Source organism: Vitis riparia, chromosome 9, assembly GCF_004353265.1.
Source record: "Vitis riparia cultivar Riparia Gloire de Montpellier isolate 1030 chromosome 9, EGFV_Vit.rip_1.0, whole genome shotgun sequence".
In the NCBI taxonomy this organism is placed as follows: domain Eukaryota; kingdom Viridiplantae; phylum Streptophyta; class Magnoliopsida; order Vitales; family Vitaceae; genus Vitis; species Vitis riparia.
Genome location: NC_048439.1, coordinates 6482682 through 6553186, shown reverse-complemented (window position 1 = coordinate 6553186; position 70505 = coordinate 6482682). Strand labels below are relative to the sequence as shown.

At 34.7% G+C, this 70505-nt stretch overlaps 9 protein-coding genes across 11 annotated transcripts in view; 1 reads left to right on the top strand and 8 right to left on the bottom strand.

Moving 5' to 3' along the window:
- The window catches only part of LOC117922199 (pentatricopeptide repeat-containing protein At1g52620), a 19215-nt gene extending 7963 nt beyond the window's left edge, over positions 1-11252 (top strand). The window contains exons 3-4 of one of the 2 annotated variants that reach the window (XM_034840245.1): positions 10101-10148; positions 10307-11252. The gene's annotated coding sequence lies outside the window, so the exon portion shown is untranslated. The remainder of the gene's footprint in view (positions 1-10100; positions 10149-10306) is intronic. The other variant, XM_034840244.1, reaches the window with a different exon arrangement.
- A 2700-nt stretch (positions 11253-13952) lies between these two features.
- Positions 13953-15750, bottom strand: LOC117922612 (EG45-like domain containing protein 2). Its single transcript, XM_034840774.1, has 3 exons — positions 14711-15750; positions 14356-14635; positions 13953-14261 (listed from the first exon to the last, which is right to left on the bottom strand). The coding sequence occupies exons 1-3, from the start codon at positions 14814-14816 to the stop codon at positions 14255-14257; spliced, it is 393 nt and encodes a 130-aa protein (XP_034696665.1). The 5' UTR covers positions 14817-15750; the 3' UTR covers positions 13953-14254.
- A 109-nt stretch (positions 15751-15859) lies between these two features.
- Positions 15860-21067, bottom strand: LOC117922611 (O-fucosyltransferase 13). Of its 2 annotated transcripts, XM_034840772.1 has the most exons (6): positions 20792-21067; positions 20479-20558; positions 19862-19932; positions 19665-19753; positions 17369-17590; positions 15860-16884 (listed from the first exon to the last, which is right to left on the bottom strand). In XM_034840772.1, exons 1-6 carry the CDS (start codon positions 20917-20919, stop codon positions 16152-16154), a joined length of 1323 nt encoding a protein of 440 aa, XP_034696663.1. In that variant the 5' UTR covers positions 20920-21067; the 3' UTR covers positions 15860-16151. The 2 variants fall into 2 exon arrangements, with proteins under 2 accessions (XP_034696663.1, XP_034696664.1); XM_034840773.1 differs by lacking the exon at positions 20792-21067 and having other exon boundaries at positions 19862-19966; positions 20479-20561.
- A 6260-nt stretch (positions 21068-27327) lies between these two features.
- LOC117921694 (pentatricopeptide repeat-containing protein At1g52640, mitochondrial) lies at positions 27328-30429 on the bottom strand. Its single transcript, XM_034839648.1, has 3 exons — positions 28661-30429; positions 28104-28353; positions 27328-27721 (listed from the first exon to the last, which is right to left on the bottom strand). Exon 1 carries the CDS (start codon positions 30363-30365, stop codon positions 28731-28733), a length of 1635 nt encoding a protein of 544 aa, XP_034695539.1. The 5' UTR covers positions 30366-30429; the 3' UTR covers positions 27328-27721; positions 28104-28353; positions 28661-28730.
- Positions 30430-35004: 4575 nt separating this feature from the next.
- LOC117922555 (cytochrome P450 81Q32-like) lies at positions 35005-36949 on the bottom strand. The gene is made up of 2 exons (XM_034840702.1): positions 35821-36949; positions 35005-35702 (listed from the first exon to the last, which is right to left on the bottom strand). Exons 1-2 carry the CDS (start codon positions 36751-36753, stop codon positions 35085-35087), a joined length of 1551 nt encoding a protein of 516 aa, XP_034696593.1. The 5' UTR covers positions 36754-36949; the 3' UTR covers positions 35005-35084.
- Positions 36950-40470: 3521 nt separating this feature from the next.
- LOC117922550 (cytochrome P450 81Q32-like) lies at positions 40471-42216 on the bottom strand. Its single transcript, XM_034840697.1, has 2 exons — positions 41288-42216; positions 40471-41169 (listed from the first exon to the last, which is right to left on the bottom strand). Exons 1-2 carry the CDS (start codon positions 42206-42208, stop codon positions 40552-40554), a joined length of 1539 nt encoding a protein of 512 aa, XP_034696588.1. The 5' UTR covers positions 42209-42216; the 3' UTR covers positions 40471-40551.
- Positions 42217-46869: 4653 nt separating this feature from the next.
- LOC117922370 (cytochrome P450 81Q32-like) lies at positions 46870-48663 on the bottom strand. Its single transcript, XM_034840503.1, has 2 exons — positions 47725-48663; positions 46870-47606 (listed from the first exon to the last, which is right to left on the bottom strand). Exons 1-2 carry the CDS (start codon positions 48640-48642, stop codon positions 46989-46991), a joined length of 1536 nt encoding a protein of 511 aa, XP_034696394.1. The 5' UTR covers positions 48643-48663; the 3' UTR covers positions 46870-46988.
- A 7122-nt stretch (positions 48664-55785) lies between these two features.
- Positions 55786-61460, bottom strand: LOC117922371 (uncharacterized protein At2g34160-like). Its single transcript, XM_034840504.1, has 5 exons — positions 61218-61460; positions 60542-60590; positions 57055-57117; positions 56861-56925; positions 55786-56137 (listed from the first exon to the last, which is right to left on the bottom strand). The coding sequence occupies exons 1-5, from the start codon at positions 61332-61334 to the stop codon at positions 56042-56044; spliced, it is 390 nt and encodes a 129-aa protein (XP_034696395.1). The 5' UTR covers positions 61335-61460; the 3' UTR covers positions 55786-56041.
- A 1433-nt stretch (positions 61461-62893) lies between these two features.
- Positions 62894-63885, bottom strand: LOC117921738 (F-box/LRR-repeat protein At3g48880-like). Its single transcript, XM_034839702.1, has 2 exons — positions 63548-63885; positions 62894-63464 (listed from the first exon to the last, which is right to left on the bottom strand). The coding sequence occupies exons 1-2, from the start codon at positions 63883-63885 to the stop codon at positions 62894-62896; spliced, it is 909 nt and encodes a 302-aa protein (XP_034695593.1).
- Between the last annotated feature and the right edge of the window lie 6620 nt (positions 63886-70505).

The window sequence follows — 70505 nt, the reverse complement described above, 5'->3', positions numbered from 1 at the left end:
AATACAGAGATTGAAATACTCCTTTTTATGCTCACTTTGGTCTGAGGCAAAGTTGTTTATAATAGAATGCCCTCAAACTTTGGTGAATTTTATAGATTGGTTGGGATCATTGTAAGGTTTTTGGGACTTTTGGGTTTGGGTCTTTTATGTGTCCTTGGCCTTTTCTGGTGGTGGGGGTATAGGTTTGTATACTTTGCATAGGTTGTATTCCCTGAGTCGCTCCTTTGGCGTCTCTTTATAAATGAATTTTCTTTACTTATCAAAAAAAAAAAAAAAAAGAAGTAGAGTCTTCCACTTTGTCTAGCACTTTCAATCATCCTCCTCGAGTTCAAATCTTGAAACTCACATCAAGATGAGAAAAAATTAGCTTGACACTTTTAATCTCATGTTAGTTTACTACTAGACAATAAATTATAAGACAAATTTGGAACATAAAGGACATTCTAAAGAGTGAGAGATGAGGAGATAACAATTGACCATTTTTCAACTATAGCTGAAAGTGAGCCATTGGCCATCTTAACTTTTCAATTTCATGCTCACCGATTGTAAGATGAAAATAGCTTTGATGAACCAATTGTATGATCAGTTATGCTTGAATCTATGATCCATGGACAATTAGAATTGGCACTAATAAGGGCTACAGGAAGATAATTACCTGTCTGAGCTAAGGAATAAGAAGGTGGCTGATTTGTTTAGGATGATTGAAGAAGTTTGCACAGTTGATCTATTAGTTCCTTTGTGAAAGCAAGAGTCTTTGAGGAAGTTTGTTGCCCTTGATCGATACTTCCAACTTGAAAAGCACGATCTTCATCCCTATTCTCTTCTTCCAGTTTTGTGGCTTACCGCGTATCTTCTAGCAGGTTTCATGCATATGCCATGGATGTTTGCAGTGGTCACACCATGGTTTTTCCATTCGTTTGGCATCCATTTTCCCTTCCCCATGATTATACCTTTTAGAGACGAGCAGGTGGTTTTCAATCTAGGATCCACCCTCTTAGCTTATCCAAGTCTTTGTTGAGTTTAGCTAATGAGACAAAAACTGTCATTTTCCTCTCTTCATGTGTCTTACATTGTCCTTGGGACAATCTCATTCATCATCATAGCACAAATCTAGGTCTTGCCATAGTGCCATCATTTCGTTGTAGAGTACTTGGTTACCTCATGATCTCCTTGCTTTGATTGCCAAAACTTGGATTTCAACCTGAATATTTGAGACAAGTTTGCCAAATCCAAGTATATATCTTTAGTAGTTGGTAAAAACAAAAAAGGCTTTCCAATTTCAAGCCCCATAGAATTGATGAGCCAGACAATTATCATGGAGTTCTTAGATCTCCATGCCTTCATATTTGGATTGTCAGTTGCCATTCTTTTTACTTCATTGGTTAAATGTCCAAGTTCTCCTTTTTCCATCAATCACCAACTTTGCTGACTAAACCTATTCCATATAATGTTTACCATTCAATTTATGAATAGTTAAATGAAGAAAGTTGGAATTTTCTAGGCTATTAAATGAAATGGCAGGGCTAAACTGAGTGCCCTCCAAAGCTTCCTCTGTTGATGCATTATTATTAGTAGCACCTGTTATGGCAGTCTTCACCATTGACAAATTTTGATCAAGAGGCCAAAGCTCCGATACTATGAAAGTTTTGGTGGGGAGAAAAATAGTTTTCTTCATTAAATTAAAATTGGAATAATACATATAATGGAAAGAGATCTCACACCAGATTCTCAACCTCCCTAGAAAATAGGGAGGACATGGTTTGAAATCAAATTCCATCAACTTGTAGAAGTTGACAGTGTGATTTGAAATGGGTTCCATGCATTGGCAATGCTCTAGCTGCATCGGTGGATGACATGGTTTTTAGTAAGTGGGTGGTGGTGGGTTTTGCTCTTTTGGTTGAAACAAAGCTTATTGTGCAAGAAAAGTGTGCAAGTAAAAGAAAAAATTGCCTTGTGTTATGTGATTTGGTGTGTCGGTGGGTTTGAATAAGGTTGTGTGATCACTTAGCTTGATGTAGAGGTGAGGCCCAAGTTTCATTTAGGCAAGTGAGATAGACTCACGAATCACATTGAAATAACACTTTTGGATCACATGCTTTTGAAGCATTATTCATATTTATAATTGTTTTCTTAATGTTTCATGCTTTTTAAGGCACAAGCGCACCCACTCAATCAAGTTTGATGCCGTGATGACTTATGATTTTTTTGTAGTGGAGTGGATAGGCTCAATTCTATTGAAATAAATAAATTTTAATATTTTTTTTTGATAGGCAAACACACAACATAAATATATTAGAAAAGGGCGCCTTGAGGCTGACCCAAGCATACAGGATGTATACAAGAGGCGCCAATAGGCCCAAAAAGAAAAAGAGATACAATACCCGCCCTCAACTAGTGCCTAGCCAATCAAAAAAATTAATCAAAGGAAGAGAACCCTCATTTACAACCGATTTAGTCCATAGCCAAAGATTACAAACAAAAGAATTCTTCAACCTATGAATTGATATCTCTTCATTATCAAAAGCTATCCTGTTTCTTTCCTTCCAAACCGCCCAAAAAATGCACAAAGGGGCTGCGTTCCACACCTTCCTACGCTTCTTGCCCAACTTGAAGCCACTCCAACCACTAAGAGTATCTCTAACCGAAGAAGGGAGGACCCAAGTAACACCAAACAATGCAAACAATAACTCCCATAACCCTCTTGCCTTAGAGCAATGAATAAGAATATGATCAATTGACTCTTCTTCCATACCGCAAAGAAAGCATCTGTTAGCTAGAGACCGGCCCCTCTTTTTAAGTTGATCCAATGTTAGCACCTTACCCCAATAAGCTTCCCAAGCAAAGAAGCTCACTTTGGTAGGCACACAAATACTCCAAATGTTACTATAAGGAAACTGAACATCTCTTCTTGAAGCTAGCGAACTATAAAGGGACTTAACTGAGAAAATCCCATCTTTAGTCTCTTTCCACAGCATTCTATCTTCCAAAAGAGGATTAAGCCTCCTACCCCGGATTGTCAAAAGTAATCTCTCCACCCCCTCCACCTCCCAGTCATTAAAGGACCTAGAAAAGCTAGGATTCCAAACCCCTTCATCACCCGAATGATCCCATAACTCCACTAGCCAAGCCTCTTTAGATGAAGCAAAGGCATACAAAGAGGGAAACAAATTACTGAGAGAGAAATTCCCACACCAATTATCCTTCCAAAATTTCACCCTTCTACCATTCCCCACAGAAAAGACAACTTTGTTTTGCACTAGAGCTCCTTCCTTCCTTATTTCCTTCCACAAGCCTACTCCAAACCCCTCCCTAACTTCTCTAGTATACCAACCCCCTTCTTCCTCCCCGAACTTCCTACTAATGACTTGCCTCCAAAGAGCCTCCCTTTCATTCGCAAACCGCCAGTTCCACTTGCATAACAGGGCTCTATTGAGAATAGACAAGCGTCTAACTCCCAAGCCACCCTTCCTTATGTCCGAGCATACGGAATCCCAATTTACTAGATGAGGCTTCCTCTCCAAAGCTCCTCCCCCCCACAAAAAATCCCTTTGAATTTTTTCCAATCTTAAACTAACCACTCTTGGCATTCGAAGTAAAGACATCAAGTATATGGGCATACTTGACAAAGTACTCCGAATTAGGGTAATTCTACCGCCTTTGGAGATATAATTCCTTTTCCACAAGGCAAGCCTTCTCCGAAATCTCTCTTCCACCCCATCCCAAACAGCCACGGACTTGTGATTTGCCCCCAAAGGGATCCCCAAGTAAGAATTTGGCAGCCTTCCCACTTTACAGCCAACCTCAAGAGCCAAAGCCTCCAAGTTCTCTACTCTCCCAACCGGCAAAATCTCGCTCTTATCCAAATTAATCCTCAATCCTGATATGGCTTCAAACCACAACAACAACCAGCTAAGATGAGCCATCTGATCTTGGGAAGCTTCACAAAAAACTAAAGTATCATCGGCGAACAGCAAATGGGATACCACAGCCCCGTCTCCACTTCTTCCTTGTATCCTACAGCCCGAAAGAAAACCCCCCCTCACCGCTCTAAGGATGAGCCTACTAAAAGCCTCCATCCCGATAATAAAAAGATAGGGAGAGAGAGGATCCCCCTGACGCAAACCCCTTGAACTATTGAAAAACCCGGCTGGAGTGCCATTGATCAAAACTGAAAATGACGCTGTGGAGATACACCAAGAGATCCAGCCAGTCCACTTCTCCCCAAACCCCATTCTTTGCAATACCAATAGTAGAAAATTCCAATTCAAGTGATCGTACGCCTTCTCTATATCTAGCTTACACAACACCCCACTCTCATTTCTCTTCAACATCGAGTCTATTGCCTCATTGGCAATTAGGGCAGCATCCAAAATTTGTCTTCCTTCAACAAAGGCGTTTTGAGCTGAAGATACCACCTTTCCCACCACCTTCTTGATCCTGTTTGCTAGCACTTTTGCTAGCAGTTTATACAATCCACCTATCAAGCTAATGGGTCTGAAATCTTTAAGGTCCTCCGCATCTGGTTTTTTAGGGATAAGGACAAGGAAAGTTGAATTCAAGCTCCTCACAAATCTGCCATGCTCGTGGAACTCCTTCATAAAGCCCATGACCTCATCTTTCACAAATTCCCAGCTGAACTGCCAAAAACTGAGAGAAAAGCCGTCTGGACCCGGGGCCTTGTCTCCGTTCAGATCTGAGAGAGCAGAGAAGACCTCTGCCTCTGTGAAAACCCTTTCCAGACAAGCTGCATCCTCACCATTAATCCTATTAAAATCCAAACCATCCATTGATGGATGCCAATCACCAGGATCTGTTAACAGGTTCTCGAAAGCTCCAACCACACCCCCCTTTATGTCCTGCTCATCTGTTAACCAGCTACCATTAATCTTAATCTTAGTCATACAACTTCTCCTTCTATGGGAATTGGCCATCTTATGAAAGAAGCCGGTATTTTTGTCACCCTCCCTCAACCACACTTCTCTTGATTTTTGTCTCCAAGAAATCTTCTCCATAAGAGCCCATTTCTCAAAGTCCCCCTTAGCTTCCTTTCTAGCTTCCAGCTCCTCCAATGATAATGTCCGCGTCTTCTCCTGAGAATCCCAGAAATCCACTTTGTCCAAAGCCAATCTCTTATTCACTGCCACCTTCCCAAAAACCTCCTTATTCCAGGACTTTAAGATTGCCTTTAAGGCCTTCAATTTCTCTGCAAGGATGAAGCTAAAAGACCCGCTGAATCTTAAACCTTGCCACCACCCCTTCATCAAATCCTTAAAACCCTCCTCCTTAAGCCACATGTTTTCAAAGCGGAAAGGGACAGGCCCCCTTCTCACCCCTCCCCCATCCAAGAGAATGGGAAAGTGGTCTGACACTGGCCTGGGAAGAGTACTCTGTACAGCCCCATTAAAATGGCCCTCCCAGTCCTCCGACACCAGGAACCGATCAAGTCTTGACATGGTTTGGTTGTTCAACCCTCCACTCCATGTAAACGGACCCCCCTGAAGGGGCAGGTCCCTCAAGTCCAGGTCCTCGATCACCTCCGAGAATCTTCGCATTGAATGAGTCAGTCTCCCTCCTCTTCTACGCTCATTCGGAAATCTGATCATATTGAAATCTCCACCAATACACCAGGGGTCATTCCACAGCCCTCGGATGGCCCCTAACTCTTCCCAAAATAACTCTCTATATCTTTTCATTGAAGGACCATAAACTCCTGAAAAAATCCATCTGAACCCGTCTTCACAGTTCTTGAAACGACAAGAAATGGAAAAAAGGCCCACCTCCATCCCCATTAACTCCAACACTCTATTGTCCCAATAAACTACCACCCCTCCCGCAGCCCCCCTGGCATTCAGGGCTCCCCACTCCAAAAATCTCCCCACACCTAGGCTTCTCACTACCCCTAAAGACATCTCAGTCATTTTAGTCTCCTGCAGACAAACTAAATCCACTTTTTGGGAACTAATTAAGGCTTTAATTAGCTTCCTCTTATTTCTATCATTTATCCCTCGAACATTCCAAGATAGGATCTTAATCTTCATTTAAAACACAAGGATCTGTCCCCCCCTCTTCTGTCCGAGCCTTTCTTTCTGCTCTTTCCATCATAGTTAACCGACCATTCTAACTTTTTAACTTCCCGATCAAACCTGGTCAGTCCTAACGATTCCTTTTTCTTGCCTAGATCCCTTCTGGTCTTCAGTCTAAGCAATAATTTTAGAATTTCCCCTTCCACGCCTTCTGTCGCGAACCCCAATGCCTTACTGAACTTCAACAGGTTACTTTCATCCCAAATACTACTAGGATCCTCCCTATCTTGCATTTCCTCACCAACCTCCGGCTTATCCACAACAGCTGCTTCCCCCTCTGAGTCCATTACCCACGGATTACCATCCGATAACACCGCCCGTAGTGGAGCGTGGTTACTAGCACCTTCGGCGGCGACATCCAAACCAGAAACATCTCCCACCACTAAGGCTCGGTCACACCCAGAAGAAGGAGAAGAAGAGAAGAGGTCCCTTTCCCCCCCAAAGACCGCAGAATAGGGTTCGTACCTGGAAACCTCAGCTATCAGCGCTTCGTCACTTATCGGCGCCCTAACACTCGTCGAAAAAGCCTCAGAAGTCCTCCGGTCCCCTCCAGGAAAGCAGACGACCCCAGCATCCTCTCCTCGCGACGAATCCTCTGCTTCCCCCATCTCCACGACCTCAGAACAAGAACAAGCCCTAACTGATTTAAATCCCTCCAACTCGGGCCCAAAGCCCAAATCGGGTAAGCCCTCATAGCCCGAAAAAGAGCCCTTAATGAAAAAGGGCCTTTCTTCACAGCCCATCAGCCACCCTTTTAACATAACGGGCCTTGGCAACGGCCCGACCTTCTGGGCTCCTTCAAAGGCTGACTTAAAGCTCTCTTCCCCAAGCCCGCATCTAAGCTGGGCCTCCCCAAGAGCAAGCCCATCCTTAATATCTTCAGCCCCAAGAAGGAAACTACCCTTTTTAACTGCTGAATCAGTTGCAGGGCCCCTACTCCCTATGTTGTCTGCTCCATCAACCGCCTCCAAACCACACCCCCTTTCAGCGGAATCAGAGGAGAACCCTGTGGCATCTTTAGAAGACCAACCACAGGGCGGCACGCACTGTACTTCCGCCTGCACCTTGGACTGAGCCTCCTTTTCCAACACTCTTCCTCTGCACGCTCCACGAGAACCACTCCCTGAGTCTTCCTCCTCCACTGTGACACCCTTCCCGTTGACACATCATCCACGAGACCTTTTTTCTCTTCATTCACATCATCCACGAGAAGTTTTTTTAGCTTTTTAATTAGCATATTGTGAATATCACCCCATATCGATCTAGAATACTAAGATTGATGCACCTTGAGACTTCCTGAATCAATTATATCAATTATTGAGATTGTGACTTTGAACCATGCTTTCAAAAGGATAACTCTCTTCTTCTTTGTTATCTTTAATGAGTATATATCTATATCTATATCTATATATATATATATATACATACATACATATATATATCTATATCTATATATATACATACATACATACATACATACATACATACATACATACATATATATATATATATATATATATATATAATCAAACTTGCAACCTCCCCATCCCACCAAACCCTATGCTACTTGAGTTAGGCCTTAAAGGTGAAGCACAACTCCCTTATTTTAAACTTGACAATGCATTCTTCAAATCCTTACCTTAATGCCTTGTTTGAAGGATTTTAGGACTGTGAACTCTTCTTCTTTCTTCTTTATTTTTTTATTTTTAATATGGATTGAACTTGCAACCTCCCATCCCTACCCAATTGGTTGCCACTTGAGCCTTTTCTTCTTCTTCTTCTTTATTTTTATTTTTTGATTTCTTCCTCTTCTTTATTTTTATTTTTTGATTTTGAATATGGATTGAACTCGCAACCTCCCATCCCCACCCAATTGGTTGCAACTTGAGCCTTGGTTACTTCTCTCATTGACATGTATCCATGCAATGTAGCCCATTATGCACCTTTAGAATATCAAGAATAGGTGTTTCCACTTTAGCTTTGGTTACTTCTCATTGACATTTATCCATGCAATGGAGCCCATTATGCACCTTTAGAATATCATGAATAGGTGTTGCATTTCTTTTTATGGTTACACCTAACATTTATGTGACAAAGGAAAGTTCTTCTTCTTCTTCTTCTTCTTTAATTTTTATTTTTTGATTTTTAATATGGATTGAACTTGCAACCTCCCATTCCCACCCAACTGGTTGCCACTTGAGCCTTGGTTACTTCTCTCGTCGACATGTATCCATGCAATGTAGCCCATTATGCACCTTCAGAATATCAAGAATGGGTGTTGCATTTCTTTTTATGGAACACCTTACATTTATGTGACAAAAGAAAGTTGCAAGTGATCTGATGTCATTTTTGACTTAATGCCAGCTCTTTAGAAAGCTCACACACGAAAATATCCTTATGCAACAAGGAGGACAAGAACAACAATAATAAAATTGCATGTTAGCATGCAAACAACCTTTTTATCACTATTCCAAATTGTTCTCCATGTCTTATTTGTTATCCCATACAGCGACAAGCTGATTGATCTGGGATGATGATTTTGAAAATTCTTTGTGGTATTTTGGCAAATCCTGCAATAAATGGTGATACTAGGCTAAACATGGAAAAAGGAAATACCAATTGTCAGCTAACATTTCTTTCAATAAGAAAGATTTATTGTATTTATTCAACATTAATTTTCCAGTTAGGAGAGTGTGAAATAGCTGCAAAAGCATTACTGGAGAATAGAAGTGTGGATGGACATGGTGCCTTTTGGCTATAATCAACCACTTTGATATCAATAGTTCCACTGTTACATGGCTTGTTAGTGCTGCACAGTCATCCCATTATCCCGTAACCCTTTTCACACTGCGACAACTAGATTGCCAGGTGGAAACTGATCTTTCCTGTTTTTGTTACACCGGGTAGCTGGAAGAAATAGCTAAGGATTAAACAAGAAAATTCCTTTTTGTTTTTTGTTTTTTTTATTTATTTAAAGAACTTATGTCAAATGATTTTCCCTTTTTTACTTGACATTCCTGTGACCCTTATGATTTGTGTGTTGCAGTTGGTGCTTGCTTGTTCAACTATAGGGCCTTATGCATGCATGCATGGAGTACTGTACAATTTTGCAGAGCCAATGTCCACAAGGACTAGGCTTTGCTTCTTGCCTAATAAAAGTGGCTAATATTGCCAAGACCAAGAGCCCCATCACCAGCAGACAAAAAAACACTAGCAAATCTTTATGCATGATTGCTCTTCTAATGCCAAATTTATAACTGAGAAACACAATATCGTGTAGTTTTTCCATTTCCCTGTTTTACTTATTGTCAACATTAAGAGTGATATTGAATACAACTGATAGGTAACATCCATAGTTCAACATATATTTTCTCAACCATGGGAATTGTGTGATGACGTTACCATGTTTGCTGCATTTTAGTTGAGCATTCCCTTTTACTATGGCATTCCTGAAGTGATAGCAAAAATTGACTTCTGAAGTAGTAAGTGATTATCATGGGTGCTTTAATATATGAAGTATATGGTTGGCAATCAGAAAGTTACATCAGTGAAATTACTATCTTATTCTGATAATACCACAAAATTCCCCTTATATCCTTCAATAACGCCCATGGAGTAATGCTTCCAAATACATCTTCTGCAGTCCTTCTGTCATTAAAAACCTGAAGTACGATATCACCTTTGTTGATCTGTTTAGCAGTCAAAATTTTTGCAACTTCTTTATTATAGGTTTTTTTTTTTTTGTTTTTTTTCCCAGAGTGTTCTCTCAAAGCAGTTGGGAATAGCTTCTTGTAATTATGAGTTAATACCATTTTATCAGTGTTAGTGCAGGCATATTATCAGTTCGATGTCTTTCAAGTGCTGATAGATCATATTATTGTACTCTTCTAATCAACTATATTTGCATGATATTGGAGAAAAATGACATTGCTTTCCACCTATGTAAGGGAATATTTGTGTTGTATTGTGTTGTTTAGCTTTTTAACATACTTATAACCTTTTTTTTTTAATCAACAGCCACACCAAAAGTCAAAGGCTTCTGGTTGGTCTATTAAGAATAAAAAGGTTAGCAACAATGTCATGTTGTAGTTGAGGCGATTTAGTGAGGTGGCCTCTGATAGGTGACTGTATTATGTTCCTGGACTGTAGTAAGTCAGTGGATCATCTCTTGCTTCATTACTCAGTTGTATTAGGGGTTTGACACACAGTATTTATGCCTGCAGGAATGGACTGGATTCCTCCGAAGACCATTGTAGATACACTGAATATTGCATTTTGGGGGCACGCCAGAGGCAAATTTTATGGCTAAGTCATTTGTCTTACTTTGGTTTGAGCAATCTGGCTTGAGAGGAATGCCAGATTTTGTGAGCATAGGTGGAGGCCTATTGCGGCATTGTGGGATGCTGTCAGCTTTCCATTTTCCTTTTGGATTTCAGTTACGGATGCCTTCTCTGGTGTTCAATTGAGTTTGAAGTTGCTCCAATGATGCCTTTCTTATTCTTCCAAGAACCAGTGTTGTGGAGGTGCAAGCTGATGAGTGAAGACCACGTCCAACTAGTGTTCTCAAGTTTAAACTTTGACAGTTGCTAATCAACAACCTGGGAAGAACAGAAATTATGAGAGCAATCAAAGATCATGAGGGTGCATCAAGGCTTTTTCCATGCATGCTAAGTTAGGTTCAGCTAATTGTGACAGAGATTCAGGCCCTTGTGGAATCCTTGCATTTTTGGTTCAATCTTTGGGATTGTCCAACCTACCACTGGATGAAGATTCTAATACTGTTATTTCCTTGGTTGTTTAAGGAAAAAGCTGTGACTCTTGAAGCATGATATGTGGTTGCAGCAGATCATGGATCTAGCTATATTTTTGGAGCACTACTATTGGAATCCTGCTCAGCTGATCAGGTAGCAGATTGACTAGCCAAGTGTAAAGCCTTAAAATTACATTATTTTTGCAGGGGAATTTTGACCTTCAGCTGTAGCTGCCATTTTTGTGTCTTGTAATTGGTGGTAGTTGCCAGTTGCATTTCCTTATTTTTCTTTGTTTAGCTTCTCTACTGTATGGTCAGATTTTGAATTTTACAGAGAATAGCTCAATCATTTATTGTACATCCTTTTGCCAGTCAATGAAGGATATTGTTTGGTGGGTCAGCCTTGTTATTTGACTACACTGTAGCTCTTTAATTATGGACTTATATTTTCCACTTTGCAGGTGAGTCTGATCCGGCCACCTAGGTGGTCAACCTTAATTTGCGGCGGCTCTTTTGTATCTGCAAAATTAGTCAGTTTGACAGTTTTTTTGAAAGAAAAAAGAAATGGGATATTTGACAAAATTTAAAAAATATTTTAAAAAAATTAAAAAATCATTTATAATATATTTTTTTTTATATAAAAAATAGCACTTCAAAGAAAAATACAGGCAAGAGCAATCTTAAATAGATTGGCTAACATGCTGGTTTTGCCCCATTAAAGTATCCATGTGCCTAATTGACAAACAGGTGCCTTCACTTGATGAATATTTCAACCATGATTGAGGTTCACACATGAAGTCAATGTTGCCAAGTCGAAGATTTGAATGGTGGAGAGAGGCTCCATTGAACTAGTTTGAGTCCACTTTTGTGGTTTCTGACAAAGGAGGAGTTAATGCTGGTGGGTAATTTAGACTATGAGAGTCTAGGTGTTGAACCGTTCATACTCCGACATTTTCAGAAATGCAAAAGGAAGTCTTGAGTGGGGTTTGTCTAGTTAGTAGTTAGTACTGGGGAAACCAGGCATTTCTGGTCCAATTCACTGAAATGCCAAAAGTAAAGTACAAGATTGTGAAGCTCTCCTCATTAGTACATTTCTTTACGTTGTGGTTCAATTCCTTACTTGTTTTTGGTATTGTTTTCAAAACTTAAAACATAATGCCAAACTTATTTTTTAAAACTATTTTTTATTCTTTAATTTAAAAACAATTTTTAAAAACAAGTTTTAGAAAATGGGTTCATATCTTTTTTTTTAAAAAAAAAAAATTGATAAAAAAAATCCTTACTTATTTTCTAAAAATTGTTATTTATTTCACTTTGTTTTCAAAAATTATTTTTAAAAAATAACAATTAAATAGTGTTAAATTTTTTTAAAAATAGTTCTCTATTTTTAAAATCAGAAATTGTTTTCAAATCACACGATCAAACAAGTTCTAAAATTTTCAAAATAATTTTCAATTATTTTAATAAACAAAATTTTATTTGAAAAGTTAAATATAAAAAATTATTTTATTATCTTATGTTCCATGAATTTATTTCAGACATGCAAAAGATTTTAAAGTATTTTTTACTTTTTTAATTGTTGTTTAGAAAACTATATAAAAAGTATCCAAAAATATTTGAAAATTATTTTAAAAACAACTTATTTTCAAAATAAATTTTAAAAAAAAATGTTACAAGTTTATTAAGACCGTGTTTGATAGTAATTTTAAAAAATGTATCTAATTTTTTTAATATTTAAATAATAAAAAATTTCAAATATTAAAAATATTAAAAATATTTTTTAAAATTAGTATCAAACACACTTCAAATGTGTTTTAGGTTAGAAAAATGTTTCCAACTTTTAGAAATATTTACCAATCATGCCCTTAGGTTTTGAACTCTTCTCTAACCTTCAGGCTTTAATAGTGTGTAATATCAAGGGGATGTAAAGAGCAGGATGTAACCCAAATACGCAGAAGTGTATAAAAATGCTTCAAGCTGAAAAAGAAACAACCATACAGCATCATAACCCCTCATGAGGTCTAGAAAAGAAGGCTGTCAACCTCTAATTAAAGATCTTTAGCTCACTCAAACACAGATTTGATAACGATTCTTTTGAGTTTGTGTTCACATGATTCTGCATCTTCAAAATATTTTAGTTATCTGCCTTCTTAAAAGCACCAAAACAACCATTAAAAGGCCATCCCTCACAACTTTTTGTGGCTTTTCCTCACAAAGCTATCATACCAACCCAACAACTAATCTTTTACTCACGGCAGGAGCATCAAGGGAAAGAAGAAATGCCGCAGCATGCAAGTACTTCATGATGGATGAGAATATGATTTGTCATCTCCTCCCTATTGATCATGCACAAGCAACACTCTAGTTAGCCATGGACTGACCCTTCATGAGTTGACTGGTTGTAAGGATCTGCTTTCATGCTTCCTACACAAAGAAACACACTTTTGGATGGACTTGAAATCCCTAAAGATAACTCAGAAGCACCCCAGTTAAGTTATCGCCCAAAAGAAACAAACCCAAATCATGGAAACTCTTCAGAAACAAGGATTCAGCACCATTCATTCCCTTAACCCCTAAGTGAGCTATCATATATAATTCTATTCATTTCTTTCTTCTTTAGTACTAATTTCTTTACTTATTCGAGAGAAGATATGATCCAAGTCTATACATAATTGACTTAGTTGAACAACCAATTTTACTAAAAGTTTAAGTTTGTACGATCTAGACCCATAACACATATTGTGCGCTTTAACAACCTCCCTCACATGTAGCATCTTTTAGACTTTATTACACTATTGGGCTTAATAATTGGGAAATAAAGTAGCATCCTTTTAGGATTAATAAATTGAGTGACCTCCCACCATCTCAAAAGTTTAAATTGTAAGATTTAGATCCACAATATATACAGTGGTTTATTGCATGTGTTGGAATTTGATATGGTTGAAGTGTCTTGAATTCAACATTGCAATATTTCCTTCTTATCTGAATTTCATCCTATATATCACCTCATATTTTTAGGAGAGCAAAGTCTCAACAGATAGTGAACATTCTCTCATTCACAACTAGCCACATTGTGCATTGTTCACCCTTGGAGTATCAAAAGTAGAAGCTGTATTGCCTTCATGCAACACCACTGCGTTATATGATCTTAAAAGAGAACTACTTATATGTGACTTTGGACATCGTTTCTCACTTCATTAAGAGCTCACTTATAACCAGCGTCTTTGGAAATATCCATTGCAAAAAGTTACAAATGAAAGCATCCTCGTGCAATAACAGAAACTACTACAACAACTACTACTTGGTTTTTTTAATCACAATTCTGCATTGTTCTCCACACTTTTGTTGGTTTATCCCACAAAGTTCCCAAGTTACAAGCAGATTGTGCTGGCGATGTGACTCGGCCTTTTGCAGTTCTTTGTCAAATCCTGCAATGAAAGGTGACACAGAGTTAAACAAAGGAAGAAGGAATCGGAAGCAGATGAGTCAACTGTCAGTGTAAGATTTCTTTCAAAGACTTACTGTATGTACTCCACATTTATTTTCATGCTAGGAGAGTGTGAAATGGCTGCAAAAGCATCGTTGGACAAGAGAAGCGTAGAGGGGCAGGGCCTGACTGAGCAGAAATCAACCACTTTGACATCAACTGTTCCATCCTTGCATGGCTTTTTAGCTCCACTCAGGCACCTCAACCTATAACGTCTCCCACAGGCCGCACCATTGTCCCACAACCCTTCACTCACTGAAACAAATAGATTGCCAGGTGGAAACTGATCTTGCCTGTTCCCATTACACCTAGTAGCTGCAAGAAATAACAAATGATTAAACACCAAAACTTCCATAAAAACACACTTCACTTGATAAAGAGTTTGCTTACGAGTATAAGGAGGGTCGTAGGAGTTTGCAGTGCCAATGTCCCCATGTACCAGGCTTGCTTCTTTGCATAACAAAGCTACCAAGATGGCCACCACCCACAGCCCCATTGCCCTGCAGCACTCACAGACAACAGTACTACCAATATGTTATGCTGGAATATTGCTACTGAGATGCCACATTTATACTCTTGAAAAACCACTAGTCGCATAGCTTTTTTCCATGGTCACTCAATGCTGTTTTCATTATGGAGGAAACTAGATGGTTGATCTTAACAGCCGAAAGCTAACAGCTATACTGCAATATTAATAGTTACCTCATCTCTGTGAAATCATCACAAGGGGTTGTGACTAATTAGTGTCATGTCAACCATAATATATGGTTTGCATGTTACCCTGGCATTCGAGGTGCCGTGACTAAAAGCAACCACTCAAAAAGGACGTGGTTTCACGGGTCATTTAACTGCATGTATGAGTTTGTAATTTGAATTATTTTGAGGAGAACTCTTGGCTAGCAAACAAGTATCATAAGTCATAAAAGTGAGCTGCAAGTGAGATAAATTAAACCATAAAAGTGGATACAATGAGTAATTAAGGAAGATAAGAGCCAAGAAGTCCGTGATTCCACACACGAGGCCGACTACGAGAAAGTGTGGAAGCAAATTTAAGGTAGGGCTCTTGGTCTATGGCGGCTAAAAATCATGGGGTACACTTTTGTGAAAATGATCAAAGTTTCACATGACAGAATTTGGACCAAAGAACGTGTGGACCATGCATGTACGCACCCTCCATAGTAGGTTAAAAGTGATATAATCACGCCTGGATTGGCGGGTGTCAAGCTGTATGCAGTATTTCCAAAGGAGAGGAAGGAGGAGATGGAAATGCAGGTTGGTTGGTGTCCACGGTCCTCCTTTCTACAAGTTTGAACTCTATTCCCAAAACAGACTATGCTTCTCAAGCTTACAATTTCAAAATACCAAGCGGGAAAAAGGCCTGTGATCCTGTTATGAAATGAACCAATAGCGTACAAGTTGGTTACACAAATTCTAGATTATCTCATTTCATTCTATGATCAATTAGAATGACAATAAAGGCAAACCCACTAACAGAAGCCATAAAATCACCTCATTATAAATCTGTTAAAGAAAATAATATGAATTAAGATGCCTTCATTTTCGTGTAATCTCCAAATTGTCTCCAACCCAACATACAGATTTTGCCTTTTGGCTGCCCCCAGTTCACCACATCAATAGAGGGATGAGTCAAAATCGATATTATAAGTTACAGAATTTGCATAAGCAATTAAGTAGCTGATGTCGAGAATCTCTGGCTCCACCAGATATTCTGAGTAAGAAACATGTATGGAGAGGGCACTTTAATCCTCACTAACACATTACAAAAAAAAAATTAAAACTAATCAGACAGAATGATAATCTGGACCTCAAGTCACAATTTGAACTCACAGAAGCAGTCTGGCAAAGCATATCCTCTCCCCATGCCAAAATCATCACCATGAACCTTCCACAGGGCTTCCATCAATTCCTTCCCTTTCAATCCCTGCGAAGTGAATTCAGCAAAAGCTCTTCTACTTAAGAAAACAGTTTTAGACATTCTATTGAAAGCTCGCATTGCTGCAACCATCTTGTCCATGTTTCCAAAATACGTAGCTATGTAGGAGTCACTGTTGATAGATACATAATAATCCAGTGCAGCTTTTGTATTCCCATGCATGCTTGTGAAATCCTCGCCACTAAGGAGGCTAGACTTGGTAAATACATTGGTGTAGATAGAAGTTAGTCCTTCAATTTCCATCAAACCATCTCCAGCTGCCAGATAAATATTTGTGTCTGTTGGAATGGAAAGTGCTTGAAGTATGAAAGCTGTCTCACTTGGGGTAAGGGGGCATTTCCCACGGTTTCTCCAAATTGTGGCCATCTCTCCAGTCCAGGGTTTTCGATCTCCTCGGACAGCATCAACAGATTCCAAGGAGGCAGGTGAAAGGCTTGGGTACTGACATTGACTGTAAGCAACCATATCAGGTTCAAAGCGAAGGTGAAGGGAGAGAAATGGTTTTGGTATGGCTTGCAGAAGTTCAGCACCTTTCTCCTCCAACACTTTGGTAAGGCGTAATGCATTGTAACAAGCTTGACAGAGGGCAGCCTTGGCGTACAGAGGATACCTACAAGATCATGTTTCAGAAAAAGGATGAAATCACACATGCCTGGATTAAAGAATAGTGCATAAAAAGAGGATAACGATATCACGAAACTTTTTTCTTGGTTGGAGAGGTAATTTAAATTTGTTACTTAGACACCCTCGAATAACAGAAGTAGTGCTTACAGACTTATACAATTATATCAGAAAAATATACAACAGAACCAGGATCCACTTTCAATCTCTCTTTCCCTGCACCTTCTAAAAAAAATATCTTTTTCTGCACCTCCTAAAAAACAATATCTTTCTCTGCACCTGAAGGAAGTTTCTTAAACATGATACACAATCATAATTACCAAAACCGATTTTTACATTTGTTCTGGCAGTTCTGTAATTGGATATAACCTAATATGGTCTGATTGTTTTGACCCTTGAAATCAACACAACAATTGTCTCCAAGTCAAATTAGTGTAACTACAATGAACGAAAACCAAAATATGATATGGTACCTGTCCCTTCTTTGGCTCATTGCTGGTGTGATTGAAATGTAATGATGTTCGAGTAAAGAAGGAAGAATACTTTCAATGTAATCAAATTGGCCTTTCCGTTTACTTGTGTCCACTCTAAAAGGTTCTCTTGATGCAATCTCTGGTGGCAAATCTTTAACAACTTTAACATAGCCATCCATCTGTTGAATGAAGTAGTCGACATCAAACACATCTGCAAAACCACTGAGAAGGCACACAAAAGGGTTATGCCATAATATTGTTGATTTCAAAAGCTTAGAAAAGAATTCCCCTCTCTTTGCTTATCAAAAGAACAATAAAGAAAGGAAGAAAAAGATGACAGCAAAAAAAAAGAAGGTACAAATCGTTGTAGATTCATTGACAAAATTAAAAACTAGCATCCATGTGATATTTTATAAATTCTTCTCCAAACAGTCAAATGTAAAAGGAACAGCATTTTGAGAGAACTCGCCTATATGGCATCAGAAAATAAGTAGTTAAATCTTATTAATGAAAACATCCACAGAAGAATAACAAATTTAAAAAATAAAAATAAAAAGAATAAAATAAGAACACCTTCATTGGGACAGATCTAGAGCACACTAAATAAGTTGGAAAGTCCTATCTCCTACCTTTTTTTGTTGAACAGGAAAAGAGTAAATATATATTAATAGTGCTAATCAAGTGGCGCAATATACACAACGTATACATTTGACGCCAAAACAGGCAACCAAGGGAGAGAGGAAAACAAAATACAAGCCCCCCTTTCCCCACATTGAGCTAAGCCACCTAGCTCCTACCTTTAAAGATCCAAAAGAGAAGCTAAGAGAAGATCGTTGGCTTTGAAGGGATCAGAGTTTCCTATCTAAAAACTCTGGCCTTTTTGGAGTTTCATTAAGCATCACCATATAGAGAGTCAGTAAATCAAGTTACCAATCAAGAAAACTTCCACAAAACAAACAGCAATATAAAAGAGAATTTGAATAATGTTGGATCATAACAAAGGCATTGTTGCGGAAAAAGCTGCCTTTTCCTGAATTCCATCAAGTTCAAGTCCAAGGGAGAAAATAACATAAACAAACTTCCACAAAACAAACAGCAATATGAAAGAGAATTTAAACCATTTTGGATCACATAACAAAGGCATTGTTGTGGGAAAAGATGGCTTTTCCTGGATTCCATCAAGTCCAAGTCCAAGGGGGGAAATAATATAAACAGGCCCTGTAAGCTAAGCTATCTGCCTACAACTAATCAAGTCTGACGCCACTGCACAATGGACTCCTATAGTGAGATTTACACCACAAAAGATACTTTTCCTAATAAGCATTTCTTTTTTTTTCCTTTTTTTTTTTGTGAACAAAAAAAAATACATGGAATAAAACCTGAGACCTTTAACATCACCACCCTGATCCCTTGCAACTTGAGCCAAGCTTCAAGGGACCTACATATTGATTGGTACTTACAGAAGCAGGTAGATATCTACAATTATCTGTGAACCATTTTATACTTAAAACTGCAGCATTGGGCAGATCATAGCTTGGGAACACCAATATAAATAAGGCATCATACCACATATTCAGTAACCATAACTCATATGTTCCAACTCTACCTATTTTTGGACTCATGTTAAAACCTCATTGGCCGAGCCGCTGAGGTCATCTTTTCTTATGCGGTTTCAGGCTTACAGATAACCTGAAATTCTCCCTTGTGATGATTTATAATTACTAACCGGTACATTTGCCATTCTACATGTATTGATTGTAATCAGGTGTGAATCTTTTGGAGGTAAGTAGAGTAGATCGTAATTTTGCTTGCCTTGATTGCATATTATCAAATTTAGGTCCAGTCTAAACAGATTGTTTTTATGTTCATTTGCTTGATCCTTGAGTTTAACCTTTCTTTCTCACTTCCTCATTTTTCTTGTGCAGTAAGAGGGTATTGATTAAAAAAGATCTGTTAGCAATCTGGCCACATATGCAGTGAACAAGGCAATCAAACCTCAAAAACCAAGTCCCAAGTTCAACAGAGGAAATTGTTGTGATGATATATACTCATTCCATTTTATGTTCATTTAAGTTGTGCTACACAAGTTTTTTTCACAATTTACAACCACAATTACCATTCATTGAGTAATATTTATTCTTCTACTGCCACAAAATAAAAATGAAATCACACTAACAAAAAACATTTTAATCCTTTATTTTGATAAAAGATGAGAAATCTAATTTCTAATTTCTTCAATTCTTCATTAAGTTTGAAAATCAGTTATAATAGTATTTTCAGCAATCCCTTAGATTACCTTGATTCATTCCAATATGCAGCGACTTCAAACTTTGGTAAAACCAGAGTTGCATTCAGCAAACGAGCAATGCCAACACCATCGCAGAACTGCAACCACCACAAACAATGCCCATATTTACCTTGGCTGCAATAAAAATCCAGCAGTTTTTGCACAGACCTGGAAATTGCAACTGTGGAGATATTCTAAGTACTCACATCCCTCCTCATTTGATTGAGTCCACCATAGCAATCCACTCTAATATATCCATTATTCTTTGCTGGAAGAGCTGCAGCATTTCAACAAAAAACCAATGCAATTTTCTGCAATGAAAGTCAATTACATTTGACTCAGAATATCAAAAATCAAACAGAAAGTAACCCTTGCCCTCATTACTATCCGCAAGCATTATATTAAAATTCTCGAGTTGTTCCCAGAATGTTCTGCCTACCCTGTTTTTTCATCAAAAGAAATAAAAGATCCCAAATTATACCATAAAATTGTATGCTCAAATATCCCAAGTATTACAAATGGTGGTCTTATTCACACTCCATTTTGAACTCTCAAAATTCCCATTGTAAAATCAAGGATAGGAAATTAAATAATGGTCAACTGCAACCAATATTTTCTTCATTCCAAAAACAGTTCAAGAAAATCGTATTCTTGTTATCCTTTTTGTCAGAATGCAGCATTTTTTTTCCTCCCTACTAATTAAACATATCCTAGATTTCCAATTATTCCCATGCTGAAGAACTACCAAATCATGGGTTGTCCCTATGACCCCAAATATTTCAAACAGAAAAAATAAAACAAAATAAACTAAAATTCCACTAACCTGTCAAATCTCCATCTAGCCACCATTTGCAAGGTCTCCATTCCACAAGCCTTCGCACACTCCAAATATCAAATTTTCGACTGCGTGAAGTTAAGTTTCGATTTGTCAAAAATGCAGTGCATAAGAATACAGCAATGAAAAAAAGCATAACTTTGCACTCTGTTTGGGTGCCAAGAAAACTGAGCAAAATACAATAAACAAAATCCCAACCACAAGTTGATATTTTCTGGTTACTATTTGAATACAAGCTAAAAATCAAATTTGACCCCATATTATAGCTTAATTGATTGCCGGCGAAAAAAAAAGAACATACCTGGGTGAGGTGGGAGAAAGGGAGAATTGAGAAAAGGGCGAAGGAGGGGATATCAGGAAGGTGGCAACGACGAGGGTGAGAGTGAGGACCACAATGCTGAAAAGAGGTTTCACTGTGAAGGCAATCATTTGATCACGGGGAAAGGAAAGGATTGATCGATTGATCTGATTCTGGGCGAGCGGATTTATGTGATAAGGGTTCGGTCTGTCCGTGGAAGAAGATAACTTAAGTTAGGGTTTGTCTGAGCCGAAGAGAACTATCGGATGGATCGTCGAAAAATATGAAAGTCTTATGTTATTAGATTTCAAACACTGGGATATTATTTATAGCTTAGATCTCAGTGTCGGTGAGATTTTTTTATTTTGTTTTATTTTTTTATTTTTTTAAGAAACAATCATCCCTCACCATGTCCGATCCTTCCTTTCTTTTAGGTCATCAAATAACCCTTAATATTTATTGTATTTTATTTTCTATTAAATATTTCAACTCCACAACAATTTTTATTTTATTTTTAAATTAATAATAATAACCTAAAGAGACCCGTCAAAATAGCATAATCGGTTAGGACTGACATTCGAAAGTGTGGTCCTAATAAGTGATATTCATCCTAAGAACATGATGCTTCATCATTCAAATTATATATATATATATATATATATATATATATATATATATATTTTCCTATTTGATATTATCTTATAATTTTATCAAAAAAGAATTAAAAAAATTATAAATATAGTTAAATTGAAGGAGTTGATATTGTAAAAATATTTTTCTTAACCTTGTATGTTATGGCTAGTATTAATACCTTGATGCAAGCATGATTATATATTTCATGGAATGTTGTCACCCTTTCCAAAGTATATGATAACATTACATCACAAGTAATTACTAAGACTTGTTATTAGCATACTTCTTTTTATCTATTCTTTCCCATGAAACCCCTCCTACCCTTAGCCAACCCTACCACTTCTTGGGAACTTGGATTGCTTTGTTCCCTATCCCTAGATTAATAGTGTGCATGTAATCTAACTTTAGGCTTCTTTAGATCTAATCAAAGCGAAAACATGACTCAAAAACAAGTAAGATTACTTAATCTAGAGATATAGTGAATATATCTATGATCTGAATGTTCCCAAATCAAATTCAATTTGATGAAGTCATCAAAGAAGCCATAAATCTCATCTACTTAGCGTTATTTCACTTGATATCTCCTCACATAGACTTAAACATACAATAGAAGTGTAAGCTTCTCTTCCTTCTTGAGGGTGACTAGGGTTTTTTTTTTTAAAAAAAAAACCTTTATCTGGAAGACAAAATGACAAAAGTCTTAAAACCTAAACCCTTAAGAGCTTTATATAAGGCTACTTGTGAGCTTAAGTGACTTGAGCTCTAGTTGGGTTTGGGTCATCTAATCCAATCCACCTAAGTCATAATTAATTAATTAATTAGCCCTATTGAGCTCTAATGTCATTTTTAAAAAGACCATTTATAAGATCTAATACAACCTTACACTTTTACCAAAATGCTCTTATGCACACTTATGAACTAGAAACCAACATCCCTCAAATAAAACATGTCACTATGAATTAGGAGTTCCAGTGGGAACCATTAGGACTCATAGGAAAATATTGATTTTCTTATAATCCAATTTTGAAGTTGATTCAACACTTTACTATAGAGAATCAACTACTACCACTAGGACCCATAGGAAAATATTGACTTTCTTATAATCCAATTTCGAAGTTGATTCAACACTTTACTAAAGAGAATCAACTACTACCACTAGGACCCATAAGAAAATATTGACTCCCTTAGAATGTAATTTTGAAATTGATTCAACACTCCACTAAAGAGAATCAATTACACCCGAATATCCTATGAAATTACAATAAGACACAATTCCGATCCGTGATCGACTATTCACTATATGCAGACTCCTTATAAACTGGTGTCTATAATATAATAAGGTAGTGTTATTAACCTATCAAGATTACGCTTCTAATCCTTAAATTATAGATCCTTTTATTATGTAATCAATTGACATACATTAGCTCTAAAGAGCATATGTTAATTCTACTAAAGAAATTTCTATAACCATAGTTTTTTTTATCATATGTCCTTTAGATCACCTAAAGAGATACATTGTCTTAACCCATGAGATATCATGGCCCCTCTATTGAGAATACTCATTGCCACTAGCCTACATCAACACTAACCTAATCCGTAGGGACATGACTACATTAGGATCACCTATAAGTCAAAGCCTCTTGTTGATTTCAGCACAAGCTCAACATCTTTTGAATGTTGAGAGTTTATGTAGTATAACAGCTTGGTGAATTGTGATAACCTAATAAACTTAGGTCATGATTCAATGTATGCCATATTTAATGTGTAACCATTACACACTAATGCACTCACCATGAGAACCCTATTCTGACAACCAAAACAAGTCATCCCTTTAATTAGGAGGTAGTGCAATATAGTTTCTATTAGATTACTTAAATCCATAAACCGATTGTGAACAACTTATCATCTTGTAAGGAACTCATAGTTTGTATCCTTTGTACAACTCTTAATACACCTAAGTCATATACAATGCAAATGATATGGACGTAAATGTTTAGATAACTAATTAATGCATAAGGAATAATAAAAAGAAATCAGAAACATAAATAAATAAATTTATTAATAAATCTAAAATAGTTACATCATGTCATGCTTTCTAATGCTTTATTCCAACAGCACCTACTATATCTCCACATCCATGGCGACCCCCACAACCTTCTTTGTCTCTTTCTCTCTCTCTCTCTCTCTCTTTTATCTCCATTTCCTTTTCTCTCCTTATAACTATAGTTGACTTCACCACCATTACCAATAGACCCATACCTAATACTTGCCATTTTTCCCACAACCAGTTGCTATTAATTGTCCATGTTGCCGCTAATTGCCCATGTTGCCATGCTGCCTCACCCATCCTCTCATAACCACTGCACACTAAACCTTACCAACGAACATTCTTCTCCATCTTAGAGCTCAAGAAAAGAGTTAATTTCTCCTTTTGATTTCTACAATAATTGTTTTCAATTTTAGGCTTGGTTTTTAGGCTTTGGATATATGTTTTAGGCCTTCCTTTGCTTGGATTGTTGACATGGGTTTGGGTAATGATTCAAATACACTTTAGTTTGGACTTGGGTTTTGATATTTAGTTGTTATTTTGGACTTGCATAATTGTCTATTTAGGCTATTTATTGCTTGAGTTTAGGCCTTATTGTTTTAGATGATTGCTTGGTATTGGTTTCGATCATTGATTTAGGCTCATTATTTCGTTAGGCTTTTATTTTTGCATATGATTGCTTGGTATTGGTTTCGATCATTGATTTAGGCTCATTATTTCGTTAGGCTTTTATTTTTGCATGGGTTGATCGATTGAGATGACAATATTGATAAGAGGACAACTCTCTAGGAAAAATAAAAATGGTTATGTAGACTGGCTCTTAGTTTCATGATGATTCTTTAAGAGCTTTGATGGTTTATATAGCAAAAGAGACAAGGTAGAGTTAGGATTGATTTGTATTTCATTTGGGCCTTCACCTTAAAAGCGGTGGAGAGACATTGCTATGATGTGGACTAATTTGTATAGAGTATATTTTCTATATATTTTTATTCTTTCTCAGTTGTAGTTTATTTATTTCCATTCTTTTCTAGTTCCATTATTTTTAAATATATTGACTTGTTGTATAACTTTGAATCTTATATTTTCTATGTATTCCGTCTCATATTTATTTGTGTATTTTATTTTGAGCTTATTTGTTTATACTCAGAATGGTCTCAATTTCATTTTTATTCTTTTAGTTTATCAATTATGAAATGTATAAATAAAATAAAATCTATTTTTTAAAGAAAAAATGAATTTTCTCTTTTCTTTTTTTGGTAAACATAACATTCTATGTTTAATTTGTAACTTATTTGTATGCTTAAAAAAATTAGAAAATAATTATTCGAGAAATAATAGAGTTATTTTAAATCAATTTTTATTCATAAATTTCTGATATTTATTATATCATTATTTGAGTTTTAAATTTCTTGTTTAATTTATAATAATAAGGAATTTTTTTGGCATTTTATAATACTTGAAGGATAAGTTTATAATTTTATATCAAAGGTGGGGTAGGGCAAGGTAGATTGGTAAAAAATTTATCTTAACCTCGAACTTGATTTGGGTTTTAAAAATTTCCCCAAACTTGTACCATCCTCAATTACCATCTTCTCATACATGTCCCAATAAGAGTAGGGTGCGACCAGTGCGACCAGTGACTCGATAGCTCACAAAAGTGTCATCCCTATTTAGTAAAGATTTTTTTAAGACTTAAAAGGGGTGTTGTCCTTATAGTATTTTCCCAATAAGCAATCTCATATCTGAATTTGGACTCCATTTTTCATAAATATGTTTTTTTTTTTCCAGAAGGAATCACAATATTATTTTTTAAAAAAATAAATAAAAATAAGTGATTATCCAATTTTTAAAAATTAAATTTTCATAATAAAAATAATTTCATACTCATTTGGCCTCATGTGAAAAATACAGGTTAAAAAAAACTGATGCAAACTTCTTTTGTCTTGTAAAAATTATCCACAAATGTCAATTTCCAATTTATAATAAGCTATTGGAAAAATTAAAATATTTATATCAAATCATTAAAAGCTCCATTTCTATGGGCATCCATATATCCTTTTTTATTGTTTAATATTTCTCTATCATGCTTATATTATTTTTTTATACAACCTAATTTACATTATTATTGATTGTTTTATTTCATCTAAAATTTTCAGTTTTTAGCCAAATTTCATAATATTTTTGTTACCAAAATTTCCAGGAATATCAATATTTCTCTCTTAGATTCCATGAAATTGATATTTCTATCGACACAAACATTTGGACCAAAATACCCTTCTAATTGAATGTCCTTCACATTGTGCAGATAAGATTCTTCTTCAAATCCCCTCCTCAAAAATTCAAAGAGTTGAATTATTTTTTCCAAAATAATTCTTTAGTTTTCAGACATAATATAAATTATATAATTGAGTGAGAAGTTATTGTTTAGCCATTTACCGCTCAATATAAAATTAAATCAATTGTCAAAGAAATAATTAACAGATAAATCAGATGAATTTAAAAAAAGTTGAACTTTATTTATTATTTATTTTAAATAAAATATTGTTAAAAACTATTATTTTAAATTATTATTATTCATTTTTAATCAAAAATTTTTTAAGAAGATGTTAACATTAACATATATTACTTTTTTTTTTAATAAAAACTATAATTTATGATTTTATTATAATAATATTATTAATATTTTACTAAAAAGATATTCATTTTTTAATTTATTTGTAATTAAATAATTATTTTCATTTTTAATAAGACCTGAATTAAATATAATTTATATTATGTAATTTTTACAAAATCAAAACAAAAAATTAATTTTAAAAACAACTTATCCAAACAAGTTTTATTTAAAAACTTTTTTATTTAAAAAATTATTTTACTCAAATTTTATAAAAAAACTCGTCAAACATTCTTATTTTTATAAAATACTAAAAAACTATTTTCCTTTTTATTTTTAACTTAAAAACAACTTTTAAAAACAATTTTAGGAAAAAAAAACTAGTCAAACATTCTTATTTTTATAAAATACTAAAAAACTATTTTCTTTTTTATTTTTAACTTAAAAACAACTTTTAAAAACAAGATTAAGAAAATATGGAAAATAGGCCCTTGGTGAAACTAACGTACAACTAAAAGAAGACCTTGGAAATAAAGTTTTGGGAATACTTAGAGTTTCGGGTATGAAAGATATTTCCGTATCTTTAATATTTCTCATTTAAAAAAAAAAAAGAAATAAGATTTTTTAATTTCAAATAACAATAAAATACCTTTATTGAGTTGAATTGGAATATTTTGAAAAAACATATCAATTTTTTTTTAAAAAAAAATTGAAGACACTGCTCCTTTTTTGAGTACCTTTTTTACATCTTTGGTATTCTCATCACATTTTCTATACTCTCAAAATTTTACATGGTTGTCTTATTTTATTTTTTTTTCCCAAAAAATACTTTCAATATTTTACCTAATCTTCTCTATAAAATAAAATAAAATTACAATAAATAAAAAAATTAATAATACAATTTTCAATTAATAATTGATACATCACCATTCTATTTTTTAACAATAAATACTTATTTTAATTTATTTATATATGATTTTTTCACAAGGTCTTAGTATTATAACTTTATATCATAAAATAAATGGCAACTTTTCTTTCACAAAATTTTAAATATTTTACAACTTCTATAGAATAATTTGTTAAATAATATAATAGGTTGTTGTAAAAATAACTTAAATGTGAGATGCATGAGATTGTTTCCTTTTAAAGGTAATTTGTAGAATTGGTTTTTTTCAATTTTTTATTCATGTTAAATTTGCATGTGTCTTATTCTTATTGGTCAAGGGATAGGTTCATCAAGTGAAGTCATTGAGCCTCTTCAAAAGAATAGATTCATCAAGGAGATGTTTTACAAGTAGCTTGTCATGGCCACATCTAAAACTACTTATGATTGCTTGTTAGAAAAAAATTACAAAGAAGAATTCTGGGGAGACCATTTCTTGGTCCACCACCTTCAACCAAAGACCTACAAGAACTTTCTAAATTACAAAGAAGAATTCTGGGGAGACCATTTCTTGGTCTACCACCTTCAACCAAAGACCTACAAGAACATACCTCAATAGTAATGCTCTATTCCATGAACAGGTAACAAATATGAGATGCAACTTTGTTGGAGTCCAAACACTGCACTTCGAGAATGAGCAGGTAGTCTTATGGCTTTACCAACTCGAATCCAAATAGATGCAATTGAATTGGAACATACCTGTCAAGAAAGCAAACAAGCTTTAAAGATGGAACACGAATACAACAGCTCTTTCATAAAATAAAATAATTCATGACCATGACAGGAAAAAAAGATGTGAAGAACCCAACAGAAAATAATTTATCAGTCACTCTAATAAGATAGAAATGAGGGATTGGAGATAAATAACATTATGGTCAAAGTTTTAGAAGACACATTCATAGTTTAAGGAACAAGAAGACCGAACATGGGAATATAAGTAGGGAAGAGATGAGAGAAGAAAATTTAAAGAACACCAAGGAAGTTTTGGGGAAAAAAAATGGAAATCCAATGAGAAGGGGAAAAAACACATGGAAATGTGAAATTGGATCCCTATATGTGGATCATCATCAGGTGCACTTACATAATCCTGCTAAGAAATAGCACAAGCGTCTTCACATGTAAAGTCAGTTGAAACCGATGAATTTTATCCGGATCCTTGCCAACGTTCTTTGGATTCTGCCTTTCTTCAACTGTTGAGCATCTAAGCCATTGGGGAAACCACAGTGTTGTGTCTCACTTTCAGCTTAATCATTTGCCTTGATTTCTTATCACTGTTATTACCCTTGACCAGAGAAAGGATCCAAGGTCACAAAAATATACCAGCCTTGCGCCTGAAAGAAACAAGTAATATGAAATAAGCACCTACTCTGAAACCTTGATATTTAACCCTGAATTCTCCGTTTAACAGACCTCTGTTAATCCAAAGATCACATGATCGCTTGGCAATCAGTTCTCTCAGGTACAGAATGGTCTGCAAACCAAATAATCACATGATCGCTTCCCATTTATTCATTCCATGAGATAAGGAAATAGCAAACCATAAGAAAATTAGTATATCTTTGCTTTAAAGCATTATAGCAGCTAATCCAAAGATCATAAGTAAATGGTTACCAAGGACCAGGAATATTGGTCTCATACCTACAAAACAGATCAGAGTGTTCTCCAAGACATGATGGCTTTGATGAATCACAGTGAAAGCAGAAACAAACTAACGGCTCAAACTAGATCCTTCAGTCAACCAAGTATATTCATAGCCCTCTCCTCTTTCCTCACTAGGAAGGTTTTGCTCTTCACTTCTTAATCTTCCACAGGCCTTTTCACCTCTCATTACACTAGACAACTCTTGTATTACACAAGAGGTGCTCCGCTCCATCTTACCTGCAAGTACATCTATCTGCTCTGAGAACCCTAACCCTATGACTCGGTTTCTTAAGAGCTCAACAGTACAAGAATATGGTGGTATCCCATCATCAATCATCATCTCAAAGTATTTACATGCCTCCTCTAGTTTACCTTTTTTCTTACAAAAACCATGGACCATAACAGCATATGTTGAGGCAGCAGGATAAAAGCCCCTCTCCTCCATAGCCCCCCAAACATCGGTTACCCTATCAAATCTTCCTATTCTCAATAGCATTTTGAGCACCATATTGTAAGTATGCCGATCCGGCATGCAATTCTCTTTCTCCATCCTAGAAATCAACCTAAGAGCCTTATTAACTTCACAGTGATCACAATGGAAAGCTTGGATTGCATTGTAACTCCACGAATCCGGGCTAACACCCCTCTCAATCATTTCATCTAGAAGCTGGTAAGCCTCATCCACCTTTTCACTTTTACAAAGCTTCTTGATAATACAATTGTAAGTAAAAACGTTAGGCACAAGATTGTACCTCCTCATTCTATCAAGAACCTGAAAAGCTGAATGAATATCATTCACTTCACAATAAGCTCGAATAAAAATTGAATATGAACAAGCATCTGCGGCAAGTCCATTTGAGCCCATCTCCCGAAATAATTTATATGCTTCGTCCACGTTCCCTCCTTTACATAAAGCCTCCAACAAACTATTATAAGCAACCACATCCACTGCACACCCTCTCTCACGCATTTCTTCGAACAACTTACGGGCTTCACTAGAATCACCAACATCACCCCACCCCCTCATTAAAATGCTGTAAGTTTTCGCATTCGGCATAACCTCAACATTAACTCCATCGAAAAACTCTTGGGCTTGCTTCACATGCTTCCTTTTGCATAACACATACAAAAGCTGATCAACATCACCAACCCCAGCCTTAACTCCAAAATCACCCATTTTGTGAAAAGCCCGAATAGCATCTCCGGGCAAATTTGCTCTACAATATGCCCTAAAAATAAGCCAAAAAATTTCGGGGCTAATTTCACAGCATTGAGTTTCTCTCATATCTGAAAGAAAATCCCAAATCAATGGAAATTGTTTTGAACTTCCCAGGATATCTACAAGAATGTGATAGCTCTCTTTGCTATGTTCAAAACCCGGAAGTCTTTTTGCCCAAAGAAAGAACCTGTGAGCAGAGAACCCAAGATTCTTGCACCTTTTCAGCACTTGCTCGACTAGGCCCGGTGTTATTTTTTGGGAGAAAGCAGTGAGAGGACGTTCCAAGTCGTGGTGGGGGTCTCGAAAATCGCTTAGAATTCGAGAGATTTCGTTTATGTATTGTGATGAAGAAAGTGAGTTTGGATCTTGGAGGATGGTTTGAGAGGAGAAGAGTCGGGAGTGGTGGGTTTTTGGTGAAGAGAGAGAATGGAAGAAGTGATGGTTTAAGGTTCTGGTAATGGAGAACCATGCTCTAATGGCCATTTTTCCGGCAGTGCGGACGGCCAAGGGTGCAGAAGTACACAGAATGGTGCGGGGTTGCAATAGAAATCGCAATCAGAGACGCCAAATTTTCGAAGATCGAAATTAACAGTAAGATGGTGTAATAATTTCTATTTTAGATATAAATTTTTTTGAATAATAAGTTTTTTTAAAAAATATTTTCATTATTGTGTTGGATATAAATTTTAATTTTAATAGTGTTTTTTTTTTTTTTTTTTTTGTGCTCTATTTTAAGATTAGGAGCCACGTACCAACCTTGGTATGGTCTGCTTTACAAGTTAACTAAAGCTAGCTTAAAAAAGAAGTTTTCATGGGCCTATGCTGCAAGGAGAAATTTGCAAATATATGTGGATCATTAGTTTAATTTGAATATTCTTGTAGAGTTAATGATGTGAATTTTATTTTTTTTTCTTCGATACATAAATTCAGTATTAATAGTATTATATAGTCCTTTATTAGATGAAATCACCTCGTTGTTGGCTAATATAAAATAAAAACACATTTGTTACATGATAAATATAGATGTCTATTATGATGTTCTACATAGGATAAGGGAAAAAAGCTTTTGGGGTTGAGAAATCAATGAGAAAATTAATATATAAAAGCAGTTGTTTGGCTATTAAGAAAACTCATGAAAAGGATATGAGAGAAAAATATTAAAAAAGAGAACAACGGATGGGAAAAAAAGCCTTTTGTTTGGAAAATAACCAAAGAAAAAAGTTTTCAAGAATTTATAACGAGTGTTAAGAAAAAAAGTGAGCAAAAATAAAGAGAACCAAGGTTTTCAACTTACTTTTAAGGGAACTTAAGAGCGAGGGAGGTTGAGAATATCCTTGTCAATATATAAGCCTCAAGATCTTAAATTTGCTTCAACCTACGTATTATGATATCATATATAGAAGGAAGAAGATACAAACTTTGATACTATAAAAAGAGAAAAAATTTGAGAAATTATGACATTCTTGTCTTATTGATGAATGATGAATAATTATATACGTTTGAATCTATCTTCTACTCTAATATAAACCGGTAATCATTATCTTCTATTTTAAATTAAAATAATAATAAATAAATATTAAAGATAAACATTAATTTTTTTTAAAAAGTTTAATCAAATAATTTAATATTGACAATTTCTTCTAAAAGTATTCCTCGTAGATAAATTATTATAAAACATTAAGGGAATATTGAATAAAATTAAACATTAACGGTTAAATATAAATGTTGAAAGTTATAGATACTCGATGCATAGTTTGAAATTTAAATATTGAACCCAATATAATTATTTGATAAAAAAAAAATCAAAAGTTTGAGAATATTTATGATCAAATTTGTCCTTCTGATTGTGTATTATTACTTTATCTCAAAGTATGATGAATATTAAAGTCAAGAATATAGTAAATCTGGATAAGATTGGATGACCAAAGTCATATACTTACATTAAAGTTTCTATTCAATCTCACATTCTTGATAGGTAAGCTCATTTGATATTATATAAAGGAAGTTTTAATTTATCTCTCTACTCGTCCTAAGTTTGTGAGATTTTCTATTGTTTATACAAACATCAAGACTATATTTGGTTTTTGAAAAATTTAAGAGAAAATGCAATGAATGAAAATAAAGAGAAAAAATAGAAAGAAATGAAAAGTGAAAGAAATAAAAAATAAAGTTAAAGTTCATAAATTATTTTTATACGACACTTCAAACATATTTGATATAAAATTAAATAATTTGAAAACGTATAAGTTTTTAACTAATTTTAAATATATTTGATTTTTTTTTGTATTTTTTATGATATAACTAAATACGACAAAATAATTTTCTTTAATTTTTTTTTTCTTTCTTTGATACCTTCTAGGAGCTAAATATAACCTAAAGAAAAAATAAGGAGAGAAATGATAGAAAGTGTTAATATCAACATAAAGTGACATGGTGTTATCTAAAAGGATATAATTTCATAAACAATACACTATTTGTGGGAGAAGCCAAATATTCCCAAGAAAACCCAAGCCTGGATTGGCAAGTTGGGTTGAATTGTTCAGGTAAGGTCAGTTCGGGTACTCACACCACCCAGGTAGACAAATGATGTCCAGGTAAGTAGTGTGAAGTAAGGAAAGTGTAATAGTTAGAAATATGAGCTTTGACCCAAAATAGGATATTTAAAAAAAAAAATTCAAAAAGTAAACCAATTTCCAAAATAATGCTCAATTTAGTGCGTTTGTGCCATGTAGGAGTTTAGGTCAAGAGACCGTAGTCACCAATTACAGTTTTGATTTTTTTTTTTTTTTTAAATCAATCAAAATCTTAGTTACCAATTACGGTTTTGAATCATTTTCAGTTCCTTTCCCTTTTAGGTTAGGTTTCTTACCTTTAGGGTTTTGCCTTCTTATTCGTCATCCTTGTTGTCTCCCGTTGCATCTAGTTGTCTTTGGTTCATCCTTGGCTTAAATTCAATATTTTCCAAATTTTCATATTGTTCTGGTAAGGTAATTAAGATTTATGAGTTTTTCCGTTTACGTAAATTTTATTTTTATTTTTTGTAAATCTGTTTGGTTTTCACATATTTTAGTTTGTTGTTGTAGATGTGTTTGGTTTTTGATTTTATTTTCATCTTGAGCTTGGTAAAGATGTGTTTGGTTTTTTTTATTTATATTTATATTTTATTTTCATTGTGAGCTTGGTAGAAAGAAAAATGTTTTGTTTTGGTAAAGAAAACGGATATGAAATGGAGGGCCACCATGAATTGTTTTTGTTAAAGATACCAAAAATAGAGGGGACCACTGTTAAGAACTCCAAAAATGGAGGGGACCACTATTAAAAACTCCAAATATGAAGGGGACCGCTCTTAAGAACTCCAAAAATGAAGGGGACGAACGCAAATTTTGTTATAGGAACAGAAAAAAATAGTACTCCTCTTTTCAAGGGCCAATGGATAGGGCTTTATCTTAAGCTAAGAGATTGAAGGTGTGGGGTTGTTATCGATTTTTACATCATTCTCCAAATTTTGGAAAGTAATACTAAACCGTGCATGATTGACTTGCCATTTGGGTGGGGTAGAACTCCAGAAAATGATATCAGAATTTCCTTTACAATGTGAGTCATTGTCAAAATAACCATGAGATGTTGATAGGGCACTAACCATGAGATGCAAGTTGCCATTATTGGAAGGTAAGAAACCATGATCCCTAAAAAGAATAGCTATTGGTTTTCCATATCCTGACCTGATTTTGACAGCATGGATTGTAACATTTGATATGTTTTTCTATGATTCTAGATGTTGTGGTGGATTGTTTTCAGTGTTGATAGGGCACAGGCAGTGACACTTCACAATTATAGTAAAAGCTTTATAGGGTTCTCAACTATGCTTACACCAGAGCAAACTCAAAAACTTGCAAGTGTGCCTTTTTCCGTATTATAAAACATTGTACATCATTCAAAATATTATGACTTACTGAATTCCTTTTGATTTTCTTGTATTGCAGAGAACAATTCAGTAATTTCCGTGTTCGGGAGCAAGATGAACCGAGTCCATACAACTCATTCTTGGAATTTTCTGGGAATAGACTCTATTCTCCAATATAACCAACTGCCAATGACCTTATCTTATCATAGTTTTGCTCAATATTTTATTTTAGCTTCAATTTTTTTGTTATTTGTCCATGCATCCGTGATTTTTTCTAGAATTTATAGGACATCAAAGGCAAAGTTAACATGGGTGCTATTAAAAAATCTTTGCCTATGGATCCATCAATTTATGGGCCAGCAATTTTGGAATCAAAATCAGAACTAGGTGGTGCAGGTAACATTGCCTTACCCTGCATAAAAATTAGGAGATATTCTTATATGGACATATTTTTCGTGTTACTATGAGCAGAATAATGTTTGATATTATTTCCTCTTTTGTAAAGACCATTTAAAAATCGTAATTGGTAACTACGATTTTGATTGATTTAAAAAATATTTAAAACCGTAATTGGTGACTACGGTTTCTTGACCTGGACTCTTATATGGCACAAATGCACTAGATTGAACATTATTTTGGAAATCGGTTTACTTTTTGATTTTTTTATATTTAAATATCCTATTTTGGGTCAAAACTCCTTAAAAAAGATTAAAAAAAAAAACCAATGAATAGTGTTAGGGGTTACAAGCAACTCCTCCGATGATAATTCAATGTAAAAAGGGGCAGACATTTTTCTTTCATTTTTCAAATAGCACAAAATATAGAAATATTAACTTATCCGTAAAAGAAGGTTTGCCTGGAAACCATCCGTACACACCTTTTTTTGCCTAAGCAAAAGAGGTACAGAAGCTAAGGGAATGAGTTACAAAAAAGGTAAGGTCCCAATGATAGAGAATGGGACAATATGAGTTTTGTGGATATATTTTGATTAATTAAACTACAATTGAAAGAGAATCAAATGTAATATCAAAGTTTTTTTTTCCCGTAGTACGGAAAATAAAATATAATCACAAACTTGTTCTTGTTGATTAGAAGATCAAATATAAGCTCAAATAACCTCAAATAATCTCAAAAACTCACAACTTAATATTAGCATAAAAAATATATAAATTTTATTCAAAGTTTTCAAGAAAATAAAATTAACTACAAATACCTCAAACCTGTTACATCATACACCGTCCCAACAACAATTAATATCATGAACACACATTATATATGATAAAAGTGACACAATTGATTCAAGCTTTTGAAAGAAGGTCCACTAAGGCTGGACGATGCCTACACCTAACCAACAAGGGCTGAGCCTTTGGCAAAGAAAGACCAGTCCCCTCACTCATGTCCACCATCCCTTCACCTACACTTTCCCAATCGAAGCACTGAATCAATGATCCCAACACCAGCCCAACCATACGTACGGCTAAGCCCTCCCCAGGGCAACCCCTCCTGCCTGACCCAAATGGCATTAGCCTGAACCCATGTTTCTCCAGTTCCATGCCCTCAAATCTCTCCGGCGTGAACTTCCTTGGCTCCTCCCAGACTCTAGGGTCATTCTGTATAGCCCATACATTAACAAGTAGCATCGTCCCATGAGGTATGCGATAACCACCTACTGTGCACTCGCCGGACGACTCATGAGGTATTATTGGGCCTACAGGGTGCATGCGCTGCGACTCCTTTATGATACACTGGAGATATGGAAGCTGGTTTAAATCTGATTCTTGGATGAGATGGTTGTCCCCCAGATGATTATCAATCTCCATTTGTGCCTTCTTTAGGGCATGTGGGTTGTTCAGCAAAAGTGATAGTGTCCATTCTATAGTCGTGGCTGTGGTATCAGTTCCAGCTCCCAGTAGAACCTGTATGTTCAATCAATATTTAAATTTTAAATAAATTAGGTTGACTTATTTAAAAAATACTGAAATTTATGTAATTATTAGATACAAATGGGAACAAAAGCATATATAAATACGCTACCAGCATGAGGCCTCTGATGATCAGGTCCGTATAGTAATCAGGTTCCTTCTCTTGTAGCGACAGCATCACTTCAATCATCGTCTTCTTCTTCTTCTTCTTCTTCTCTCCATCGTCGCCATTACAGCATGATGAAGATGACTCCTTGTCCTTGGCAATTCTTGTTCTATGCTCTTCTATCAAGCTCTGCATGAACCTATCTCTCTTCCTCTGCAACTCTCTCAATCCCTCCTCCTTCCCCTTCACCCCTAACCACCTCAACATCGGTAAATAATCTCCGATGTTGCTCATATCTCCCAGCCGAATTGTGTCAGCCATTATCTCCCGGAACTTCACCGTTTCCTCCGCCTCCGCCTCCGCCATGCTCCCGCCATAATACCTCCTCCCAGAGATCATTCTCATCATCACATTTGTCGTTATCTCAAACAGCATCGCCTTCATGTTCACAGTCTGGTTCTCATGCTCCAAAAGCCAGAGAACCAGCAACCGCACCTCATCAGCACGAATTCCAGAAAGCATCTGAATGCGACTGGAGGAGAGGATTTCGAGGGTCGAGATTCGCCGGAGGTTCCGCCAGTGATCGCCGTAGTTGGCCCAGACGAGGCTGGTGTAGTTGTAGCCTATGTATTTCCCGGCGATAAGCTGAGGGCGGTTGGCAAAAACGATATCGTTTTTGGTCAGACATTCCTCAGCAACAGAAGGTGAAGAAACAAGAAGGGAAGGGCGTGAACCGAGACGGAGGAAAACTATAGGGCCATAGCGGCTGGAAAAACCGGCCAAGGTCCGGTGCAATGGCTTCTTTAAGAGGTAGAGATGGCCAAGTATGGGGAGAGAGAGAAAAGGAGTCGGTGGGAGGTTATGAAGCTTATGAAGCAAGTGTTTAGTGAAGAGATACAAGGCCAAACAAAGAGGTATACACATGTACATTGTCTCCATCTTTGTAATTTTTCTATGTGAGTGTGGGAGGAATATGGTTCCTAATATCGACTTATATAGATGGTTTACGAACCATTTGTCCACTATTTTTTTTGGCTTCACATTGGGTCTTAAGATGAGTAGAAATTAATATTGAAGAAGTGTAAGCACACCCAATTGGACAATGAGATCGATTTGGTGGAAACCTGTAAATTAGATTCAAGAAAGCAAATATCATCACACTGATTGAAGTAAGTTAACACTAGAAAGAAAATAGAGAGGAAAATTAAAAGAAAAATAAATTTTGATATTTGGTCTGTATTCAACCCAGTTTGTTTGTCCCATAACAAATCAACATGAATCCCACATGGTAGTCTTGAATTTAAAAAGGTTAATCGGTTATATATAATAAGGTAGGTGAAGTGCTTAATAATTGTTTATTGGGACAAAACTAAACTAAGGCTGCGTTCCATGTCTTCCCTTTTCATCTCTCTACCAGTTATCAGTTGATGTTGGTATAGACCATAGAGCCGCAATATTACAACTGGTGACTGGGCATGATTTAGGATTTACTTACCGGAGGAGGGAGCTTTGGTGTCGGCGGTGGTGACTCGTCAAGTGGACTGAATCTTACCACGGCGACGTCGGCAAAGCAACCTCCTCACAGTCGGATTGCTCCCCCTCCAGTGTTGGGTCTTGCATAGTTGCAAATTTGCAATAATTGCAGGTGGTGTCGTCTGTTGTGGGTCTTGACAGCAACAGCAACGGTGGTGTGCAAGTGGTGTCGTCTGTCGTGGGTCCTGACAGCAACTGGTGTCGGCTGTTGTGGGTCTTGACAGCAACAGCAGTGGTCTGCGAGGGTGGGAGATGAGGAGCTCAAATTGGTAATCTAAAAATGCCTTTTATATGGATTGCCGTTTATGGGTCTTGACAGCAACAGCGAGCTCAAATTGGTAATCTAAAAATGCCTTTTATATGGATTGCCGTTTGTGGGTCTTGACAGCAACAACAGTGGTGTGCGAGGGTGGGAGATTGGGAGCTGAAATTGGTAATTTAAAAATGCCTTTGGTATGACATATGCTTTATTAATGATAACATATTATGAGAATTGAGTCCCAATTTGCTAAAGTAAAATTATAAGGATGGTATGGAATATAGGATTTAATGATAAATTAAATGTATTTATATGATAGAATGTGAATTAAATCCACAATTCTTGGTATTATTGTAAATAACTTTGAGTTAAATGTGAAAAAAAAATTACTTTTATTAATTTTTTAAGTTTATTTAATTATATAATATTTTTATAATTTTTAAAATTTTTTAATTATCATGTATTACCTCATACCGAATTGAGACATGAAGATAGATAGGACCCTTTGAATCAATTATTGATATCGTAACTTTAAACCATGCTGGCCAGCTCAAAAGACCCTTTGAATCAATGATTGATATCGTAACTTTAAACCATGCTGGCCAGCTCAAAAGATTCGACTCGGCTGACCGGTTGACATGCATCAACCCGCCGGTCTATATTTTCTGCAAGGCATATCCTGCTCTCTACTCGTTTTTTATACCAATTGGCGTATATTTCTTGTGTGCCTCGTATGCATACTTGGAATCAGAGGAAAATCAGTACCAAGAAAATTCCACAACAAAACTATCTGAGCAAAAATCTGGGGAAAAGTATGGAAAGGTACATTGAAAGGGCAAAAAAATAATTAAATAATATAATGTATTCAAATAGTAATTTATGTCAAAATTACCTCATTTTGCTCAAAAGATTCACTTAGCTTGATCACTTAACATAAGCCTTCACATTTTTTTTTTAACAAAACCAATTTTTTTTTCTCAATTTTACAAAAAAAAAAAAATCAACAATCAACATCTGATTTGTGACATCCCACATCAAATAGGGGAAAAGTTTTTAATACTATATAAGTATAAACTACTCTTAACAATGTAGACATGCATTTTAAAATCGTAAGGACTCCTTTAAGCTGGAGTGAACCATATCTATACAGTTAAGATCGTTACAATTGGTATCAAAACCAATCTCCAACTCTAGTATGAGAGTTTATTTAACTCAATGAGAAGTTTTGAGGATCCATTTGGAACCAAAGCGAATAATATCTACATGGTTGGGTGTAGCTCATTACAAATGATATTTGAACCGATCCTTGACCTCAATGTGGGAGTTTGTTTGGTCTCATAAAAGGTGTTTGTCACTTTGGCCTTACAATCCCATGGGATACAATGAGAACATTGTATTTGCATGGAGGTGTTTGTGATATCCCACATAGAGAGTTCAAGTTCCTAGTTTATATCTCGATATTTCAACAATTTATCATAAATTTCACTGATTATTTGCATATTTTGGGGCAGTGATTTCAAATTTTCGTCGCTGTAGGGGCTCGGACCCCAACCAAAAGGTTTACCTTGCGTTAAGCCAACCACGGGGGCAAGTTTGCCCCTTATTATATAAATTGCACCAACTATATATGAACTCAAATTCATCATATAAACATAATTTAAAAAAAAAAAGTTTTAAAGAACAAATTAATTATAATTATTTTATAATTCAATGAAAAAAAATTTTGAATACCAAAAATATAAAAATTATTGTGATAATTTTCTTCATAGTGTTTTTCATATCATTAATATATTAATTAAGTATTAAAAATTATAGATATATCATCATTTATTTTATATCATTTAATACAATTGAATTAAATGAATTATAATTTTAATATTAAATATATATTTAAATTAAACATATTATAATCAAATATCACAATAGTATTATCGAATAATATTTGATATAATTTAATAATAAATGTATACTTATGAAATTCATATTTTTTTGTTAGCACATACAATATTATTATTAAATATGATAAATTATATATATATATATCAATTTATCGAATAAAACAACTTTAAAATATCTATAATACTTCTAATTTTATTTTTATAAGTTTTTTTCTTACATTTTTATAATTTCTAATCTATTTTCGGTTCACCAATATTTCATGTCAAAATATTTGATCATATATCTTCAATGTATTTATAAAATGGAAGTATTGATATATCCATAATTACTGAAATTTTCATCCTTACTCTTAACTTTATAAACATGTTTTAAAATTATGAGTAACAATACTTACACGATTAAGTGCGGGTCATTACATGATTTTCATGGATTAATAAAATTAGTTCAAAATAATTATGTTAATTTTTTCTCTACATAGAATTATAGTTTTTTAAATCAAGCAAAACTTTAACATGTTAGATTTGTTATTGAGTCTAATAATTTTTAAAAATAATTTGAAACTTAAAAAATTAAACTAATTAATAACAAAGAATATTGTAATTAATGCTAATGCATTATTTGTTCGCCTAATGCGAAAATTTAGAGAAGTAGCAAACTTGTTGAGAGAGTTGCATTAAGCATTCAACTTATGATGGAAAATTTTGAAAATTACATTAAACAAGACGCATTATGATTTCTCTTCTAACAAGGGTTTTGGTTCTTCATTTCTCCAATGCCTCGTCCTTCTCTTGGTAAAAAATCCTTAAATGTTCTCCTTCCTAGGGGTACTGGTTCCTAAATTTTCAATATCCACATCAAGTATAAGCTCAAATAATCTCTAAAACTCACAACTTAATATTAGTAGAAGAAATATAAATTTTATTCAAAGTTTTCAAGAAAATAAAATTAACTACAAAAACCTCAAACTTGTTACATCATACACAATCCCAACAACAATTAATATCATGAACACAAACATTGTGTATATGAAAAAACAGACAACTGATTCAAGCTTTTGAAAGAAGGTCCACAAAGGCTGGACGAGGCCTACACCTAACCAACAAGGGCTGAGCCTTAGGCAAAGTAAGACCGGTCCCCTCACTCATGTCCACCATCCCTTCACCAACACTTTCCCAATCAAAGCACTGAATCAATGATCCCAACACCAGCCCAACCATACGTAAGGCTAAGCCCTCCCCAGGGCAACCCCTCCTGCCTGACCCAAATGGTATTAGCCTGAACCCATGTTTCTCCAGTTCCATGCCTTCAAATCTCTCCGGCATGAACTTCCTTGGCTCCTCCCAAACTCTAGGGTCATTCTGTATAGCCCATAGATTAACAAGTAGCATCGTCCCATGAGGTATGCGATAACCATCTACTGTGCACTCGCCGGACGACTCATGAGGAATTATTGGGCCTGCAGGGTACATGCGCTGCGACTCTTTTATGATACAATGGAGATACGAAAGCTGGTTTAAATCTGATTCTTCGATGAGATGGTTGTTCCCCAGATGATTATCAATCTCCATTTGTGCCTTCTTTAGGGCATGTGGGTTGTTCAGCAAAAGTGACAGTGTCCATTCTATAGTCGTGGCTGTGGTATCAGTTCCAGCCCCCAGTAGAACCTGTATGTGCAATCAATATTTAAATTTCAAATAAATTAGATTGACTTATTTAAAAAATACTGAAATTTATGTAATTATTAGATACAAATGAGAACAAAAGCATATATAAATACGCTACCAGCATGAGGCCTCTGATGATCTGGTCCGTATAGTAATCAGGTTCCTTCTCTTGTAGCGACAGCATCACTTCAATCATCGTCTTCTTCTTCTTCTTCTCTCCATCATCGCCATTAGAGCATGATGAATATGACTCCTTCTCCTCGGCCATTCTTGTTCTATGCTCTTCTATCAAGCTCTGCATGAACCTATCTCTCTTCCTCTGCAACTCCCTCAACCCCTTCTCCTTCCCCTTCACCCCTAACCACCTCAACATCGGTAAATAATCTCCGACGTTGGTCGTATCACCCAACCGGAGTGTATCAGCTATTATCTCCCGAAACTTCACCGTTTCCTCCGCCTCCGCCATGCTTCCGCCATAATACCTCTTCCCAGCGATCATTCTCATCATCACATTTGTCGTTATCTCGAACAGCATCGCCTTCACGTTCACAGTCTGGTTCTCATTCTCCAAAAGCCAGCGAACCAGCAACCGCACCTCATCAGCACGGATTCCAGAAAGCATCTGAATGCGACTGGAGGAGAGGATTTCGAGGGACGAGATTCGCCGGAGGTTCCGCCAGTGATCGCCGTAGTTGGCCCAGACGAGGCTGGTGTAGTTGTAGCCTATGTATTTCCCGGCGATAAGCTGAGGGCGGTTGGCAAAAACGATATCGTTTTTGTTCAGACATTCCTCAGCAACAGAAGGTGAAGAAACAAGAAGGGAAGGGCGTGAACCGAGACGGAGGAAGACTATGGGACCGTAGCGGCTGGAAATACCCGCCAAGGTCCGGTGCAATGGCTTCTTTAAGAGGTAGAGATGGCCAATTATGGGGAAAGAGAGAAAAGGAGTCGGTGGGAGGTTATGGAGCTTATGAAGCAAGTGTCTAGTGAAGAGATACAAGGCCAAACAAAGAGGTATACACATGTACATTGTCTCCATCTTTGTAATTTTTGTATGTGAGTGTGGGAAGAATATGGTTCTTAATATCCATTTATATAGATGGTTTACGAACCATTTGCCTAACTTTTTTTTTTTCTTTACATTGGGTCTTAAGATGAGTCGAAAATATTGAAGAAGTCTAAGCACACCCAATTGGACAATGAGATAAATTGGCCGGAAACCTGTAAATTAGATTCAAGAAAGCAAGGTATCATCATAAATATGGCAGTTGACTCTTGAAAGAAAATAAAGAGGAAAAAAAAAAAAAAATGATATTTGGGTTGTATTCAACCCAATTTGTTTGACCTAGAACGAGTCAACGTGAATCCCACATTGTAGTGTTGAATTAGTCTTCCCTTTTCATCTCTCTCTATCAGTTATCAGTTGGTCTTGGTATAGACCATAGAGCTGCAATAATATTATAACTCTGGTCAGCTCAAGAGAGGTCTATATTTTCTGCAAGGCATATCCTGCGCTCTCCTCTTGTTTTACATGATAATTGGCAAATTCGACTCCTTGAATTTCTTGTGTAGCTCGTATGAATACTTGGCATCTGAGGAAAATCAATCAGTACAAAGAAAATTCTACAATAAAACTATCCGGGCAAAAGTATAGGGAAAAGTATGGAATGGTACATCAACACCTGATTTTCATGGACAAAAATTAGTTTAAAATAATTATATTAATTTCTTCACTACATAGAATTATAAATTTTAAAATTAAGCAAAAAAAATTAAATGTGTTAAATTTGTTATTGAGTCTAATAATTTTTAAAAATAATTTACAACTTAAAAGTCAAACTAATTAATAACAAAGAAAATTGTAATTAATGGTAGTTTTGTCTGAGAAATTCTAATATTAATTCACTTGATTTTTAAGTTTTGAATTAATTTTAGAAATTATTAAACTTCTTACAAATTTAAACATTAAAATTTGCATTTAGAGTGAGTGAGAAATTATTAAACTCACAAAACCTTTCTTCTTTTTTTTTTTTCTCAATTTTACAACAAAATTTCAACATTTTCGGCCCAGATTAATCCTGTATCAATTTAAATATAATTAGCACTGCACTTTCTAAGACCAAAGTTGGTTTAGTTTAGAATGATTATTAATTTTCTCTCTACATACAACTTTAATTTTTTTAAATCAGAGAGGAGTTAGGGTGTTAGATTTATCACATAGGCTAAAAAATTTTAAAAAATAATTTAGAAGTTCAAAATTACTAGACTTAATACTATAATTAATGTTAGTTGGGTTGGAGGAATTCTGATTTTAATCCACTTAATTGTTAAATTTTAAATTATTTTTACAAATGATCACTCTCCTTACAAATCTAAATATTAAGTTTTGTTTTTTAAGTTCAATTTTGGAGTGAGAAAATTTTGAAAAAATTTATATCTATATACAAAGGAAAAACTGATATTGTTATTTTGGAGTAACTTTGGTTAGAAATAATATGGTATTAATTAATTCAAATTTAAAATTTTAAAGTCATTTTTTAAAATTACTTGACTCATTGGCGAATGTAGTTAATGCATTATTTGTTTGCCTAATATGAAAATTTAGAGAAGTAGTAAACTTGTTAACAGAGTTGCATTAAGCATTCAACTTATAATTTAAAATTTTGAAAATTACATTAAATAAAGAAGACACTGTTAAAATTTGAAAATTTTATTAAACAAAGAAGACACACTGTTGGTGCACAATCAACAATGCTCGTATCTAATTAGCCTTTTCATGGCGTGGATGACGATCGCACCTACAACAATAAGTGTCCATATGGTTTTTTCGAGCACACCATTTCGAAGCTTAAGTTAGGCAAATGAGAGTTGGGCAAAGAGTCATTGGGATTTGAGTGCATCCCTCCATTCCGTCGTTCGGTGACTATTTATCTTTGGTCAAGTCATAATGTGTTTCAATTGCCTTTATTAATGCTTTTTAAGTAGTTTGCGTAACAGTTTTTGAGCTAATGGATGTGATATTTAATGTCTTTCGTGTATAGTATTTGATAAGCATTAATGCTTGATAGGCGGTAATATACAATGTTCGGACAATCTTTATCCATCCGGATAAAGATATACAGATGCACAAAAAGTCATGCTAGATAGAGGCCAACATCCCACACACTATGATTTATTTATTTCTCTCATCACTTTATAGAAGAATTTATTTATTTAATCCAAACCCATGAGACCTGATTTGAAAGGATGATTGTTTCCATGAAGATTTTTATCTTATGAGGTTTCTTTTGAAGCTTGAGAGAAGTCTAGAAATGGTCGGGATGTTGTTGGAAGTATAAATGTACAAGTGTACAAGTGACTATTAAACGACAAAAACTTCTACTAGTTGAGTGATTAATCAACCAATGATCAATTGATTAAGGTTTTTATGTAGGTTTCCTAGACCTACTTCTTTTTATCTATCTATCTATATATATATATATATATATTTTCTCATTCTAAATTGGGAGGATTACCCTTAAGGGTAGGCTGGGGAAAAATATGATTGATGAGGGTGGGTAAATTTGATAATTATTGTGAAGAGTAGAGTAAAATTATGATAATTCCTCCAAAGGCCTTATTTTGTTTAAATGCCAAGACTACCCTTAATAAGTAAAAAGTAATAGCAAAGTGAAAAGTAACAGCAAAGTGAAAAGAGTTTTCTTTAACCTACCTCCAGCTTGTCGGTGGTGTTGTAGAAGAAAGAAGGGAAAGAGGAAAAATGTCCAGCACTTTAGGTCATGATTTGTAATCGTTTACACAAAACTTGCTTTTTTTGTGTGAATCTAGCAAGAAATCCATTAAAGGTGAGTTTTTTTTTAAATGTCAAAAAAAAAAAAAAGTTTATGAAAAAATAAATAAATAATTTAAAAATCGGATTGAAGGAACAAAAAGTAAATAATTTTAACAATGTAGATGTAAGATATTAGATCTGAAATATTGAAGGAGGTTTTGAGAAAGAAATTACATTTTTTGTATAAAATGTTATTTAAATTTATTATTTTGAATTTTTTTATATTATTTTGGTCATATTGAAGATGTGTTTTTATTTTTAATTTATTTTCCGGGTTGTTTAATATGATTATTATTGATTCCATTGAAAAGGTTTGCACTTTAGTTTTGTTATTGAGACCTGTTTGACATGGCAAAAGAAAAAATTTTCTCAGTTGTTTCTTGGTTGTTTGGACCACTTTATTTGGGTATTTTTGAACATATTTGAATTTTCGATGAAAACTCAAAATTGCAATCAATTGAGACATATTTTGTATAATAAAGAACAATATTTGTTGTATATTAGACATATATATGCCAAAAAAACCCACAACTGTCCAGTTTCATAAGAAATTTGAAATTTTAAAAATTTTATCTTATCATAATGTATGGTAATGTTATTGTATTTATATTATAATTGTAGTGTATTTTATTGTACATTTATATTTTTATATAAATAAAAAAACCCACAATTGCCCAGTTTCATACAAAATTTGAAAATTTTATGTTATCATAATGTATTGTAATGTTATTGTAATTGTAGTGTATTTTTATTGTACATTTATATTTTTATATAAAAAATTAATTTTATAGATTTTTTTTATACATTTGGATTACCATAATGTATTTTTGTTGTCTTTTTATAATTTTGGCTTGCAATGATGCTTTATGATAGGAATACAACATGATAACCTAGAAACATTAGTTCAGTAAAAAAACGAATTCCATATTTTGTCATTCTGGTATATTGTAATGTATCGTAATGTTAATATTTTTTTATTATAACTATATTGTATTTGTATTGTACTTATACTTTATAATTGTCAGGAAAAAAGATGTACTTCTCAATTGGTAAATGAATTTGAGAAATTCAGGGTAAATTGGTCTAATAAAAATACGAGGCCTTCATAAGAATTATCAAATCTACCCACCCTTTTTAGTAATTTTTTTTTTCAGCCTACCCTTAAGGGTAATTCTCCCTTCTAAATTCTATATGTCATTTGACTTTTCAAATCACACACACCAAATGACACCATCTTCAGAATTTCTTCATCATTCATTCATTCATTTTTTTTTTCTTTTCTTTTATTTACCAATCATGTCTCAAGTCCTCCCTCAAAGACTTTTTTAAAAAACAAACCCTAATCTAGTTTGGGGTTTCTTCAAAAATTACCTAAAGTTTTTCACAAAAAGTGACGGATCTAAGAAAATAAGATTGAAGAATTAGAAGAAAAAAAATCTTACCTATAGAGATCTGTTCTTCAAACCCTGAATTCTTACTCTAATCTTATGTTCTTTGGAATTCTATGAACATGAACGCTATTCAGAAAAGAACAGGAAAAACAGAATTTCTAATTTATATCTAGGATATTTATTCGGAAAATTATATTTTTACCCCTCTTTCATTTTATTAAATTAATTAATTATTTTTATTTTCCTAACTTATCCCAAAAAAAAAAATTGGGCGTTACAATTTCTCTTCTAACAAGGGTTTTTGTTCTTCATTTCTCCAATGCCTCATCCTTCTCTTGATAAAAAAATCCTTAAATGTTCTCCTTCCTAGGGGTGGTTCCTAAATTTCCAATATCCACATCAAATATAAGCTCAAATAATCTCTAAAACTCACAACTTAATATTAGTAGAAGAAATATAAATTTTATTCAAAGTTTTCAAGAAAATAAAATTAACTACAAATACCTCAAACCTGTTACTTCGATATACACCATCCCAACAACAATTAATATCATGAACACAAACATTGTATATATGATACTACAGACACAACTGATTCAAGCTTTTGAAAGAAGGTCCACAAAGGCTGGACGAGGCCTACACCTAACCAACAAGGGCTGAGCCTTTGGCAAAGTAAGACCGGTACCCTCACTCATGTCCACCATCCCTTCACCAACACTTTCCCAATCAAAGCACTGAATCAATGATCCCAACACCAGCCCAACCATACGTAAGGCTAAGCCCTCCCCAGGGCAACCCCTCCTGCCTGACCCAAATGGCATTAGCCTGAACCCATGTTTCTCCAGTTCCATGCCTTCAAATCTCTCCGGCATGAACTTCCTTGGCTCCTCCCAAACTCTAGGGTCATTATGTATAGCCCATAGATTAACAAGTAGCATTGTCCCATGAGGTATGCGATAACCACCTACTGTGCACTCGCCGGACGACTCATGAGGAATTATTGGGGCTGCAGGGTACATGCGCTGCGACTCCTTTATGATACAATGGAGATACGAAAGCTGGTTTAAATCTGATTCTTGGATGAGATGGTTGTTCCCCAGATGATTGTCAATCTCCATTTGTGCCTTCTTTAGGGCATGTGGGTTGTTCAGCAAAAGTGACAGTGGCCATTCTATAGTCGTGGCTGTGCTATCAGTTCCAGCTCCCAGTAGAACCTGTATGTTCAATCAATATTTAAATTTCAAATAAATTACGATAACTTATTTAAAAAATACTGAAATATATGTAATTATTAGATACAAATGAGAACAAAAGCATATATAAATACGCTACCAGCATGAGGCCTCTGATGATCTGGTCCGTATAGTAATCAGGTTCCTTCTCTTGTAGCGACAGCATCACTTCAATCATCGTCTTCTTCTTCTTCTCTCCATCATCGCCATTAGAGCATGATGAAGATGACTCCTTATCCTTGACCATTCTTGTTCTATGCTCTTCTATCAAGCTCTGCATGAACCTATCTCTCTTCCTCTGCAACTCCCTCAACCCCTTCTCCTTCCCCTTCACCCCTAACCACCTCAACATCGGTAAATAATCGCCGACGTTGGTCGTATCACCCAACCGGAGTGTATCAGCTATTATCTCCCGAAACTTCACCGTTTCCTCCGCCTCCGCCATGCTTCCGCCATAATACCTCTTCCCAGCGATCATTCTCATCATCACATTTGTCGTTATCTCGAACAGCATCGCCTTCACGTTCACAGTCTGGTTCTGATTCTCCAAAAGCCAGCGAACCAGCAACCGCACCTCATCAGCACGGATTCCAGAAAGCATCTGAATGCGACTGGAGGAGAGGATTTCGAGGGACGAGATTCGCCGGAGGTTCCGCCAGTGATCGCCATAGTTGGCCCAGGCGAGGCTGGTGTAGTTGTAGCCTATGTATTTCCCGGCGATAAGCTGAGGGCGGTTGGCAAAAACGATATCGTTTTTGTTCAGACATTCCTCAGCAACAGAAGGGGAAGAAACAAGAAGGGAAGGGCGTGAACCTAGACGGAGGAAGACTATGGGACCGTAGCGGCTGGAAATACCCGCCAAGGTCCGGTGCAATGGCTTCTTTAAGAGGTAGAGATGGCCAATTATGGGGAAAGAGAGAAAAGGAGTCGGTGGGAGGTTATGGAGCTTATGAAGCATGTGTCTAGTGAAGAGATACAACGCCAAACAAAGAGGTATACACATGTACATTGTCTCCATCTTTGTAATTTTTGTGAGTGTGGGAAGAATATGGTTCTTAATATCCATTGATATAGATGGTTTACGAACCATTTATATAGTAGAAAATGTTGAAGAAGTCTAAGCACACCCAATTGGACAATGACATATGGTGGAAACCTGTAAATTAGATTCAAGAAATCAAGGTATCATCATTTTTATTGAAGTTGACTCTAGAAAGAAAATAATGAGGAAAATTAAAAAAAATAAAAGAAATTGATATTTGGATTGTATTCAACCCAATTTGTTTGACCTAGAACGAATCAACATGAATCCCACAAGGTAGTGTTGTATTAAGGTTGTGTTTCATGTCTTCCCTTTTTATCTCTCTCTATCAGTATCATCATATTTATCGAAGTTGACTTTATAAAGAAATTAATGAGGAAAATTAAAAATAAATAAATAAATTGATATTTGGGTTGTATTCAACCCAATTTATTTGATCTAGAACAAATCAACATGAATCTTACATAGTGTTGAATTAAGATTGCGTTCTATGTCTTCCCTTTTCATTTCTCTCTATTAGTATCATCATATTTATCGAAGTTGACTCTAGAAAGAAAATAATGAGGAAAAAAAAAAAATAATATTTGGGTTGTATTTAACCCAATTTGTTTGACCTAAAATGAATCAACATGAATCTCACAGTGTTGAATTAAGGCTGCGTTCCATGTCTTTCCTTTTCATCTCTCTCTATCAGTATCATCATATTTATCGAAGTTGACGCTAGAAAGAAAATAATGGTGAAAATTAAAAAAAATAAAATAAAATTGATATTTGGGTTGTATTCAATCCAATTTGTTTGACCTACAATGAATCAACATGAATCCCACATAGTGTTGAATTAAGGCCGCGTTCCATGTCTTTCCTTTTCATCTCTCTCTATCAGTATCATCATATGTATCGAAGTTGACTCTAGAAAGAAAATAATGGTGAAAATTAAAAAAATAAAATAAAATTGATATTTGGGTTGTATTCAATCCAATTTGTTTGACTTAGAATGAATCAACATGAATCCCACATAGTGTTGAATTAAGGCTGCGTTCCATGTCTTTCCTTTTCATCTCTCTCTATCAGTATCATCATATTTATCGAAGTTGACTCTAGAAAGAAAATAATGGTGAAAATTAAAAAAAATAAAATAAAATTGATATTTGGGTTGTATTCAATCCAATTTGTTTGACCTAGAATGAATCAACATGAATCCCACATAGTGTTGAATTAAGGCTGCGTTCCATGTCTTTTCTTTTCATCTCTCTCTATCAATATCATCATATTTATCGAAGTTTACTCTAGAAAGAAAATAATGGTGAAAATTAAAAAAATAGAATAAAATTGATATTTGGGTTGTATTCAATCCAATTTGTTTGACCTAAAATGAATCAACATGAATCCCACATAGTATTGAATTAAGGTCGCGTTCCATGTCTTTCCTTTTTCATATCTCTCTATCAGTATCATCATATTTATCGAAGTTGACTCTAGAAAGAAAATAATTGGGAAAATTAAAAAAAAAATGATATTTGGGTTGTATTCAATCCAATTTGTTTGACCTATAATGAATCAACATGAATCCCACATAGTGTTGAATTAAGGCTGCGTTCCATGTCTTTCCTTTTCATCTCTCTCTATCAGTACCATCATATTTATCGAAGTTGACTCTAGAAAGAAAATAATGGTGAAAATTAAAAAAATAAAATAAAATTGATATTTACGTTGTATTCAATCCAATTTGTTCGACCTAGAATGAATTAACATGAATCCCACATAGTGTTGAATTAAGGTTGCGTTCCATGTCTTTCCTTTTCATCTCTCTCTATCAGTATCATCATATTTATCGAAGTTGACTCTAGAAAGAAAATAATGGGGAAAATTAAAAAAATAAAATAAAATTGATATTTGGGTTGTATTCAACCCAATTTGTTTGACTTAGAATGAATTAACATGAATCCCACAATGTTGAATTAAGGCTGCATTCCATGTCTTTCCTTTTCATCTCTCTCTATCGGTATCATCATATTTATCGAAGTTGACTCTAGAAAGAAAATAATGGTGAAAACTAAAAAAATAAAATAAAATTGATATTTGGGTTGTATTCAATTCAATTTGTTTAACCTAGAATGAATCAACATGAATCCCACATAATGTTGAATTAAGGTTGCGTCCCATATCTTTCCTTTTCATCTTTCTCTATCAGTATCATCATATTTATCGAAATTGACTCTAGAAAGAAAATAATGGGGAAAATTAAAAAAAATAAAATAAAATTGTTATTTGGGTTGTATTCAATCCAATTTGTTTGACCTAGAATGAATCAACATGAATCCCACAATGTTGAATTAAGGCGGCGTTCCATGTCTTTCCTTTTCATCTCTCTCTATCAGTATCATCATATTTATCGAAGTTGACTCTAGAAAGAAAATAATGGGGAAAAAAAATTGATATTTGGGTTGTATTCAATCCAATTTGTTTGACCTAGAATGAATCAACATGAATCCCACATAGTGTTGAATTAAGGCTGCGTTCCATGTCTTTCCTTTTCACCTCTCTCTATCAGTATCATCATATTTATCGAAGTTGACTCTAGAAAGAAAATAATGGTGAAAATTAAAAAAATAAAATAAAATAGATATTTGGGTTGTATTCAATCCAATTTATTTGACCTAGAATGAATCAAATGAATCTCACATAGTGTTGAATTAAGGTTGCGTTTCATGTCTTTCCTTTTCATCTCTCTCTATCAGTATCATTATATTTATCGAAGTTGACTCTAGAAAGAAAATAATGGGAAAAATTTAAAAAATAAAATTGATATTTGGGTTGTATTCAATCCAATTTGTTTGACCTAGAACGAATCAACATGAATCCCATATAGTGTTGAATTAAGGCTGCGTTTCAGTATTATCATATTTATCGAAGTTGACCCTAGAAATAAAATAATGAGGAAAATTTTAAAAAAAAAATTGATATTTGGATTGTATTTAATCCAATTTGTTTGACCTAGAATGAATCAATCCACATGGTGTTGAATTAAGGCTGATTTCCATGTATTCCCCCTTTCATCTCTCTCTATCAGTTATCAGTTGGCGTTGATGTAGACCATAGAGCCGCAACATTACAACAACTCTGGTCAGCTCAAGAGAGGTCTATATTTTCTACGAGGCATATCCTGCGCTCTCCTCTTGCTTTATATGATAATTGGGGACTTCGACTCCTTGACTTTCTTGTGTATCTCGTATGAATACTTGGCATCTGAGGAAAATCAATCAGTACAAAGAAATTTCTACAATAAATCTATCTGGTAAAAAATATAGGGAAAAGTATGGAATGGTACATCAACACCGGATTTTCATGGACAAAAATTAGTTTAAAATAATTATATTAATTTATTCAGTACATAGAATTATAATTTTTAAAATTAAGCAAAAAAAAATTAAAGGTGTTAAATTTGTTATTGAATCTAATAATTTTTAAAAATAATTTACAACTTAAAAGTCAAACTAATTAATAACAAAGAAAATTGTAATTAATGGTAGTTTCGTATGAGAAATTATAATATCCATTCACTTGATTTTTAAGTTTTGAATTAATTTTAGAAATTATTAAACTTCTTACAAATTTAAACATTAAAATTTGCATTTAGAGCAAGTGAGAAATTATTAAACTCACAAAGCCTTTTTTTTTTTCCTCAATTTTACAACAAAATTTCAACATTTTCGCCCCATATTAATGGGGTATCAATCTAAATATAATTAACACTACATTTTCTAAGACCAAAGTTGGTTTAGTTTAGAATGATTATTAATCTTCTCTCTACATACAAGTATAATTTTTTAAATCAAAGAGGAGTTAGGGTGTTAGATTTATTACATAGGCTAATTACTTTTAAAAAATAATTTAGAAGTTCAAAATTACTAGACTTAATACTATAATTAATGTTAGTTTGGTTAGAGGAATTCTGATTTTAATCGATTTGATTGTTAAATTTTAAATTATTTTTAAAAATGATCACTCTCCTTACAAGTCTAAATATTAAGTTTTGTTTTTTAAGTTCAATTTTGGAGTGAAAAATTTTTGAAAAAATTTATATCTATATACAAAGGAAAAACTGATATTGTTATTTTGGAGTAACTTTGGTTAGAAATAATATGGTATTAATTAACTCAAATTTAGAATTTTAAAATCATTTTTAAAAACTACTTCACTCATTGGCGAATCTAGTTAATGCGATATTTGTTTGCCTAATATGAAAATTTAGAGAAGTAACAAACATAATGCATTATCTGTTTGCCTACTCATAAAATTTAGAGACGTAGCAAACTTGTTAACAGAGTTGCCGTGGACCTGCATTTTTCACATGTATCCCCACTCAATCAATGAGACTCATTTTTTATTTGGTAAAAAAATTAGTTTTGGAAAAGTTAGAGTCGCCACTTATTTTATTTTTATTTTAAAAGGAAAATAAAATAAGAAAGAAAACCTTAAAGAAGTGACTCCATAGTTTTTGAAAAAGGGTGTCTTTAAAAAACCCGAATTTAGGTCCGGGGATTAGGTTACTTATTGGGAAGGTACCTCTAAAAGGTAGCACCCCTCTAAACCCTATAAAAGGTTTCTACTGACAAGATTGAGGGAAATACGACATTCAATTGATTAACATAAGGTACCATAGAATCAAGGAATATAGAACAAGTCATAGACAATTATTGATGAAAATTAAAGCAAAAGATCCTAACATAAATATCCATAAAAGTAAATAAATGAGAAGAAGTGGTAGCGTACCTTGATAACAAGCCAAACACTTTCATGAAAAAAAATTACGTTAATTCACAAGTAATAATAATAATAAACTTAAAATCGAGGGCTAAATCCCACAATATATAGAGCACATATCAAATCAAGAAACAAAGAATGACAAGGAATGAAAACAAAGAAATAAGGTAAAAGAACTCACAATGTGTACAATATATCTAAATAAGAATTTTTATCGAAATGATGTTCAACTAAAGTGTATAATACATCTACAACATGAATCAATATTGAAAAGAGCTCACAAGTATGTACTAAGGTGATCAAATTATTAAATTGATTGAAAAAGTAGCTTGACTTCCACAATGACACATTTTCAAAAGATTTCATGAGTGTTTATTTAAAAGAAAAAAGGAAAAAAAACCATTGATTTCCAATTCAATAGTTTTAATGAATTTTATTTATAAAAGAAAATTTTAATTAATTTAAATAAAAAATGCTTTAATTTCATTTAAAGAAAAATGCTTTTAAACAATTTAATTACTAGAAAATAATTTTTGTTTCTTTTATTAGAAAACAATGATTTAATACGATTCCATTCAAGGAAACGTTCTGCTTTGATTTTATTAACAAGTGAATAGGTTTTAAAATTTTCATTAAGAGAAAGGTGAAAAGTACCATAATTCTATCTTATTTACAAGGAAGGAATTTCATAGGAGAGAAAACAAAAAAAAAAGTAAATTTTATTTGGAATAATAATAATAATAAAACCTCATATACAAAAGATTATTCCACCATTTAAAAATATTTTATAAATGTAAAAAATATCTTTTATAATTTTATTTAAAATTTTCTTTGATAAATCTTTTTTTAGACTTTATTTTATTTACAAAAGGATGATTTCCACAACCTTTTATTTAGAAAGAAAATAAATTATTTTTTTTAAACATAATCAATTTTATAAATAAGATAAACAATTATTTTATAATTTAATCCAAAAAAAAAAAATGTTTAGAATACTTTAAATATTATGATTTTTTATTTGAACAAAGCTATTATAAGCGATATCATTATTAATAGTTATATATATTCATGCACATCATTTATTCACTCTACCATCACACGAGAACTTTTTGGAAAGGAGCTTAATCACAGAATTGACAAATGAATCAACCTAAAAAAGAAAAGCATTTCAAAACACTTATTACAAAAAAAAATTGATATTTCATTTTTTTAGTTAAAAAATACGTGGTTTCATAATCATCCATTACACAAACTTCTCATGGCTGCCATGTTTCCACACACTCATTTCATTTCATTTTTTCTTTATTCAATAAAGACCCAAACTACCATAGTCTGCTGCACCTCCATTGATTTTTCTGGATTTTGTTTTTCCATCCAAACACATCACCAGTACTCTTTATATCTGCACGAACACTCACATGAAACTTTACATTAAATCTCATTATAGCCGGCCATGATCTCATTCCATTGATTTAACAAATAAATAAATAAATAAAGCATGCCAATGACATCATTCAAACTCTACATTAAATCTCATTATAACCGCCCATAATCTCATTCCATTGATTTAACAAATAAATAAATAAATAAAGCATGTCAATGACATCATTCACATCATAATTGACCATATATTCATATTCATGTTTGGATTTTAGAAAAATTAAACTCAAAACCCACTGACGAAATTCATAGTCAACCACCCACTTTCACATTCATTTGCATTTTTAAATCAAACAAAACAAAATCAAAGAACACTAACTTGCTTGCCGCTACCATATTTCACGGCTGTGTCACTTTTCCTCACTTTTCCTTCTAAGTCTAGTTATCACGGCTGTGTCACTTTTCCTTCTAAGTCTAGTTATACCTGCTGCTCCGATCTGGCTTGTGTGTGTTCCTCCCCCACAAAAAATCCCTGAATCAGCCTGTGCGTCCTCCAAAGATTCCCCCGGAAACGTGTTCTCTATGTCCATGATTTTCTTCTGAATCTCGTTCAAAAATCAACCAAAATTCCTCCAAAACCGTGTTCAAAATCTCCCTAAGACGTGGCTGAATCTATCTTCAAGCTCTTGCAGAATCGTCTTGCTCTTGTTCCCTTTCCCCCCATTGGTGCGGCTGCACCTTTCTTCTCATTTTTTCTGGTCTGGCCGATCTTCAAACATGACCTAATTATTAGATAGATAAGGCGTCTTATAATTTCATGATTATAATCAAATTAATTAACATAATTATTAAGTAAATCAAATTCCTATTATATAGTTAACTCAAAAACAACTTGTTTATGTAAAGTTTGAATCATATCAAACTTACCCACTTGAAAAGAAATCATCCAATATCCATAAGAAAAAGGAAAGGGAATTGGACACCACCAAGATCACAACTACTTTTATCATAACACAACAGACCAATTGAATAGAGCCAAAAGTAGCAATCTGAATCTATAAATTGTGAATGTTTCTAGTTGGCAACTAAGAGGAAAATCTTGCCTTGAATTCACCTTGAGCTTAATAAATTCAGTCCGAGGCACAATAAATGAAACTGACTACAAACAAAGTCATTAACTAGTATCAGCAAATTAAGGATAAGAAGCCCTATTCCAGGCAAATCTCTCTCCTCAGCTCTGCTCCTCAACATCTCCAGCTTCCCTCTCTTCTGCTGCAGCTGCCATCAGCTCATCAAAGTTTGCAGTCTTTCCGAGTAATATCTCAATCTAGAACAGAAGCATTATGAGCATGTAAGACTCCATTGGAGGTTGAATCATTCTAACCTACTATAAGATTTATAAAATTTGAAGAAAAATAACTGAAAGTGGCAAAGAATATAATAGGAATCAAATCTACACTTGGATGAGCCAATATTGCCATTATAAAATTATAAACCCCACAGGAATATAAAAAAATGGAAGACATTTGCCTGTTACTCATCCATATTTAGTAGAATACCAGCAGAGCAGGTATCAACTGAGACTCATATAATTCATCCGTATTATATTGATTGGCATTCCTATTCAGGAATATCATCAGACCATAGATCAAAAACACCAGTAGCATTCAATCTTCATTCATGGATCTCCTAACAGGGATTGTGCAAGGACCAACTCATCATGTAGCCCACCTATAGCTCATATGAATCCCTCACAACTAATATTTTAAAATTGGCATGGATGTGCAGTACAAATATAAAGTCCTCCAATACCAGGTCCACTAGCCTACTAAATTTTTTTTTTTATTTGATTAATGTTTAGCTATTGAACTATACAAGGACAGAATGAGAATGGTCCCTGAAATAAAAAGGTCACAGCAACCTTTCATAGCATATGGCAAAACCTATTTATGACTTAACATAGTCCACCCAACAACTAAAACCTGAAAAAGAAATATTTGCAATGTACTACTTCAAGTCTATTTAATGATTTTGCATTGTGGAAACTTACCTTGGCTTTTTGGACAGGTCTTCCCCTAGATTCATCTTTCATATCGACCGTAGAGGTTGTGATTTCTGCATAAGGTAATTCCAGAAAAATCTAATTCAAAATTGAAACCAAGGAGGGGAAAAGAAGTAGAAGAAACAACACTGCAATATTTTCTAGGACTTCTGGGAAAAGAAAGTGAAAAGCCAAGAACTCACTCTTTTCAACAGCCAGTCCATTGTTTTTCAGAATTTCTGCAATGGTAACTACTGTGGCAATAGCTGTAGTGGTATACAAAAAGAAAAAATCAATTGTCTGAGAGAGTATATAGGGTAACAAGACAACTACTTTATCTGCAACTCAGACATTTGATACAGATGGTCTGTGTATTTACAACAAAGGTATTAATTAAATCAGCACTCTGGAACATCCACAGGAACAACTTCCCTCATGAAAGGGCAATAACCAAGATGCATCTATATCCTCATCCTAGTTGCACAAAGAGACCCCAACACAACTCAATAGTACCCCCAGCCTAAAAAACAAAAAGAGAGAGGGAGAGAGAGAGAGAGAGAACCCAAATCTAAAAAATAAATATTTATATTGTCTGCAGGACTATAAAGATCAATTAAATAATTGATACTCAATAATTCCAATTGAATGAGGTAAATCATGAACAATTATTTGAAGCAGAGAGGCAAGGAAAGTCCATTCAAGCGCAAAAATGGTGTTCACTCATCATTCCGAACCATCCACATGCTCAACATGTGCCTTATGATTCTGAAGAATGGATAAAAACATGATGTATCAATCTTGATGAATATCCCCCACTTCTCATAACGGTCTTCACCCACCAAGTTCAACACTCAAGATCATTATCATGTTCACAGACTAGAATCACAATAAACCATGTTGGTGTGCTACATGCCAAAAAATAAGATCTTGCAGTTGCAACTCTATGATGCCAACAAAACAATATACAAAATCATCAGAAGCTACAGTGAGTTAAGAACAGTAAGTCAAAGTTTTCAGTGTTTACTTTCCACAATCAAACACATACTGCATCCACTTGAGCTCTAGACAGGTGGTTATGGAAATAAGGCATGGAAACAACCAACTGATAGGGCACTGGTGTGAGAGAGTCATTAGCGATGCACAATTTAGTGGATCTTTAAGAAGTCTAGAGGCTGTGTTGAAATTGCAATAGTATGACAACTAGAAGGCTCTAAACAAGGATGATGTGTGGTCCAAGAATTAACATAATTCAAAGGTTTAAGAACATAGAATTCTAACCCTTGCCAGGGGCAGGCAACGGCCAGTGTAGAAGCTGAATAAAAGCTTGCAGTAAAATTCAAATATCTTCACCAGGTTATTACATGTGTCATTCAAGTAAAGTTTTATATCTAACCAATACTAACAGTAAGAATACTAAGCACCCACGTACAAGGCACCATAATATGAGTATTAGGATGAGGACCTGGGTTAAGGATAAGGGGTATGCGTGTTTGGTTGTATCTTTATTTATTTATTTTTTTTAATCTTTTTTTCCCTCTGTGGTACTTTTTGCATATTCTCTGTACATTTGGGTGGCCCCCCTTTTTTATTAGGCACTATTAATCTATTCACATTTAACTTCACCTGGAGAGGAGAAAAAAAGACAATATAAGATGATGTTAAGAACAAGAAAAATAATAAAAACCACAGCAGGGCACACCTTAATAATAACACAAATGTGCAACAGAAAAGATCCAGATTCAGTTTGGCCAACTTAGCTTTGTGGAGGGACGCTAGGTGGATTTAGGTTTATATTTTCTTAAGGGGCTGTGTGAAAATTGTAATAATTTGACAACTAGAAGGCTCTAAACAAGGATGATGTGCAGGTCAAAATATGTTAAAAGAATTTAGAACATTGAGTTATAGAACTTGCCAAGGCAGACAACAAGTAGTGTAGTAGCCGAGCAAATGCTTGCAGTAAAATACAAATATCTTCTCCAAGAGTTTACATGGGCCATTGAAGTAAAGTTTCATATATAACTAATAGTCTAATACTAAGATAAGAATGATAAGGACCCATGTGCAAGATAGTATAGTATGAGGATTTAGGTCAAGGATAAGTACGGTTCTTTGGTTGTATTTTGGGATTTTTTTTTTTAAAATTTTTTTGCCTTTGGTTCTCATTGTATATTCCCTGTAAACTTGGGTGGATTTCTCTTCTTGTTAGGCAATCTTAGGTTATTCACATTTAACTTCACCTAGAGGGAGAAAAAAAAAGGCATTATAAGATGATATCAAGGACAATGCAAATATTAAAAAGTACAGCGGCGTACACCTTAATAATGACACAGGAGTTCAACTAAAATGATCTAAAACTAGTTTGGTCAGCTTAGTTTTGTGAAGGAATGTAATGTGACGTTAGGTTCATATTTTCTTAAGTTGTAACAATAAAGTAATATGAAGTAACTGCCAAAAGTAGAAATTGATTTGATAATTTATGTGTTTCATAACTCTGGTTAACTAATTACCATCCAAAAATTTAAGAATGACTCTTTGTTGGGCTCATTTTATTGAGATGCTAAAGCTATCCTTGAAACCACCAAAAGAATACCAACCCACTAATTTGTCTTATTTTTTCCTTCATCAAGTCCAGGTCATTTACCACAGGATACAAGTGATTCAGGCCCATTTTTCTTCTGCTTCTTCACCAACATGGATACAATACCAACTATTTTTCTGATAAAAAGAATTATCAACAATTTCAAGAGCACCACACATATTCTAATAAAGATTAGTATCAATTAGGGCTTTTGTCAAAATTCAGAACTGATTGTCGTATTTTTAACAAGAAAAATCCCATGACGGAATGACTGTACATCACCAAATTGTGATTAATTAAAATAGTGATAAAACCCAACTCTTAATCCCGAATCTCATATATCTAGAGAAATCCCATCCACGAGAATCTACAAAAAGAATCCGTAACCATAAGAAACATAAAAGAGAAGGGTAAACAGAGAATAACTACATATTGAGCAGGGCTTTAACTTGTTCTTCATTTAGGATTGAAAAAACCATGAAATAGACAGAAGTAATTTTGGCAGCAGTCTAAGTAATAGAAAAATCACACTCAGAGGCCATTAGATAAATTTATCTAAGGAAATAAAAAAGAATCATTTTCAGTCTTTTCTAAAGGTAGACCAAACCGGCCTTTCAATTTAGAAATTGATTCCATCAATAAAAAGTGATTAAATCAGCCAATGACAACCAATGGTACCTAAATAAAGCAATCAGAGGATTATTACAAATGATTCATTTGATTGTCAAAGTACAACCCCACAAAATATACATCCTTTTTCACTCAAGGGAAATTTAGGTTCCATAAAGTTCTCAAGAAGTTTGAGGAAAGGAACAAAGAAAATTCATAAAAATGTGTAGCTTCTATAAAGTTCTTCTTCCATTCCCTACGTTCTTTCCCATAACTAAATACAAGGTTAGGAAGCAAGCACTACATTCTAAAACGGTTCCGAAAGGCAATAATTAAGATGTGTGCAAAAGGAAACTTGGGAAACTATCTTGGCTCATATTAACAAATAGGAATATTGAAAAAAAAAAAAAACACTCGGTCAATTTCCTCAAGTTTCCATAATGTTGCTTATAAAATTAGTAGCAGATACAAAGGATAATCAAAATTGATCCAGAAAATAATACCCATTCCAAGAGCTGAAAGTTCCACTTCATTGTGTTGCTGCATATACCTCTGCAAAATGATTAATTACCAAAACAATGGAATAAGTATATGGGCGGATACAAGCCAATACATTGTTTTAGAGAATCACATCAACTAAATACAGAAAACTAAAACTAAACCGGAAGATATATGCTCATTCTATTTCGGAGAGAAACAGTTACTGATTCTGTTTCAAGTTCATAAACAAGAAAAACATTCCCCAAAAAATTTGATGAGATGGCTGTTTTCCATTCTCCATTTAATTCAGCCAAAGATATACAGAGGTCACTGAAAAAATTAATAGAAACTCCATGAAAGTTCTTTATTTAGTTTCAGGAACCACACCTCTCTATATTTAAAACTTTTTTTTTCTGAGGAAAATTTTCCATATAAATCTTTTCGTCAAAAGAACAAAACCATTAATGCTCCATTTATCTCAATAAATATTTTATAACAACCCAGAAAATAATTATTCGCATCCATTCAGCATGTTTTAGGGGCGGAGGAGAAGCATCACCGCACATCAGAACTCAATTTTCTCGGGAAAATTTTTTCCCAGAAAATATTTTCCAAAAAACAAACAAAACAATTAAAAAAACCGTTAAAATAATAACATAAAAAACACACACAACAAGACAAAGAGAAAGCACCGGTTACCTTTGCGAGATTAACATAGAAGAAGAGGGGCTTCTTGGTATTAGAAACCTGAATGCGGTTCTTCTTGTGCAAATCTGAGATGTTGATGTTGTTAACGGCCTCTGTAATCTCCTCCATTCCTAGAAAGACTCGAAACCCTAACCCTAACCCTAATTTTCTATCTGAGAAATGAGAGAAGACTGCGCGGATCTTATATTGGATGGTCCTTACTCTCTGTTTTGGGTGAGGCAAAGTGAAGGTTTTTGGATTCCTTTTGTCTTAGGGTTTGTATTTTATTTGTTTGACACGTGGGAAGAATTTCAATTCAATTTTATTTTTTATATTTATAGTTTTTATCTCTTATTTATTTTATTTTATTTTATTTTTTATAATTTTGATTAAATAGAAATCTGCTTCAACCTATGCAAACTAAGGCAAGACTATAATTATAGTTTTATAATTTAAGTTAAAAAATTATATTGAAAATTAAAATTAAAATATCCTAATACTTATACATTATATTTGCTTGTTGGAAAATACTAGGAAAAAAAATAAATATTAATAAAAATGATTTTTTATATTTACTTTTACATTAAAAAACATGAGAGAAAATCAATTATAGGTAAATTAATTAGAAGTTATGTATTTTTATAATCTTTATATAAAAGATTTAAGACAAGTAAATGAGTTTGAATTAGAGTTAGGGGTTGGAGAGTAAGTTTAGGAAACTCCTTTAGCTTAAAAAATGTTTTTGAAGAAAAATTAGTTATTTGACAAATTTTAAGGAACATTTTTTAAAACCTCAAAAATCTCTTTATAGTGCTTAAAAATAACTTATAGTAGTGGTGATTCTCATAAAAAAAAAAACACTTGCAGAGATTGATAGTGATTTTAGAAAGCCTAAAAAATATTTTTGAGGAAAAAAAATATTTAGTAAAATTTAAGAAATATTTTTGAAAATTTAAAAAATTACTTGTAATATTTTTTGAAAAGATATTTGATTGGTGATTGTTTTAAAATTACTTTTAAAAGAAGTACTTTGGCTAAAAACACTTTGAACAAACAACTTTTATAATGTAAAAATAATTTACTAATTTTAAACCTTATTTTTATTTTTTTCTATTTTCTTTCTCTATTTTCTTTCTCTTACATTTTCTTTCATATTAACCAAATATAACATAATTTATTCCCTTTCATCCATGTTGGAATTTCTTTTTTATAGTTTAGAATAATAAAAACAATTTTATATTGATTTGTAGAACAAAAGTCTTATTTGTGAATTTGGAAAGTTCTCAACCTATTTTTGTGTATATTTCTTAAAAATAATTTTTATTTATAATATTTTATTTTTAGTTACTCTGCATATTTATACAATTATTTTTAAAAAATAGTCTAAAAAATGAAAACAAAATAATTAAAATATAATTTTTAAAAACACCATATTAACAAGTTCTCAGAATTTTTTTTTTCATATATAAAAAAATATAATTGAAAAAAAGCTTTTGTTTTTAAAAATCAAAAAATTGTTTTTGAGAACGGTTTACATCCTTGTTAAAAGCAACTGTAATAAAAAAAGTTGCTTTAATAAGAATTAATCCAAATGGGCTCACTAGGTAAAAAATAAAAGATCATGAGTTCTTATTATAAGAGAAAAATACAAAATAAATTCAACCTAGCAGTTCTCAATCATCCAGTACTCAGTTCAAACCAAGATTATCCATTCCCAAACCAAGATCAATTCCTGAATGTTTCCAAGTGTCAGGATTGAAGATTATAGCCAAAGGATAGTAGTCCTCATCCACATTAGGCCTCACATCCTTGTACAAAAAGCTCCTGATATGAGAAGTCATCTTCAAGATCTCTTCATCAACCTCAAATCCACAACAATCATTTATCACCAGCACCTCTAACTCTCTACACCCCTCCAATATTTCCTTCAGGCTTTCTCTGATCATAAGGGCAGGAGTTGCAGAAGAAGTTACAGTCAATTGCTTAAGTCCCGGAAGAACGGCAGCAATAGCTGAGGCTTCATCATCTCCCATTAGACCTATCTTCTTTATTCCGACAAAATTTTTGCAGTGTAATTTGATTGCTAAAAGGACTTCTCGGGTGTAAGACTGATACTCTCGAAGATGCAAGTATTCAAGATCCTTCCATTTGTTGAAGAGTCCCAGAAACTGCGTCATTTCTTCATCGCTGAATAAGTCGATGCTGTTGTTGTGCTTTACGATATGCATTGGCAGGCCAAGGACCCTTAAGCATGGACACCTGTTGAAACCAAATCTTATATAAATGCTTTTATTTTCCTATCTAACGAATCTTGAATTGGGTGAGGAAATTTCAGAACTTACATGTTTGATGCGTAGATCAACTTTTCTAATGTGCAAATAGCAGGAAGGATTAGCTCCACAACGGCTGGACCACCTCGACTGAGAGCCAAGGTCAGGAAACCACAGACAGAAAAGTTGTGTATAGCATATTGATGGCAGAATGTGGTGACAAAAGGACTGGACGATGGAGCAAAGTTGAGTTTGTCAAAGTTGAGAGTTTTCCAGCATTGAGGGCTGACAGAAGCTCTGTACCATGATTTGCAGACGAAAGCCACTCCTAGTATCAACTCTTGGAGCTCCAACCTCTCAAAAATATTGATCAAGCAGTCCATGTCTAGCTCATCCCATTTTCTATCCATCTTTCTCTCCCCCTCCCTCTCTCCCTCTAACTCTCTCCCGTTTGGTTTTCTTTTATCACAATCATTGGTAATTCCACCTTTGTGTTTATTTAACATAAATTGCCGGCCGGAAGGAGTTGAGAAGAACGTAGGATACTTTTGAGGGTCGACAGAGCAATGGACTCGTAATTAAATTTAAATTCCATGTGCTCCAAATTCATAGTTTTGGATTCTAGTTCTACAGATGGAATTTAAAGTGAATTGCACAATCTAACGCCAGCTTTATTGTGATTTAGGTTTTTTGTTTGGTCTTGATTGTTGGTTTCTTTTTATTTGACTGTGGTACGGTAGATACCAGTTCTTCATTAGGTAATGTTCTGTTTGGTTGTTGAGAAAGATAAAAGAAAACTATCATTTTTATCTGGTATCTTTTAGAATCCATACGTCAGCTTCATATATTATATTCTCTAATAGTCCATATTTTTGGGGCTAGTTACAATTGTTAACACAATGAGTTTATATTATATGTTGGCAATTTTGTTCCAATTATTTTATATCTTATGAAACTTTTTACGTAATGACTTACTCTCCATTAATGAAGATTCTGTCAAAAAGTTCTTCTTTTTCTATTCAATATTTTCTTATTCTGTTACCACAACCCTACGAGTATATATCATAATATATTTTCTATTCTAAGCTATACAGATTTTGCTCCTATAATTAAGCTAACCTGTGAGGGAAAGAAATCCCATTTTCCATAATTACTCTAATTTCCTTTTACTATACAACTCACGCCAACACTCCCCCTCAAGTTGATGCATACGGATCCTTCATGCGCAACTTGATCAGTGAGTTGTGGAAATCTTTGCTTGACACGGCTTTGGTGAGTATATCTGCAAGCTGGTCCTCAGATTTGACAAATGGAAACCGGATTGTATTAGTCTCTAGGTTATATTTGATGAAGTGTCGATCAACCTCTACATGCTTTGTTCGATCATGTTGAACCGGATTGTGTGAAATGTCTATAGCTGCTTTATTGTCACAAAAGAGATTCATTTCAGACATGGGAGCAAAACCGATCTCGGTTAGTAGTCTTTTCAGCCAAAGAAGCTCACACAAACCCTTGGCCATCCCACGAAATTCTGCCTCTGCACTAGAGAGTGCCACCACCTTTTGTTTCTTACTTCTCCATGTCACAAGGTTTCCACCTACAAATGTGAAATACCCTGATGTCGACTTCCTATCAGAGATGTTCCCAGCCCAATCTGCGTCTGTATAGCCATCAACTCTCACATGATCATTCTTAGAAAACATGAGCCCTTTTCCTGGAGAAGACTTCAAGTACCTTAGTATCCGAATTACAGCCTCCATGTGTTCTTCACTTGGACAATGCATAAATTAACTTACTACACTCACAGCATACGCAATATCTGGACGAGTATGAGAGAGATAAATAAGTTTGCCAACTAACCGTTGATATCTTCCTTTGTCAGTTGGTTTCTGATTTGGATATATCCCAAGTTTATGATTTTGGACAATTGGGGTATCCACTGGTTTGCACTCCAACAATCCAACTTCAGATAATAAATCTAGAACATATTTTCTTTGGGATAAAAATATGCCTTGGGTTGATCTGGCAACCTCTATCCCAAGGAAATACTTGAGCCCACCTAGATTCTTCATTTCGAATTCACTAGCCAACTGCCCTTGGAGCCGTGAGATTTCTTCAATATCATCTCCTGTAATGACCATATCATCGACATAGACAATAAGAGCTGTGACTTTTCCTTGCTGTTTTTTTAGAAACAAAGTGTGGTCTGCATTGCTCTGTTGGAAACCATATTTCGTCATTGCCAGGCTGAATCGCCCGAACCATGCTCGTGGCGATTGTTTTAACCCATACAAGGCTCGTTGCAACTTACACAGCTCATTAGTTCTCGTGGTCACTGAGTAGCCTGGAGGGATGTCCATATAAACTTCTTCTTCAAGCCCGCCATGAAGGAAAGCATTTTTCACATCAAACTGATGTAGTGGCCAATTTAAATTTGCTGCAAGAGATATCAACACTCTAACAGTATTTAATTTAGCTACTGGTGAGAAAGTATCTTGATAGTCTATACCATATGTTTGAGTATACCCTTTTGCCACGAGTCTTGCCTTGTATCTTTCTATAGATCCGTCAGCTTTGTGTTTAATGGAAAACACCCACTTGCACCCCACTGTTTTTTTTCCTTCCGGTAATGGCACTAGATTCCATGTCTTGTTCTTTATTAGTGCCTCCATTTCATCTTTGATTGCCTGAGTCCACTTCGGGTCTCCCAAGGCTTCCTCCACCCTTGTTGGAACGTGACACCCAGAAATGTTATGCACAAATGTCTTGAGAGGTTCATTCAACTTCTTTGTGGACACATAATTGGCGATAGGATATCTTGATCTTCTTCCTTCAATGTCTGGTGAGTAGCGGCTTGGAGGCTTGCCACGATTGTGCCTGTTAGGTAACACATAACCAATAGGAGGTGCCAAGATATTTGTGTTAAAAGAGCTTACCTCAGGATCATTCTCAGGAGTTGGGTTTTCGGGTACTGCAGAGGGGGAAGTAACATGTGCTTCGTGATCATCTTCATGATGTTCAGTAGCTAGAGAAACGTGTTCTGGTTGCCTCGGTTCCACATGTATTTCAGATACGCTCGGCCAATTTAATTCTGTCCAATTCTGCTTTTCCTGTCTAGTCTCCCCCTGAAGAGGAGAATTAGGTGGAAAAAATGTTTCGGTTTCCACGAAGGTGACATCCATAGTAATATACATGCGACCAGAAGTGAGATCATAGCATCTATATCCTTTTTGGTGAAAAACATAGCCCAAAAATAAGCAGCGACGTGCACAGGGGTCTAACTTAGTCCGCTGGTTTTTATGGAGATGGACATATGCTACGCACCCAAATACACGTGGGGGAAGCATCAAGATTGCAGGTACAACTGTATAGCCTGAGAGGGCTTGTAAGGGGGTTTGGAAGTCCAACACCTTAGAGGGCATTCGGTTGAGCAAATGAACTGCAGTGGTAACGGCGTCAGCCCAAAACCGAGTAGGAGCATGGGCACCAACTAAGAGAGCACAAGCGGTTTCAAGAACATGTCTGTTTTTTCTCTCAACAATGCCATTTTGTTGAGGCGTTTGGGGGCATGAAGTCTCATGAATAATACCATGTTGTTGAAAGTATTCACGAAATTGGTGATTGACATATTCACCACCATTATCCGATCGAAGAACCTGAACCTTAGCAGAAAATTGTGTTTGCACCATAGCATGAAATGATTTAAAAACTCCTAGTACTTCATCTTTATGTTTGAGCAAATAAAGCCAAGTCATGCGGGTACAATCATCAACAAACAACACAAACCATTTGAAGCCGTTGACAGTAGTAATTGGGGAAGGTCCCCACACATCCGAGTGGATCAAAGCAAATGGAGTATCCTTTTTATTCAAATGTAATGGAAAAGAAGCCCTATGACTTTTGGCCAATATGCAAGTTTCACATTGAAAATCAAAATTTTTCAACTGAGAAAACAAATCCGGAAACAAATGTTTCATATAGGTGAAGGACGGATGTCCTAACCGACGGTGCCAAAGCCAAAGTTCCTTTTCTTTGACATCAAGAGTATGTTGCGTGTGATGTGCTCGGCCCACACTCAGGTCTTCCATATAGTAGAGTCCCCCCCTCTTAGTACCACGCCCAATAATCTCCTTCGTTAGAATGTCCTGGAGAAGACAGAAAGTAGGATATATTAGCACAATGCAATTCATATCAGAGGTCACTTGGCTCACAGAGAGAAGCTTATGAGATAAGGATGGAACAAGCAAAGTATTATGCAGCTGCAACTTAGGGGATAAGGTCACAGTGCCCGCGCCAGTGACAGGGGAGGTAACACCATTAGCATTGGCGATATTGGTACGTCGTGGTAGGGAAGTCATGGTGAAATCCATAGCAGTAAACGTCATATGGTCAGTTGCGCTAGAATCCAATAGCCATGCACCACGGTAACCATCATTAGTCGAAGTATAACAAGCATAACCACAGTTACCTGAGTTCGGCATTGTCATCTGTGGTATGAATGAGAGTTGAGGTTCGGCAGTAGCCACAACTGCTATAGCGGAGCCTTCATCCTTAGTGCCCGAGTCACGACCCTTCTTAGCCCGGAGATCATTCCACCAATCTGGATACCCATGCAGTTTAAAACAGGTGTCACGAGTGTGCTTCGAATTGCCACAATGAGAGCACTTCAAGCCCTCTGAAGATGTACGAGACTTAGGCCTGCCATTGTGCACAGTAGGAGGTTGGATAGAGGAACCAAGTTTGAGTCCTTTGGTTGCGAGAACAGCGCCAGAAACCGCATCTACACTGCCAGTGATCATAACAGATTGACGGAGAGCTTCGCGACGGACATGGGCATACGCTTGCTCCACAGTAGGGAATGGAGGAAGCTGCAACACGTCGCCCCGAATCTTATCTAATCGATCATCCAGGCCATCCAAGAAAACATACACTCTGTCTTCTTGAAGAAGAAGATTATAGTTGTGAATATCAATTGCACACTCCATAGGATTAGGGCGGCGGAAGTCAATCTCACGCCACAACCCTTGGAGGTCATTGTAGTATTTCTCAAGGGAGCCTCCAGCCTGTTTAAGCTGCGTCACACGACGTCGAAGATCATAGACCTGAGACGTGTCACTACCATCAAAGTAAGTGGTAGCAATGGAATCCCACACCAACTTAGCTGTAGGAAACCGAATGAAATTCCCTATCAAAGAGGGATCCATGGAGTTGATCAACCAACCTTTGACAATGGCGTTGTCAGTGCGCCATTTTCGAAATGTTGGATCCGTCGAAGGTGGTTGTGGTATATCACCATTGATATATCCCAACTTGTCTTTGCCAGAGATATACATCTCGACAACTTGGGACCAGAGAGCATAGTTGGTTCCATCCAGTTTGATGCCAATCAGAGCAGTAGAGGGTTCGGTGGTCAGACTTGGTGGTTGGACTTTGGTAAGAGCTTCAGTCATCTTAGCCGTGAATTCAGAGAAGAGGGAATCAGATTGAGACGCAACAAGCTGGGGTTCTGCATCGGACGACATGGTGGGCGAGGTAAGAGATGCAATGTTTAAGGTAGGTGGGTATCAGGGTTAGGCTCTGATACCATGTCAAAAAGTTCTTCTTTTTCTATTCAATATTTTCTTATTCTGTTACCACAACCCTACGAGTATATATCAGAATATATTTTCTATTCTAAGCTATACAAATTTTGCTCCTATAATTAAGCTAACCTGTGAGGGAAAGAAATCCCATTTTCCATAATTACTCTAATTTCCTTTTACTATACAACTCACGCCAACAGATTCAAGGTTGTTGTTGCTTAATAAAAAAACACATGTAAGTTTAAAAAGGTTTGAATAATGGCAAGTTAGGTGTTCAATAGGTTAAAAGTGGATTATATTTTTTTAATTGAAAAACTTAAATTAATATTTTGTAAAAGTCAGAGTTGTTCGAGTAGTGGAAACAGTGCTCAAGCGCTTATCTAGTGCTCATGTAAAATCTACCAAAATATGGCAAAATATTCTTTTTGAATAATCACGCATATTGAATTTAGAAACTTTAGGATACTAATTCCCTAGGGCTTGGAGGTTTATATAAACCCTATTATAACATTTTTAGGTCCAAAGATTCATCAAGAGGTTTAGCATAACTTGCCACACCATTCTCCATCTCTCATTAAAGATTCAAAGTATTGAATCATTGGATTGCTGAAAGACTTGCATCTCTTCAATAAGACTGAGGAGTATTCACCAGAGTAATTGGAGATTGTTGTGTCATGGACTTGGATCAAATTGTAGATTCTAGAATTTAAGGTAAAAATATTCAGGTAAATCTGTGTGAGTTAATCTTATATAACAGATTTAGATTTAAGGTCTTAAACCTTGTGGTTTTTTATCTCCACAATTTGCGTGGGGACTTTTCATGTATTTTTTTTTTTTATCTCTTGATCTTGTTTTTGATTTTGGGTATTCTGTTTATCTCTGATATCTTGTAGGTTAAAAATTCAATTCCCTACTTAATAATTTTTAAATACACCGATTCACCCCCTTCGAGTTACCTTATTGGACATTGTTTTTTTAATAATATAATTGATTACTTTTTACCCGATATCCGTAGATGCATGTGAAGCTCTCTTTCCATCTAATGCAGCCCAGAAAATTGATTCATCCAGTATTGTGTTTATAATTAAATCCACACATTTTCTGGTACATGAGGTCAGCCTCAATGTGAAAAATCAAAAAGATAGATTTGATGAAACATGGAACTAACATATGGATCAATGGATTCTCATTTAGTTTAACAATTAGCATGGGCAAACCAAGGACTTTCAAGCATGGGCCCCTGTTTCAATCAAATCCCATGTAAAAAATTTCATTGAAAAAATCAGTCAATGATGCAAAAAGGCTACTGTTCTTTAGTTTTTCCAGCTTTCCAAATCAAAGCAGGACAAAGCATAGATTTAGAATTCCATGTTCTTCAATTTTTTCTCAGTTTAGGAATTTTCTTTTTGGTATATGGTTGGTCCAATGTCTACATTCTCCGTTACTGG

Coding starts and splice junctions, on each gene's coding strand:
- LOC117922612 (XM_034840774.1), bottom strand. CDS start 14,816: ATGGGGCTGTGGGTGGTGGCCATCTTGGTAGCTTTGTTATGCAAAGAA. Junction 14,636..14,710: donor CTACGACCCTCCTTATACTC/GTAAGCAAACTC, acceptor TATTTCTTGCAG/CTACTAGGTGTAATGGGAAC.
- LOC117922611 (XM_034840772.1), bottom strand. CDS start 20,919: ATGATTGCCTTCACAGTGAAACCTCTTTTCAGCATTGTGGTCCTCACT. Junction 20,559..20,791: donor CTTTCTCCCACCTCACCCAG/GTATGTTCTTTT, acceptor AACTTCACGCAG/TCGAAAATTTGATATTTGGA. Junction 17,591..19,664: donor GCATATTGGAATGAATCAAG/GTAATCTAAGGG, acceptor GTGCCTTCTCAG/TGGTTTTGCAGATGTGTTTG.
- LOC117921694 (XM_034839648.1), bottom strand. CDS start 30,365: ATGGCCATTAGAGCATGGTTCTCCATTACCAGAACCTTAAACCATCAC.
- LOC117922555 (XM_034840702.1), bottom strand. CDS start 36,753: ATGGAGACAATGTACATGTGTATACCTCTTTGTTTGGCCTTGTATCTC. Junction 35,703..35,820: donor TCATCAGAGGCCTCATGCTG/GTAGCGTATTTA, acceptor TTGAACATACAG/GTTCTACTGGGAGCTGGAAC.
- LOC117922550 (XM_034840697.1), bottom strand. CDS start 42,208: ATGGAGACAATGTACATGTGTATACCTCTTTGTTTGGCCTTGTATCTC. Junction 41,170..41,287: donor TCATCAGAGGCCTCATGCTG/GTAGCGTATTTA, acceptor TTGCACATACAG/GTTCTACTGGGGGCTGGAAC.
- LOC117922370 (XM_034840503.1), bottom strand. CDS start 48,642: ATGGAGACAATGTACATGTGTATACCTCTTTGTTTGGCGTTGTATCTC. Junction 47,607..47,724: donor TCATCAGAGGCCTCATGCTG/GTAGCGTATTTA, acceptor TTGAACATACAG/GTTCTACTGGGAGCTGGAAC.
- LOC117922371 (XM_034840504.1), bottom strand. CDS start 61,334: ATGGAGGAGATTACAGAGGCCGTTAACAACATCAACATCTCAGATTTG. Junction 60,591..61,217: donor TCTATGTTAATCTCGCAAAG/GTAACCGGTGCT, acceptor ATCATTTTGCAG/AGGTATATGCAGCAACACAA. Junction 56,138..56,860: donor GACCTGTCCAAAAAGCCAAG/GTAAGTTTCCAC, acceptor CTTCTGTTCTAG/ATTGAGATATTACTCGGAAA.
- LOC117921738 (XM_034839702.1), bottom strand. CDS start 63,885: ATGGATAGAAAATGGGATGAGCTAGACATGGACTGCTTGATCAATATT. Junction 63,465..63,547: donor TTGATCTACGCATCAAACAT/GTAAGTTCTGAA, acceptor TGGTTTCAACAG/GTGTCCATGCTTAAGGGTCC.